Source organism: Myotis myotis, unplaced genomic scaffold (genome assembly GCF_014108235.1).
Source record: "Myotis myotis isolate mMyoMyo1 unplaced genomic scaffold, mMyoMyo1.p scaffold_m19_p_13, whole genome shotgun sequence".
In the NCBI taxonomy this organism is placed as follows: domain Eukaryota; kingdom Metazoa; phylum Chordata; class Mammalia; order Chiroptera; family Vespertilionidae; genus Myotis; species Myotis myotis.
In genome coordinates, this window is record NW_023416317.1 from 36765866 (window position 1) to 36837954 (window position 72089).

Consider the following 72089-nt stretch of genomic DNA (forward strand, 5'->3'; position numbering starts at 1 on the left):
AACTCTCTATCCCTCTCCCTTCCTCTCTGTAAAAAATCAATAAAATATATTAAAAAACAAACAATAACAACAAAAAACTCAACATGGCCCATAGTAGGTGCTCAATAAATATCTGTGGTATGAATGCTGACTGGAAGTGATGTTCTTTGGTGACTATTAGGAAGTTAGGATTATGGGAAGATAATGAAATGTCAGTTTATGTCATTGATCTCTACTTGCTCCAGAAAGTATTTGACATGGCTGTGGATGCAATAGTGAGTTTATGAAATCTGAAAACAAAAATCAGTTTTAAACCAATTGCTTTTCATGATAATGCATCATGGCCTGAAGAGCTACCAATCCTACACGGATTGGAAGAAGGCAATATAGTGTGATAGAATGAGATCAGACTGTGGAGTAAGGTAGATTCAAGTTTCTATTTTAGGATGCATCCATATTGGCTGGGAGAACTTGAATAGGTTACTTAAGATATCTGAGCCTAAACTTTCACCTGTAAAATAGTATGGGCTTTAAGGTTTAAAATAAATGCTTTATGTGGAAAATACATAACACAATAACTTTTAAAATGTGCTTTCTCTTCCTCTTTTTCCCCATCTTTCTTTGTTTTATAGTTTTTTAAAAATTAAATCTTTATTGTTCAGATTATTACAGTTGTTCCTCTTTTTTCCATCCATAGCTCCCCTCCACCTGGTTCCCACCCCACTCTCTGCCCTTACCCCCCCACTGTCCTCATCCATAGGTGTACAATTTTTGTCCAGTCTCTTCCAAAACCACCCACACCCCTTTCCCCCCCGAGAATAGTCAGTCCACTCCCTTTCTATGCCCCTGATTCTATTATATTCACCAGTTTATTCTGTTCATCAGATTATTTATTCACTTGATTTTTAGATTCACTTGTTGATAGATGTGTATTTGTTGTTCATAATTTGTATCTTTACCTTTTTCTTCTTCCTTTTCTTAAAGGATACCTTTCAGCATTTCATATAATACTGGTTTGGTAGTGATGAACTCTTTTAGCTTTTTCTTATCTGTGAAGCTCTTTATCTGACCTTCAATTCTGAATGATAGCTTTGCTGGGTAAAGTAATCTTGGTTGTAGGTTCTTGGTATTCATCACTTTGAATATTTCTTGCCACTCCCTCTGGCCTGCATAGTTTCTGTTGAGAAATCAGCTGACAGTCTTACGGGTACTCCCTTGTAGGTAACTGACTGTTTTTCTCTTGCTGCTTTTAAGATTCTCTTTGTCTTTTGCTCTTGGCATTTTAATTATGATGTGTCTTGGTGTGGTCCTCTTTGGGTTCCTTTTGTTTGGGGTACTCTGTGCTTCCTGGACTTGTAAGTCTATTTCTTTCACCAGGTAGGGGAAGTTTTCTGTCATTATTTCTTCAAATAGGTTTTCAATATCCTGCTCTCTCTCTTCTTCTGGCACCCCCATAATTCGGATGTTGATATGCTTGAAGTTGTCTCAGAGGCTCCTTACACCACCTTCATATTTTTGGCTTCTTTTTTCTATTTGTTTTTCCGGTTGGGTGTTTTTTGTTTCTTCGTATTTCAAATCTTTGAATTGATTCTTGCAATTCTCTAGTCTGCTGCTGGAACTCTGTACAATATTCTTTATTTCAGTCAGTGTATGCTTAATTTCTAGTTGGTCCTTTTTCATATCCTCGAGGGTCTCACTAGATTTCTTGAGGGTCTCACTAAATTTATCAGCGGTTTCTAGAAAATTCTTGAAAAACCTTATAACCATGGTTTTGAACTCTATATCCAGAAGTTTTCTTTCCTCCATTTCTGTCATTTGTGACCTCTTTCTTTGTCTCCGAATTTTTTATGCTCCCCTGTGTTGATAGAGTGGCTTTCTGTGCTAGGTGTCCTATAGGGCCCAGTGGCTCAGCCTCCCCAATTACCTGAGGTGGACACTCTTGTTGCACCCCTTTGTGGGCTTTGTGCACAGTCTTGTTGTAGTGAAGCCTTGATTGTTGTAGGTATCACTGGGAGGAATTGACCTCCAGGCCAATTGGCTGTGAAATCAGCTGTGTCTATGGTGGGAGAACTTCTGTGCTGGAGACACCCTTCTGGGGCAAGACTTGCTTCAGTGGGGCTTTGGTGCTCACTGAGTCTGTCCCCTGAGTGTGTCCCTTATGGATCTGAGGAGTTGTAATCTGGATGGTTCCACTCTGACCACTGGGTACACTGGCTCTTGGATCTCTAAGGAGGTGCTAATTTAGCCTCTGCCTGAGGCTATCCAGCAGGAGCTATGGAGAGATCTGCAGATTCGTCTTGTTTGGGGTTTGGAGGTGCCCAGATGAGGCCCAGCTGTGAAGCAATGCAAGCTGCTGTGGGGCCTTGGGCCTTCTTTTGGAAGTTCTGGGTCTCTCTTACCCTGCTGCAGTTTGTTAGGTAATTTTCAGATTGCAAAGGGCCAGGCCTTTCATATGCAAAAGCCTCTGCACACAACTTGGGTGGGGTGGGGTCTCAGGGAATCAACAGGGCGGAGCAAGCAGCTATGGCTGATCCTCAGTCCTACCCTAAGAGGCCCCGCGTCTCAGTGTCCTGGTAATCGCTGCAAGCACCTCTGAGAGAAAGCTGCCCTCGAGTTCTGCCCGATGCCAGACAGTCCAGTTTCTCCCCATATGAGTCTGGGTCCCCAGAGACTCACCCAGAACTGGAGTTCAGAGCAGTCAGGAGCTTGAGATTCCCTCCCAATTGAAAAAGACAATCGTGTCCTCAATTGCCAGCCCTTTCCATGTGCCCCTCCGTACCTCTGCACTTTACTTCCGCACCTCCTCTGAGTCTCAGTGTGCTTTTCTCTTCCCTTCTAGTTGTAGAATTTCCACTCAGCCAGCCTTCCTGTGGTTCTGGATGATGTCCATTTTGTCTTTTAGTTGTATTTTTGAAGTGGTGATGGGAGGCAGCAATTTCTGGTGTTTACCTATGCCGCTATCTTGGCTTCTCTATCTCCCCATCTTTCAAAAGAATTAAAAGGATGAACCTTTTTGCCTTGCAAATATTTCTTCAAAGAGCAACCATTGGCCTAAACTGCCTGAGGTTAACATAACCAAAAGGATTAGGCCAGTGGTTTTCAACCATTCTAATGCCGCCACCCTTTAATACAGGTCCTCATGTTGTGGTGACCCCCAACCATAAAATTATTTTGGTTGCTACTTCCTAACTGTAATTTTGCTACTGTTATGAATCGTAATGTAAATATCTGATATGCAGGATGTATTTTCAATGTTACAAATTGGACATAATTAAAGCATAGTGATTAATCACAAAAACAATATGTAATTATATATGTGTTTTCCAATGGTCTTAGGAGACCCCTGTGAAAGGGTCGTTCGACCCCCAAAGGGGTCTCGATCCACAGGTTGAGGACCTCTGGATTAGGCCATTGATAAGTGATCCGTTCAGTGGTACACTGAGTCATTAACCACATGGACAAAGAAAGAACTGAAAACTCCCACTAGTCCTGGGGCAATATGCCTTACACAGTAGCAGAGAGGTGGTCCATGGGGCTGAGAGCTCTGCCACAAGCACAGAACTGCTTCAGTCCAGAGGGTGTTAGAGAGAGAGCTGTACATTCCAAATCAGAGTCAGTGAGGAGACACGCTTGCTTTTATTTAGTGACTGTCACTACCCAGCAGGATTTTGATGCGTTTATTGATGTGGTTACCTGTATAAATCAGGATTTGATAAAGTTTTAGGGCCTCTAAATGAGCTCTTTGTCTACATTCCCGAATAGGTGAACACATGCTTGTGGCACCAAATGAGTTCCTGAGGAAGTAATTACTTACATGGTGAGGTGCATGACAATGAGAATCCCCGAATTTGCTCTGAGCTTGTGTGAATGAAAAGCAGGAAAAAAAGCCATCAACTCCTCTGAGTTAAAGTTGAAGATGACAAGAGATGCCCTTGAAAATTAAGGAAGAAAAGAAAAGCAATAGAGGAGAACAAATCTTGATCTAAAGAAATAGAATAGATTAGAGGCTAGGCTTGCAAAACTTGACAGTGGCCTTATTGAATAGATTCAGATTTCCAAAGAAAGAATGTGTCATAAGGTGTGAGGCTAGCAAAAGAGTAAAAGGAAGATTATAGAGCAAATACCAGCAGAGCCTATCCATGCCCTGTTGAAGGGGCCCATGAATTCTAGACTTCTAGCTCCACTGATGTGGCTACCCTGAATATGATGGCTGCTTTAAGTTCTTTCTGTCACTGCCATTACAATGTACTTCAGCCTCTTCCTCTGATTCTGTGTTCATCAAGCAACCTTCTGATCATCATTTCGACTATGATTGCCCCTTTTGGGGTGGAGTGGGGATGGGATTGTCAGGTGGTCAATGATCTGGTAAATGTGACACACTTTGCATAGACATCAACTTCATAAACTTGTCAACTTCCAGTCCAGCCTTGGTGATCTGGTTTCAGGAAGTAGACTGAATCAGGAAGTTGTGTCCACAAAGGTAAACTAATTAATTACCTACCTACCTAACTAACTGCTATTCTGCAAGGCTTCTTATGAGATTGTCAGCCTATTTTTCCAGGTAAGTGCATACCCTTTTTATTATTATTTTTGCATTTTTCTACCTTTGTCAAATTACTCTATAGAGGGAGAAATGGTAAACTTTTTCTATATATGTCCAAATGGTGTGTATTATGAACTTTGCAGGCCATTGATCTCTGTTACAACTACTCAGCTCTGCCATCGTGGGGGGAAGGCAGTTATAGATGATGCACCAATAGAACTGTGTGCACCTGGTAGAGGTAGACTAAGAATGAATTTAGTGAACCAGCAAAACAGGAGCGCCTCCCAGATATTGTTTTCAAAAGGATGTGTTAATTCAAAGAAAAACAGTAGAGTGATTACCACGGGTAAACAATCAGAACTTAGCTGAATTTCTTTAGCTTTTAAAACATTTAAATGCTGTTTTGTTTTGAATTATAGATGGTAGTGATGGAAGGATGTGGCACCACCATAATCTTCTTGAGGATTAGGGCCTCGAAAGACCTGAACCCGGCCCTGATTTGGTGATATCCACCTTCTGTTTGCAGGCATCGTTGTATCTTGGGATTCTAGAGCACTTTATTATTGCACCTCTATAAGAACTCTCGTCAATCGCCTGTCTTCCACATGGATGAAACCTCATAGTTTCTATCTTGTATTACAGGGTTTTTAAAAAAATATTTGTCTTACTTTATAGATGTGTTCTAGAAGCAACACATTTCTCACTCTTCTCATATTTTGTTTCTCATGTATATACTGAGACCAGAATACATACTTTAAAATCCTTGAGGGCATAGAGTGTGTACTAGCCCCACCTCATGACACCAAGCAGAGAGTCGTGTGTGTAGCAAGTGGTTAATGAATCTTGAATGAATGAATGGATTTGATTTAAGGTTTTTGGTCTTTTTAGTTTTGATCATTGGCTTTTCCTTTTCTCTGGGTGAAGATCCCTCTATCTTTTCTGTTTGGATCCTAGACTTCTCAGTTTGTGCACTAGACTCACTTGCCCCAGATTTTGTTAGTCACCTGCCTACCTGTCTCTGAAACCTGAAAAAACATTAGGAATTCTGCCAAGCCTTGGGGTTATTTGAATATATTGTACAAGAAGAGCCTGCCTGGGATTCCCCTTTCTGGTACTTTCATTTTGAGTAGAAAGTAGTGCTAGAAAGATAATTTACAGAAAATCTACTTAAAAAGAGAGAAATGAGGAATGTTACCTACAAAGGAGGACTGATGCTTATATTGAAAAAATGTGCAACACTTTGTAAATCATTGTAACTCCATGTGAGTGTTTAAGCTATATACTGACAAAACAATGTATGTTTAAATTTGTGAAGTGTGTATATGTTTGTAATCAAAATGGACTGTCTCACCCACTTGGCGGTACACACAGTCACATATTTTGCATTTTTTCCCAAATAGCCATTCAATCACTCATCTGCTCAGGTGTATCAGAAACCAAACCAAATACAGTATATATATTCTAGTGCTGAAACTGAGCTCTCTAGGAAAGAGAGAGAGAGAGAGAGAGAGAGAGAGAGAGAGAGAGAGAGAGAGAGAGAGAGAGAGATTGGTGTGATTGTGGAAACTGGCAGTTATGAAATCCATAGCACAGGCTGGCATGCTAGAAACTCAGGCAGGATTTCTATGTTACAGTCTTGCAGAAGTACTCCTTCTCTGGCAAACTTCCGTGTTTTGCTCTTGATCCCTTCAACTAATTAGATGAGGCCCACCCATATTACTTAAAGCCAACTGATTGCAGAAAGATGCTGCAGGAAACCTCACGAGCTACCTAATTCCAAACCTCAGTCCAACTTCCCATTTCTATCACTCTTGTTTTGTAGACCTCAGTTGCTAAGCTAATTATTTGAGAAGAAATGGTTTCCTTCCAGAAAGCTTCTTGCTCTTTATGCTAATATGCCACCTCCTTTCCAGTTCTGAGCTCAGTATTCTATGTTGCACTGGGGAGGAAGCTAAAAAAGGATCTGTTATACCAGGGCAAGCAGGGAGTTCCAACCTTATGTTTGAGTAACTAAGAAAGATCACTTTTGTATTTAGGGAAAAGTCAAAGATCTGCTTCCAGTTAATTTCTGGGTATAAAACTTGGCTGGTGGTTTCTTCTGCAAAGGTTAACATTTCTTCTCAACAGGAACTCTATTACATTTAGAAATATAATGTGTGTGTGTGTGTGTGTGTGTGTGTGTGTGTGTGTGTGTGTAGTAGGTAGGTACTGTTGATCTATTTTTGCATTATATACTCTCTGATGGCATGGATCCTGTCCTATAGTTGCAGAATACAGTAACCCCGGTAGGAAGAGTTGGTGTTTTGATGCCATCTCATTATGAGACATTTTACTACTCCAAGTTTCAATTCGGAACTATGTATATAAATAATCTATACAAGGATTTCCTGCTTCTAAATTGCCCCAGCATAATCTATAAATTTGATTCACCTCAGTTAATGGAGTCTCTTCCCTATCCAGATTGTTCTTTGTGTGTGACATTATTTTGAAGTTTGCTGAAATCCTTGTGGCTCATGAAAGAGCCATGACATTTATAGCTTAGGTGGTTTGTCCCATTGTCCTTGGCTAAATTTTCTTTGTAGCCTAGTTAAACCTGGACACCTGGTTGCTTAAATTATCCCTGTAGGATATTAGTATATTAGCTACCTATAAAAATAAAATTTATATGAGGCATCTGTTTACATTGAGCATCCCATAAAACTGTGGCAGAGAATTCAAAGGAAAAGGCTTTCAAATGAAGGTTTCATAGCCGAGAGCAAAAGGCTCTTGAGAGTGGCATCTAGATAGAGTAACTCATTTCCATTTTATATATTAAAAATAATTTTTTTAGTAGACAAAGGATCTCTCCCCCCACAATGCCTGACTAGAAAATACCAAAGATGTTAAGAGTCCTCCAATGTTCACATTAGGTTTTTAGTGCTATTTATTTTATAATTATTGTAGTTCCAAGAACAAATAAGGGAACAGAGTTTGAAGCATGAATGTGTTGACATGTCATTGAGGACTTGGTGAGCAGGAGAAACAGCTCCTGATTCATAAGTAATTCCAACTGTTCTCCAATAATGAGAGATTATATCAAGCCAGGGAGTAGAAGGAGTGAGAGAACCTGAGGTTGCATACAAGGGCAGATCCCAACCTACTAACAGGTGTGTTAAAAGAAGTCATTTTGAAAGTCTACAGTAGTAATCAGGTTTCCAGACTAATCTAATCTCTTTCAAGTATTCTTTAGTTATAAATACAGGGCAAGCACTGTGCTTAACTTAATTCAAAAGGAAAAAAAGAGGGAAGGGGAATTGATTTTTAAGATATGTGATAACTTGCAGATATAGAGGAAGAACTGAAGACTGAACCTGGAATGAACAGGCATCAGGGCAACCTAGAAGTTATATTCAGAACACGTAACAGATACAGCATAGATTCAGATTAAATGGCACTGGTACCTGTATGAACAATAATACAGTCACAGTAGAGCATACTAACTGAAGATGAGTCCTGAGTCTGGGGAGCAGGACCAAGTAGGCCAACTCTTAAGAGAATTGCTATGGCAAGAAGATGATAGAAACCATTTCCTCTCCTGGTGTCAGTTCTTCAAGAGGAAGAGTTGATTAGTCCATGCTGTGTGTGTGTGTGTGTGTGTGTGTGTGTGTGTGTGTGTGTGTGTGTGTTTTGCCTATACCTTGACAAGAGAGAAATACAACAACTAGATTAATGTTCCACTAAGCCTCTAGACAATAGAGGAGCCATAGTTTCCAAGGAAAAATCAAGAGGCTACTACCAGAAAATGGATAATAGACATGGGGTAGACAAAGCTAATAGATGCTTTTTACACCCATCAAATCCTATATAAACCTCAGTAATTACAGTGGAGTTAACTTATTTCTTCCCATTCAGCTGAATCACATACTTGTATTGAACTCACATATAACTCTTCTTCTCACTTAATCACGTTCTTTTCCTCTAGTTCTAGCATTTCTTCTAGTATTTCTCCTCTTCTCCTTTGCATAGTATTTCAACTGTCATGTGAATTAAACAGATTTGAGGAGTATGAGAAGTCTTAAGCTAAGTATAAAAACATCACCATGATGTTGTTTCTCAGGAAAAATGTGTTTTTGTTGTATCAAGGAGAGAATGAAGCATTTCAGGGAAAATGTGTGTCCCTTCCTAAGAGCAGGTACAATGGCTCCAAAGTGGTTAGAGGGGGAACATGGCAACTCTCCTTCGTATATTTCCTTGAAATAGTGTGGTTGTCTGGAATGTACTAAAAAGCAGGCCCACAAAACAGGAGGTGACTTCTTTCTAGTTGAACTTCCTCATCCCTTTTAGGCATAGACCAACCTGTCACATATTCACAAGCACTTATATGCTGGGCAGTATCAATACATAAATATTTTTTAACATCGAAGATTACCAAGTGTAAGAATGGGTTCATAAGGCATAAGTAAAACTAGCTATCAAGTGACAAGCCTTGTTCCAGGAGTTTGACATTCATGCTCTCAACACCTAATCATATGATTTCTTCCACATTATTTAAATCCACTTCTCACTTTGTTTTCTTACCTTCATAGCAAACTCCTTGGAAAAAGCATCTATTCGTACTTTCTCAAATTTTTCTCTTATTATTTCTTAGACTTGGAGACGTTAGGCTTTCTCCACGACAGCCACCATTCCACCAAACTGTTCTTATCAAAGTTAGCAATAGTCTTCAGGTTGCCAGATCAGTTCTCAGTCTTCATTGTGAATGACCTATTGGTAACACTTGTAATAATTGATCCTCCCTTATTTTAGGCAACACTTTCTTGACTTGGCTTCCAGATGTGTTCTGTTGGCTTTCCTCTTACATCACTGGTCACTGGTTCATTTTCCTGGTCCTTGGTTCTCTGCTCCTCTCTAGCTTTATTCACTTGCCTGTTGGTCTCATCTGGTGTCATGGTTTTAGATATCTCTAAGTGCTGATGCTTCTGGATTGAAATGCCCAACCCAGACCTCTTCTGTGATTTCTAGATTCATAGGTTGAACTATCTACTAGATATCTTTACTCGTGTGCTTAATAGACATCTGAAGCTTATTATACTCAATTGAATTCTTGACCTCTCTGACACAAAACTTGCTCAACTTATAAATTTTCCCATGTCAGCTGATGGCAATTCTATTCTCCCAGTTATCCAGCCCCCAAATCTAGAGATCTTCAATTCCTCTCTATCTCCAATATTTAATATAATATTCACTTCATCAGGAAATCTGTAACCCACAGTTTCACAACTCACCATCCCATTGTGATCACTTGCTTTATTCCTCTCCTATATGCTGCCTCCTACCTGGACGTCCTGCCATTACCCCATGTCTCCACAGTCCAGAAATCTTAACCTAGTACCCAAGGGATCCCTTTAAAGCATCAATTGTTTCATGTCACTGCCTTGCTCAAAACTTTACAAAAAGTTTCCATTTCTTTTACAGAAAAAGGCAAAGTCCTCACAATAGCCCAAAGGGCTCTACCAGTGGTTCTCAACCTTGGCTGCACATTAGAATCACCTGGGAATCTTTTTAAAATCCTGATTTCTGGGCCCCATCCTCCAGAAATTCTGTTTCTTTGTTATGGGGTGGGGCCACAACATTAGTAACAAAGAAACAGAATTTCCAGAGGATGGGGCCCAGAAATCAGGATTTTAAAAAGTTTCCCAGGTGATTCTAATATGCAGCCAAGGATGAGAACCACTGCTCTATACAATCTGGTCCTAATTGCCCCTCTTGCCTTTCCCCTATGACTCTCCACATTGCTTACTTCTTTCCAACCATATTGTCCTCCTTGTGGTTACTGCCTTTGCCTCAGCTGTTCTTGCTGCCTGGAATGCTTCCCCTCTCACATTACCACTTGATTGACTTATTGACACTCTTCAAGTTGTTGCTCATATTTCACCTTCTCAATCAATCCTACCCCAGTCCTCATATTTAATACTGCAACATGCTTTTCCCTCTCTTCAGCCACAAAACTCCCCGCCAAACTTTCAAACCCCTTTACTCCTCTTTCTTCTATAGCATTTATAACCTTTAGCATAACATATACATTATTTAGTCTCTTTACTATTTGATGTCTATCTTCTCCCACCACAACCAAAATTTCTGTGAAGCAGAGATTTCTGCCTGTTTTGTTCACTAATGTATTCCCAAGTGTCTAGAACACCACCTGGGATAGTAGCAGTTCGCAAGATATTTTACTGCATGAATGAAACAATACATTATGCATAAATGATCTTACCTAATGCTCAAAATAATCCCAGTGGATATGAATTACTGTCTTTCTTTTTTAGAAAAGGAGATGGGGACTCAGAGAGATTGAGGATCAAAGTTCACAGAGCAAGTCAGTGTGGAACTGGGATTCTAAAAAGGCTTGTTTACCTCCCAAGTCCTTGCTTTTATTTAAACTTCTCACAAATGTGCATGACTTCTATCTTTATGTGCTTTTTTCAACACCTTGAATAATTTTGTTTTACTCAATGGTTTTTTGATATAATTCATCCCATGGATAGGTTAATGTGTAGTAGGTAGGGTACAGAGAGTTGACATTTAGTTTCGTGTCTTTTCTGAAATTTAATTATAACATCTCAGTTAATTCCCCAAATGACCATTAAAATTACAAGTTTACCTCTACTTGCAGATTAGGGAGGGATCTGAAATTCACAGAATTTAAAGAGTTAAGTGACTTACCTAATGCCACCATTAATGGCATAGAGTGTTGAGTTGGGTTTTTGTTTTGTTTTTAAATATATTTTATTGATTTTTTTACAGAGAGGAAGGGAGAGGGATAGAGAGTCAGAAACATCGATGAGAGAGAAACATCGATCAGCTGCCTCCTGCACACTCCCCACTGGGGATGTGCCGGCAACCCAGGTACATGCCCTTGACCGGAATCGAACCTGGGACCTTTCAGTCCGCAGGCCGATGCTCTATCCACTGAGCCAAACCGGTTTCGGCGAGTTGGGTTTTTTTATTCCAGCACTCCATAATGGGTGACTGAAATGACCGTTTAGATCATTCCAGCTTTACGGATTTATAAAACCGAATTGTGGGACAAGATATCTGAACTCTAGGAGCAAAAATATAACACCTTCCTCCTGAGACTTTCTCTAATAAGCCAGAGGGAAAATGTGAGTCCTGGTTTGAAAGTGGACATGAAAATAAAAGTTAAGAAAAGTTATGTTGGCTTGTATTGTTTGAGGACCAAAATTCAACAATGCAGGAAACACAGTCTGCAATCACTGATTCTCATTAAACCTGTACTGCAATAAAGTTTTCTGCAGGAAAGAAGAAATCATGAATTTTGGAGATTTGATCCCTTCCCACTATTTCTAATGAGGGCATTAAAAGATGTGGGGGAGGAAGGATCAGACTCATTCAGAATTCAGGTAGAGTAAAGTGGATGGCTGTCAATATGCATCACATTTGCATTGTCTCTCTCTGTCTCTCTGTCTCTTTCTGCCTCTGTCTCTGGAATTCTCAGCTGTAGGTAACACAGCGGTGACCACACTGCAAATCTTTACCTCCTCTGTCATCTCTGAATTTAGGTTGCACTTTTTTTTTGGTATCAGCCCCAGAGATCTCTCTCTTTCTTTCTTTCTTGCCTTTGCACATCTTTGCTCACTCACTTCCTGACAAAATAAAACTAATTTTCATTCTGAAACTGTATTTAACCTTACTATTGCCAGTAATTCAAGACCACTAATTCCCCAGCCTGCTTATATTCAAGGAACTTTATTAAATTTCCAAGTTACTATCATGGTTTGCTTTGAGAAAGCTAAAAGAAACTTTCTCACCGCACATGGACCTGGCACTCTAAAGTGTCTTCCACCATCTTTGCCAACTTGTAATCTCCCCATCGATCTATGGCAATCACTACTCTCAGTGCATTTCCTGGCAGTGAACTTGGTAACCAAAAACTATCTTCATTGTGAAGGCCCAGGGAACCTTGAAAAATAGTCATTCTGTTGAATGAAACAATTTAAGTTCTGGATATAATTTGGGTAAAGGTTCTCTTTGAAAATTTGCTCCCTTTAATTTATTGCCATTACTGTTATAGTACTTGTGACTAGGAGAGAATTTAGTTACATGAGGATGTTTCCATATTGTACATGTAAACACGCCTCCAGTCGTGGACATGTAGGTGTGCTCTACCTTGTAGGTAGCAGCACGCTGCCTGATCCAGTGGGACTATCTCTTCACATTTTGTGTTAATACTGGTCCAGGATTAGCTAGACAAGCTTGGCATCTTTAAGAATTTCACTCTATATGCAGAACTGAGAAACCAAAATGCCAAAAGTATACAAACATTCTAAAACTAATAGTGAAGTCCCACCTTGAAAGATCTTTAGAATTTCAATACTCATTAGAGAACAGAATAATTTAGAGCAAGTAGGGGAATAAAAAATTAGTATAAATATTAGTTGTATCATGCTCAGCAATTTGGAAGGTTTTACATTTAAAAATTATTTTACTTGAATAACCTCAGGAAGTATACCTGGTAGATTTTACTAGTTTTCTCGTTTTACAAGTGAGGTTAAATGAAGGCTAAATGATCAAATGACAAGCTTAAGGCCATACAGCAAAGATGGGTACAAATACATAACATTGTCATTTTCATGAGCCAAAATAAAACTGGACATTAAAGAAATATTAATGATAATAATTTAGAATAAATAATAATTATTATACTAAATATTATTACTACAAAGCTAGAAAATTCACAAAAATGAACATCAGTCTTTCAAAATCACTCACTTCAAAATGGATTTGAGCAATGTTTTTCATATGTATTTAGGCATGAAAGTATACAAACCATAAAGAATGGTCATAGCCTTTTTCTGATATAGAGTGGAGAAAAGATGCAATCACGTTCCTTTAGCCTTTGGAGAAGGAGAGAAAAACATTGCCTTTTTCCGTTGACTAGCAAAACTGCTGAAAATGGATGAGTCGCCAATTTTGATAAGATCCATGACTGGTATCATAATTTGCAGTGATTCATCTGTGATTTTTCCCCCCTTTCAAAAAGAAGGTCTGAAACAAAACCAAAGTCTTAGGAAAAAGATAACAATTGACATTTTTATCTCCTTTGTGTGTCTCTATGTGAAATGGAACTTACGTTAGCTTTAGAATACATTTGATTCTGGCCCAGTAAGCAGTCTTAAAGACCACCTAGTCCATCCTCTCATTGTTTTTCCTCCAGATTCTAGGACTGAAGAAAAGGAAGCTGCAGGGAGGGTCCTTCAACAAGTTCATGGACCAAACTCCAATTTATGTTCTGCTGCATTAATTGTCCTTGTGATGCAATATTCCTTCTTCCTGGTTTATTTTTAAAAATCAGAAGAAGTTGGGGCTGTTTCTTCTCGCTGCGTGATAGGTATTGTTTACTAATTGTTGTAAGTCACCCTTCTTTACTCTAACTGGCTTGCAATTTGACATTATGGCTTATAGATAAATGTATGGTTCCCAAACACTATAAATTGTTCCATGTCATGATACTTCATTCTCTCTGTGTCTTGTGCCCCTGTTTCTTAGTAACATTAAAATGGATAACCATACGAATCCTCAGGCATTTAACTCTATAGCACAAAAATGTGTAAGCTATATTTCAAAGGGTTCCCTCTTTATGAAATTAATAACTGAAAATAAGTTCTGAATCCTTGAGAATTTTAACAAAGAAATTCCAAAGATTGGAATGAGATCTAGATGAATCATCGTTTCAACTGGCAATTATTGCTATAGCAAAATTTCTCAAACTTTTCCGTTGAGATTTCAACTCACTTGGTTCAACTGCATTTTTGAGCAGAGTATTACTTGTTTTAGTCATGTTTGGGGTTATTATTTTTTTTAAATATATTTTATTGATTTTTTACAGAGAGGAAGGGCGAGAGATAGAGAGTTAGAAACATCGATGAGAAACATCGATCAGCCGCCTCCTACACTCCCCCCACTGGGGATGTGCCCGCAACCAAGGTACATGCCCTTGACCGGAATCGAACCTGGGGCCCTTCAGTTCGCAGGCCAATGCTCTATCCACTGAGCCAAACCAGCTACGGCAAGTTATTATTATTATTTTTTTTTTGATAGAAGCAAACCTCAGTCAATGCTGAGGAATTGTAGATACCGGATTTATGTTTATAAATAAAACATAAATAAACAATTGGCAAATATGCACATGCCAATTACTTGCTCTCTGCCTACCACCACTGTTCTTCACAATAAGAAAAGATGAAGGAAATAATAAAACAAACAATGAAAAGATATTTTCCTTTTTTTAATCTCTTTTTTCTTAGACAGTTTAGCTAAAGTTTTATTGATCTTTTCAAATAACCATTTTTTTGTTTCATTTTCTCTATTGTTTTTCTAGCTCTATTTCATTTGATTTCACTATAACCTTTAATATTTTCTCTCTTCAGTTTGCTTTGGGTTTAGTTTGCTTTTTTTTCCCCCAAGTGGCTTAAAGCAGAAGATTATCTTAATGATTTGAATCTTTCTCCTTTTTTAATATAGTATTTTCAGCTATCAATTTCCCTCTATGCACTGCATAGTTGCATTCTGTAAGTTTTGGTACATTGTATCTTAATTTTCATTCATCTCAAAGTATTTTTTAATTTCCCTTGTGATTTCTTTCCTGACCCATTTTTAGAGGATTTTGTATTTCAAGTTCCACATACTTGTGATTTGTCCAAATTTCTTTCTGTTATTCAATTCATTTTTGTTATTCATTTCATCATGGTTGGGGAACATACTTGTATAATTTCAATCATTTTAAATTTATTGAGATTTGTTTTATGGCCTGGAATATGGTCTATCCTGGGGAATATGCCATGTATACTTGAGAAGAATATAAATTCTGCTGTTATTGGGTAGAGTATTCTATATATATCTGTTAGATGTTAGGCTTATACTTGTTCAAGTCTTCCATATTCTTGTTGATTTTCTATCTAGTTGAATAATATACCTGTTAGGTTAGGTGGCTCAGGAGGCAGCGCAAGAAATAGAGAGTCCAGTGAATCAGAAAAGAAAGGAAAGGAAAAGGTTTATCTCTACGTCCCCGGGAGACCCACGTACCCCAAGGACAGGGCACGTGGATTCACACCAACAGGGAGGGGGGCGCTTTTTTTATACTGCGGTTGGGTGAGGGGCGGGGACATGAGCTGAGGAATTCTCTGCCGCAGGGAATGAGTGGGGGTATTCAGAAAGAAGTCAGTATCTGTGTGAGGGTATGTGGATTAAGGGAGAAGAAGCTGGTATCTGTGTCTGGCACGTTGATCTGGGAGGAATTCCAGGGGAAGTCCATTGTCTCATCACATGTATCTGATCCTGGGCTCTCTCCGACCTAACAATACCCATTATTGTAAGTGGGTATTGAAGTCTCCAGTTATTCTTATTGAATTGTCTATTTATACTTTTGATTCTATCAGCTTTTGCTTTGTGCATGTTGGGGCTCTGTTTTTAGGAACCAATATGTTTATCTTGTTATTATAAAGTGTCCTTATTTATAACTTTTTTATATTAAAGTCTATTTTGTCTGATTATTAGTCTAGCCACTTCAGTTTTTTGTTTTTTTTTGGTTGCTACATGCATAACATTCTTTGTCAGTTGATATTCATAAGTGAGATTGATCTACACATTTTCTTTTATTGGAAATTCCTCATTATATTTGGTATCAATGCTGTACTTGCATTGTAAAAAAATAGTTTTTTTTCCATGTTTAAAAAATACACCAATTATAAATACATTTTGAAAAAAACATGAAAATTAGATTATGGATTTGAACATTGGATGATTCCAGAGAAATATGGTTCATTTTATGGTATTAATGTTACATAAAAAATGTTTTAATTCTTAGTGATATATAGTGCATGATAAAGAGACAAAATGGCACAATATCTGGGCTCACTTTAAAATACTTGAGCAAGGAAAAAATATCTCAAATCTTGAAAATTATTAAGTCCCAGTGATAGCCACATGGAGACTTATTTTATCCTTTCTATTTTTGTGTATTTAAAATCTATCTATATAAAAGCCTAAGCAACTGTTCGACTGTTCAACCAGTAGCTATGATGCACACTGACCACTATGGGGCAGACGCTCAGGCATGGAAACATGAAAAAAACTGATGAATCTCAGAGGGAAGGGGGGAGAAGGTAGGGTGGGAAGAGATTAACCAAAGATCTTATATGCATACTAGAGGCCTGGTGCATGGATTCGTGCACTGGTGGGTCCCTTGACCTGGCCTGTGCCCTCTCACAATCTGGGACCCCTTGGGGGATGTTGGACTGCCAGTTTCAGCCCGATCCCCACAGGCCAGGCCGAGGGACCCCACCGATGCACAAATTCATGCACCGGGCCTCTAGTTTTTAAATAAAAACGATAAAGAAACTTAAGTCCCAATCCATATTTACTTTACTTAAAGTTAAGCTAAGGAATGTCTATTGTTTAAAAGCTTCTCAAGATATTAATAATATTATCTAAGCCCACATAAACAAAAACAGGGGAGGGAGACATTATCAGTTAAGATATTTTAGTAAAACTTCAGGCGATGGGAAGCAGCATATGCAGGTGTGGGAATTAATAAGTTGGAGTGGGAGAGGCCCAGGTTAGAGTTTTTACAGAAGGGAATACAGAAAAGAGGAGAGATGGTGAACACTACAAGCTCAGATGCTTCAATATGGTGACAGAGAAGAGTAGTTGTCGGATTATAAAAAAAGGAGGAAATTGGATGAAAATCTGTATTTAAAGGATTGGCCTCCTCACCTCCCATTGTAGCAAGAAGAACCCAGGCATTCACTCCTAAAAATGTAAACTTCTTTAAGATGAGTTTATCTTTAGGAGAGCTCAAACTGACTTTCCTGAAACTATAAGAGCTAAAAACTACAGGCCTGTCCAACTTGTAAAGAGTTGTCAGATTTTCTCCCACTGTGCTATCTATCCACACAAGTGTCACCTTCCAGGGAAGGTTACCTAGAACCCCACGTGTGCTTTCTCCCTACCAGTTTTATTGAGATGTAATTGACACATAATATCGTGTAAACTTAAGGTGTGGAAAGTGATGACTTGATGCATGTATATATCACAAAGTGTTTACCACAGTACGGTGAGTAAACATGTCCTTTACCTCACATAGTTACTATTTTGTTGTTATTGTTGTTATGGTGAGAACATTAAAGCTCTACTCTCATAGCAACTTTCAAATATTCAATAAAGTGTTGTTAACTATAATCGTCACACTATGCATTAGATTCCCAGAACTTACTCATTTTATAACTAAAAGTTTGTAGTCTTTGACCAACATCTCCCCATTTTTCCGAGCCCTCGGTGCCTGGCAACCACCATTTCACTCTGTTTTTATGAGTTTGATGTCTTTAGAATCCACATATAAGTGAGCTCCCATGTGCTTTGACACAATATCCCAATACTTGATGAACAAGACTCTGAAGCAGAATTGCCGATGCTCCAATCCTGCCTTCTCAGCTCACAAGAAGGCATTTCCCAGGGAAATGGAGGTAGTCAGAGGTAAAAGAGGGTAAAGGAGAACAAATGGTGATGGAAAGAGACATGGCTTGGGATGATGAATACACAATATAATACAGATGATGTATTATAGAATTGTACCCTCTAAACCTTTATAACTTTATTAACCAATATAACCCCAATAAATTCAATTCCAAAAAGACTGTATATCCCAGACTCCCTTGCAGTTAAGTATGACCGATAAAATGTGAGCAGTCGTGTACACTACTCAGAGACCTCCCACGTGTGGTATTCCCCCCATTCACCTGCCTGGAATGGACTCAACCACCAACATGAACTTGGCCCCAAAATGAAATGCCACCCGAGCCCCATGGTTGGTGCTTAGAATAATGCACGTTGGTAATACCACGCTGAGACTTTAAATGGGTGAAAAATCAACCTGTTTTGCATGAAGCCACTGAGATTTGGGGGTTTATTCTCTCAGAGAAGCCAGCTTCACACTAGCTGATACACCATTCTTTTCTGCCTTCTTAACTATCTTAGCAAATAAAAACCCAAGTCCAGTTGCACCAAAGGAAGTGCAGGGAAAAGCCACGGTTTCACTTTTACTCTTTGTTCCCTTGCAAGGTAAGCAACTGGCTATTCTACACACTGCAGGGGAAGCAGTGGAATGTTTCAAAAGACCAAAGAACACTCATTTCCAATAAGCAACGGATAAGAACAACAATAACAGTAATACCACTAATGGCAATAATAATAAACATCAATCTCTCTTTAGCAAACCCTGAATGGTGTTCAGTGGCCCAAGGGCCATTATGACTTGGGTGTGACTCGGCCCCCGCTGTGGGCCTTTTCTGAGGCAAAGAGGGGGACACAGACCTCTGAGCCTGCCACACAATAGAGCATAACCTCCTCTCTCTGTTGCTTTTCACAAGAAGCCAGTGGAGATCTGTCAGGGCAAAGCTTTCTACAGAGCCTCCTAGAAGGAGAACGCCTGGTGCCCCATGCTTTTACTGGCGAGCACCAGGCAGGCATAATGAAGTCAGTAATTTCTCCTGCCTGCAGCCTTGAATTAGGCCACATGGTAGAGCTTTTTATGCCGATGGGAGGAAAAAAAAGACCACAGAACTTTAGAAAAATTGTTACGCCTTATTAAATTATTCGAAATCTCTGGAGTTGCATCTCTTTTATGGCTCCAAATTGGCATACCTGTTAACTTAGAGTGTTTAAATTTCTCGAAAATATTATTGTATTTAAGACACAGTGCCATCCCCAAACTGCACATGAATTACAGAGCATCAGGGAGAGAGAAAGAGAGACTCCCCATTTGCCAGCTTAAAAACCTTTACCACAATTAGTAGTTAGTAGCTTTCAGAAACATTTGCTGGATAAGTAACCACGGTCAAATCACATAATTTTGCCTCCATCCCCTCCTTCGCTCTTTTCTTTTATTCCAGGGTTTTGAGTGCTGATCTAAGAGCTATAATTTCAACTTTAGGCATATTTCTTCAGGCATTCTTAATGAGGCGTTTGATTTGTCCAGTCCTGCCTTCCTGGATTCAGCCTTTTAGGGATTTGGGGTTGGGAGAGTGTGGGAAAAAGGGAGCGTGGAATACCACCTTGCTGCCGAGAAAAATACAATCTAAGGATTCAGAGAGATTGTGAATTATTTTTTCCCCCTTAGGCAGGGCTGTATCTAAAAGTATTCTAGACAGATAATTTTCCACTCTCAAATATTTATTGCATGCCTATTGTGTGCTGTGCATATTCTAGGCATGAGAGATACAAAAATGAATTTGTGTTGTTTTTGAGATGCTTTTAAAAATGTGGGAATATTCGCATTTATGAATTTCTTTTAGTGAACTCAAAGAGCAGCTACATATTCTACTTTTATTATTTAGCAGCTTTGGACATAAAAACAATAAAGAAGGACAAGAAATAGTTTATAAAAAACTGGAGTTTTGCCTATCTTGTTTACTTAGTTCTGGGACCCTTAATTATGTGCTCAATAAATATATTTTCCCTTTAATTAAAGAGTTATGGAGAAGAAAGTCATTTAGGTAATTCTTTGATAATTGAATTAAAATACTTATACTGAAATAAATGAAATGATTCCTGGTAAGTTAAATATTTCCATACTGGGAGTACAAATTTTTGTACTTATCACTTGTGGGGAGTTACCAGTGGGTTACATTGATAGTTTCTTTCTAAGTGGAACTGGGACCTCATTGTGATAGAGAAATAGTGCTATAAGTAGTGAGTATGTCCCCAATCTCTTTCACAAAGTCTTGTAATACAGATTTTTAATAAATTAAGTAAAAATGTTTTTTGTTTGCAAAATGCATATATTTTATCAGTGAAATAGTGCAAAGGACCATGTTCTTTTGCTTCTCTGTTATGGAGAAAACTGATTTAATTAGGAAATGCATGAGGATATAGGTGTAGACAGTTTGGGCAGAAATTTAGAAATTTTTTAAATCCAGAGAACCTGCTGGAAACGGCTGCCAGAAACATTTAGGTGGGCCTCTTGGGGGGAGTGTGGTCAGCAGGCCTGAGCACCAGAGGGACATTGTATGAATTGGGACAAGAAAATGTGTCTGAAAAAAATGAATAGAGTCTTATGACTTGGCTATAAGCTCATTGGAGAAGATGAGAGATATTTGTGTTTTTCTTTGAGGGTAGACAGATCTTGTCCTGAATGACAGGTTCCCTTAATATGGGGGAAATTTTAAAAGCCTTTTAGGATGTTAAGGTACTAACTGAGAACTCTGTTTCCCCAACGCTGGAGGTTTGGAATGTTGAAGGAACAGAGCGGAGATCTAACTTCAGGAAGAATTATGTTGCCTGGAACTGGGAGGTTGAGGGGTGGAATAGGTCTTTTGCTGGGTGCCCAGGCATTAGTGCCAAGGTTCTAGTACCTCTGATGAAGGGGTTATGTGGGTGCTGGGCCTGAACCTTAAGTGTTGGTGGCACTGTGGACTGAAATACAGGTTCTAGAGGCATGTTTAGCAGAATGAAGTGGTGCTACAAAGATTCAGCCCTCCTGCTTTCATGAGGCCTGTGCAGATTCAGACAATGAGCATCTTAAAGATGAACCCAAATGACCTGAAAGCTAGAGGTTCCCTCCAATGTGCCTAGGTTGCCAGAGCAGATTTCTTGTAAGATTTCAAGTGAGGGGGGAAAACCACTCTCCAAAATGACTGAGGTGTGATTTCTTAGAACCCCCGATGTGTGGGGATTGTAAATCAGAAAAACAAAAAATATATTCTGCTGTTGGTGTGTCTTCACGTGCTTGTTTTTGTAATTTTACTACATATGCAGCCATCCATAAAAATACATAGAATTGTTTTGAAAGTTTTAGACTTTATATAAATGGCATCATACGGTTGAGGGGAATGGGATGAGGGAGTAGAGCTGTGTACTGTGTTATTTATTTTAAAAAAGATCTGAAACAAATATAGTAAAATGTTAACATTTGTTAAAGCTGGATGGTGGATATACAGGTGTCTGGCAAATTTTCATTCCTGTACTTTTCTGTATGTTTGAAACATTTGGCTATTTTTAAAAATAAGGTAAGGCCCCCACAAAGATAAAAGGCAGCATGATGTTGCGTGTCATGAAATGTTTAATACTGATTTTACTGGAAATGCTTGCTAATTGGTTTGTTGCAACTCTTGAGGTACTTTAACAACTTGAGATGAAGCCTTGCCTATCCGATGACATCCTGACTTTGCAAACTGAATATGTCCCAAAGAGAACTCTTGAACTTTTACCACCACATCTGGTTTCCACTTGTCCATTTTAGTAAAAGTTACAACTGTCCATTCCATGACTCCATCCGGAAACGTAACAATGATCCAGGATTCCTTCCCCCCTAAAAAATTCCTATGTTCAAGTCATCGATTCTGTCTCCAAATAGATACATTTTTCTCACCAGTTCTGCTGTCACTGCCTTATTTGGAGCCCTCTTCTCTCCCCTAGAAACACCAACAGCCTCCCAACTGGTTTCTCTGACCTGACTTTTCCCAGACTAACTCCCTCTCGAACAACAGCAAAAGCGATTTTCTTAAACAATTAAAAATAGATAATTTTTCCCCAACCGAAAAGCTTACAATGATTCCCTCAGGTATAAACCTTGAACCACGGCCTATGAGGCCCTAAGTGATCTGACTCTTGTCCTTCTTTCCAACCTCATGTTTCACAGCCCTCATTTGTGATCCAGCTTTGGTTAGTTATAGGAACACACCAAGCTCCTTTCCACCTTAAAGATCTTTGCATGTTCTTTCCTCTCCTTGTGACCAGATTTATAGCCAGATCCTTCCTTCGTTAGGTCTCAGCTTATGCCCCTTACTGGCCACTGTACTTCAAGTAGATCTCCCCTCTTACATTCTTTATTAACTCCCATTTTTGTTTCTTTCATAGAACTTTCTGCAACTTCCAATTATTTTACAAAGTTGGTTGTTTGATTGACACTTGTCATTAGTATTTTGCTGCCCAGGATCTAAATTTCCTTCATTTATTTGGGGACAGACCCACCTAATGAATCCAAGTTTACCTTCAGTATTGACGTTAAAAGTGGTCGATACTCACTTTCTCAGAGTGCATCTTGGAAACATGACCTAGACTGTGCTATTCAGATCACTTGCCCCAGACTCTGGCTTAGAAGCTAGTGAAGTAATGAAGCAGGATCTGCTCAGTGACAATGGTAGCAGCAGTGGTTAAATCCATGCCCAGAAATGGCAGGGACAATGGCTATAGGGGAACTGCTCTGCTGTCTAGTTCCAGAATGGTGGGCAGTCCAAGTTGCATGTGTCTATCCAACCGTGCAACCTGGGATGTTGTCACTGAACTTGTGGCATGATTTGGGGCCTTATTCCTTACCGCATCACCTCCAAACCTATGTTCCCAGTACTCTCTGTGATTCCAAGTTCCTCAAATATATTTTTAACAAAAACATTCTTTCGCATGTCCCTGAGAGTGAAGACTCCTTAAATTGTGTGCCCTAGGTGACTCACATGATTCATTCTAGTCCCAGTCCTGTGCTTGCATTAGTAAGGATATGTTAAATTCAACTTTTCCCATAAAGCTAGGTGGTAGACTATGTCTTCAGGACTAACTAAGAGTGAGAAGCTTGCTTCTCCAGAATCAATGCATCACTCTCTTCCAGTCTGTATAAGATGAAGCAAAGAATAAACTGAAATTTGGAGAGATTGGTAGGGAGAATCTCTTTTCAAGGAATTACCAGTGGACTCTGTTTTCCCTTTTCTTGCCAATAGAGAAGGGAAGCTATAAGCTTCCCTGTCACCTCAAAGAGTGAAGCTTTAAGAGAATGCTTTGCAGTCCTGTACATCTACTGTAAAGACTGAAGGACTCAGAGAAAGCATTTTTATTTCAGTGTGTAAGTGACAGGCTGTGGTTGGCTTGCTGCCCTTGGATAGCAGACTAGACGAAGAAGCATTGGAAAGGGCCAGAACTTCCTGAGTTGGGCAGGAAAATTTATATGTAAGTCTCCTGTAAGGAGAGTTAGCCTTCATCAATGGGAGCTGGCCTGTGTACTCTGCCTAAGAGAACCATGTAGAGCAGCTAAGTGGTCCAAGTAGAAACCAGAAGCTGGTGGAGAGGTCATGTAGCAGAGGCCCAACTGATGGGCCTAGACTCTATCAGGCATCATAGGCAATGGGAGGCCTCTGAAAATCCACAAAGGTGTTCTTAGGAGAAAAAGAATCAACAGTCGGCATCTGCCACAACCAGAGGGTATTGCTAGGAGATTCCAACTATTGCTGTTGGGTAAAACTTTTCTTTCCTCAACTTCTTAATAATATCTTCTCCTTCACCACTGGGCTTGGCCCTGAGAAGCCTGAAATATAAGAGGACTCACAACTTCCATGCTATTATGGTCCAAGAAGCCATCACCTCTCACCTGAGTATCTGTAGTGATCTCCTGATGGGACATACATTCTAATCACAGCAGCAAAGTGATCTTGATAAACCCCACACAAGATCATGTCATTCCTCTGCTCAAAACCCTCCAGTGGCCCATAATGACCTATGAGGCCCTGTATGATCTTGACCACTCTTTACTCTCTGGTCTCATATTTTTCTATTCTCCCCTGCTACTGCTCTACTCTAACCAAACTGTCCTCCTTGCTGCTTTTCAAATAAACCATGTCCTACTTGAGAGCTTTTGTACTTATTCATCTTTGACCTAGAAACTCTTCCTCCATTCATCCATCCCTTTACCTTCATTTCGACTTAAGTGTCACCTTCTCTGGGCACTTCTACCCTAAATAGCACTTTCTTTATACTTCTTACTGACTTTTCCACTGTATTCTTTTTTTTACTCTAGAACTTATTCTTTACTCTAGAACTTATCATTATCATATCATACATTTAATTTATTTATAATATATACTAGAATATAAGCTCCATGAAGAAACTTTGTCTATTTTGTTCATGGCTATATCTCCAGCATCTAGAATAGTGTCTGATAGATATATGTTTAATAACTATTTGTTCAAAGAATGGATAGACATGACAGTATATCCAGAGAGAAAAAAAACTGGCCATACCTTATTCTTCCTAAACAAATCCCCTAAAGTCTTCCAAACCCAGAAAAGGAATCAACTGAATATGTGGTGATATTTTAAACTAAATGAAGCTTGGAGTTCTGATATTACACAAGACAGAGACTATTTCTTACCTGATAATAACCAGAGAAGTTATGGGAAAACCCAAGATGTCATGTTGGGGAAATGGAAATAAAATAAATAAGAGTCTATTTATAAGTGTAGTGTACTGAATAGCTCAGTTTTGGCTTCTGGGCACAGAAAAGAATTTGCACTTCCCCTGATCTTTTTGGTATTAGGCATGACCATATGACTTCCTCTTCCAATGAAACGTGAGTGGAAGTGACACGTATCATTTCCAGACAGAGGTGTTAAAAGCAAGCACATAGTTTGCCACAGTCTATTTCTATTGCTATGATGGTCATGAAAACACATGTTGAGATAATGCTCAGTTAGGGTCACTAGTTAAGGTCAATGAGTGACTCCAAAGAGAAAAATCCTACTGCTAACTTATGATGGACATGCTATAGGTGTGAGAAATAGACCTCAGTTATGAGAAGCCTCTATGATTTTTGGGTTGTTTGAAAGGGCTGAATATTTGGTAGACTATGATGGTCATTAATTTTGGTCAGAAATATTTCTAGCTTCCTGCCTTCCAAGTATGTGATAGGTTTGAATTTCCTGTCACTTACTTGCCATGGTTAAGTTGGTCCATATGACTAATTCTGGTCAATGATTTGAGAACAGAAGTGACATAGGTACCTTATAGATAAGAGTATTCAAATGCAGGATGAATCTCTAGAGATCTTATTCCCTCTGCTAAAGGGCATACAAGTTTATTTACACAACTGAGACTCTGGAATCTATAGAATCAATGGAGATCTTGGAAATATAGAAATTATTTGTAAAAGGCGTGTTTGACAAATAATAAGAATTCTAGTTTGTTTTTCCTTACTTACTTCTTCCCATCTTCTTCCCTCCATGCCTTTCTCTTTGTAGTAATTATTGTGGCTGAACCTTCAAAAGAAATTTTATTCTATATTATTAGTCTTAGCCAATTAGCTAATTCCATTACCCTTGCCCGTGACTGGCTTATAAGTAGAATGTGACTGAAATCTGCCAATAAAACATGACTAAAGTCTTATGAAAAACTCCATGAAAGGTTTTTTTTCCTCCAAAAAGAAGACACAAGAACAAACAATTTCTACATTCTCTTAATATTATTGTATCTAGTATGATGCCTAGAATTTTTGCATTCATTTTCCTACTGGTCCAAAGAAAAAGCCAGAAATGTACTGAGCCACGAGAATTGAACTGAGCAAAGAGAACTGCTAAAAATGGAGATACAGAGCTCCTCTTACTTCTGGACTTTTACTATGAGAGTTCATAAATCCCCATATTATTTATATCAGATTGAATTAGAGGTTGCTGCTAGTTGTAGTCCAAGGAATACAATTTGATACACCTTTTTTCCTTCGCTCTGCTCCAAAAATTAAATTTTTATCCAAATAACAGTAAGTTAGGAAGAATACAGTCAGTAGATCCATCCAAGAAAGTATCTTTCTAAGAACACAAAGAGAAAGTCACAGGTCTGGGAGAATGGAGTCAAAAATGGAGCGAGAGTAGCCAATAGGTCTGATGACCAGGTGCATTTGGTAAGAAACAGAATAGAGAAAATATATTAAGCAAAGCAGAGGTTGATGGAAAGGGAGGTTCAGGGTGAACTCTCAATGCCTATTGTTTATTGAAATCTTTTGTTTCATAAAGCCCCACATGTCTCCGGCCAGTAGAGCTTTTAGACTTTAAAGGATCAAACCAGATCATATAGCAATGACAAATCCCTTTATCATTTTCCATCTTGAACATACTTTTCTAAATTATCTGATATAAATGGTATTTCAGAGTTATCACAACAACCTCTGCTCTCATGGCTTTTGTGTCATATATAGAAGAAAATAGATTGAAATATATTTTACATTTGGAACTTTGCAGCATCTTTTAATTCTAGCTGCCACTAAGAGGTTTTTTTGTTTGTTTGTTTTTTTAATTGTTTTATTGCTTAAAGTATTACAAAGGGTATTACATATGTGTCCTTTTTTTCCCCACCCTTGACAATCCCCTGTCCTCCCCTACCACCCAGTGTCTTATGTCCATTGGTTATGCTTATATGCATGCATACAAGTCCTTCGGTTGATCTCTTACCCCCCTCCCTCCTGCCCCCCAACCCTCCCTGGTTTTTTTTTAATGAGTTAATATACTAAACATATATTGAGAATCTACTGTATTCAATCCATTAAGGTGATTTTGTGTGTACTATAGGACTTTTAGGAGCAAGCAGTCAAGTTAGGAAGACAAGTCCATATATCATTAACTTTAAGTATCAGAGAATGGAATGGGTGTGAAATGAGAGTTTTTAAAATGTGCTTTATATGAACACATTGGATGATTATTTCATTCCAACTAGGTGAATCAAGAAAGTCTTGACGGAGAAAAGGGCACACCCAAGTTGGGTTTGAATATCAGGTAGTCCTTCAAAAGAGAAAACATTATTGACTAGTTTGAAATCATGTATAGAAAAAGTAAGTTTCAAGGAAAACAAGAAATCCAGTTAGGCTGGATAGAGTTATACATGAGGATGTCTCCTGGGAGGTAAGCTTGGACAGGTACACTAGCAACAGAAACTAGCTGGGCATCATGTAAGGAGCCTAGCCCTTATTCTCCAGGTTATTCAAAGAAATTGATTTCATTTAAGGGAATCAGATCAGCTTTGTGAAGATTAATCCAGGCAGAAGGGATATAGATTGATTCAGGGATGGGAGGAAAGAGAGATGAGAGGCAGAAAGACCTCTCAGGGAGCTACTTTGCTAGTGCAGATGAAAAATAAAGAGTATTGAAAAAAGAACATTGTCGTTGGGGGTGGGAATAAAGAAAAAGGTTTAGATGCCATTGTAGGAGCAACAGGTTTGGGGGTGGAGCTTGTGACTGAGTTCTAGCCAAGGGAATGTGGGTAGAATTGAGGTAAGCCATTGAAAGGCCTGGTCCTTCAAACATCCCAGGTGACTTCCCAGTCTTTTCTTCCCTCCTTAAATAACGGTGGAAAGTATATCTGATGGTATAGCCACGCAATAGAAGAAGCCCAGATACTTTTGCCACAAGATGCTGAGGACAGCCATGAGGTTTTTGTCCTATTTGTTATGGCCGGATACCCTAGTCCACACTAACTTATATATTTGTTTTTGAAGAAGTCCATGAATTTGGTTGGAGATGGTAGAAACGACCAGAGAGTTGGAAAGCCATGTTTGGAGTTAAAGAGGATGTTTAGAGTTGCCTCTTTCCTATTTATTCATATAAAAATTCCTTATGACATAATTAGTGTACATAATTCAAAGGGTCCAAGAACCTTTGTTTTTTCACACTGACCAAAACAAAAAAAATCTGTAGCTAAAGTTAGCTCCAAAATATGAATTCTTTCATCATTTATCTAAATAAACTTTCCCACCACTGCACTCAAGACCAAAACTTTAGAAGGAAAACCTAGCCCATCCTTCCAAAGTACTCTAGGGCTACAGGACCCAAAAAGGCAGGAGAAATCTATTTGCATGATGTGCAGGTCACCAAGGAGGGCTAAAAGCTTCTAAAACCTCTCCATCAGAAGAGATTAAATTGGCATCGGAACAGAGCTTTATATCATCAGGCAAACCTCTTCTTTTAGGGATAAAAGCCCATTCAATCAGATGTGTTCACTCTTCTGAGTAAGAGTAAAGAGCTTCTGAAAAGGAGGTTAGAAGAAGCAGCATAGATTCCTAGAGACGTTTATTTAGTTATCACACAAAACTTCCCTCTCTGCCCCCTTCCCTAAGCTTATACAATCAGGCCATAGGATCAAGGACTTTCTTACGCCTCATAATAATGACAATAATTAACCTTTATCATGACCCCAAACCTCTGGCCTTACACTAATTGTCTTATTTAATTCTCACAATAGCCCTCTGAATTAGATTGTAATAATAGTCCCATTTTGCAGATGGAGATAGAGGTTTAGTGAGTTACTGAAGCTCACAGTATGTAATATGCGCTATAATTCAAACACAAGTAATCTGATTACAGAATTCAAGTTCTTAATTACTTAGTCTATTGATTTGAGAACTTAATTTTTTTAAGAATTTAAGATATCTGAATCGATTGCATACTATATTTCACTGAAAGTGTTTTTCATTCTTTGTGTACAAAAAATGATAGTACACTTTACAATTGATTGCATTTTAGATTTCATAAATATAATACAATGCTAATCGGCCTCTACTGACTGTTCAGGCATGTGTAATTATGCAGAAAAGCAGGGACTGACTTAGAAAGAAGCTGTGTATTAAGGAAGAGGCTTTCCAACTTTCTCACAGAGCAGAATGAATTATGCAAACAAAATCTGACATACAACTCCAATATGTAAAGCAGAGAAAAGTGATATTTTATTAGTATAAATGTACTTTATGTTCAAATTATAGGACATGTATTTATTATATGGGTAATCAGAGAGACTACTAGTTAGCACACTGGAGACATCCAGTAGGTTGGATTTCCATTAGAATGTGCAGATTTCTTTTTTTAAATGAGTGTTTTAAGAGTACTTGAAGATATGATTTACATTATTACATTTAAATCAAATAGGAAGGAAATCAGAACATACCTTTGTGGATCTATAGGTTTAAAACCATTCTGTAAGGATGGTTTAAATAACCACATGACAATTGTCTTCATAAGGCCAAAAGATTACTTCTCTTTCTCTTTTGTACTGAGCATTATTACATTAAAAGTTGTTTTGAATGAATTAACTGCTCAAAGATTAGCCTGGTTAAAAAAAATCATAGAGCTTGAGGGAATTAGAGTAATATTTTCTTTAAGTTCTCTGACCTTCATCAACATCACTCTAATCACCACCAGGCAATTTTAGCAGTATAACAGCACTTTCTGGGGCCAGTTTTCTAGATTTGAGTTCCACCTCCATATCTTACTAACTACATGAGTTTGGACAAGTTGTTTAACCCTTCCCAGCTTTGGATTTCATCTGTAAATCAAAACCAAAATACCTGTAATAATTTTGTAATATTGCTTTAAGAAGAAAGTGAGATAATATGAATAAATCACTACTGTAATGTCTGGTAGTATGCAATTAATAAATTTTAGTTTTTATAGTTATTAAAAGAGAAAATTATCATGCTAATGGTGGGGGCAGAAAGATACTTAAGTGATGGTTTCTACTATCCAGGAAGTCTCCTCTATTTGAGGAGATTAGAAATAAACATGAAAGATAAAGTAGCAATAAAAGTCAACACAAAGTAAGAGCCAAGGGAATGACGAAGACAAGGGTGCTAAAATTCACAAGAGTAAGAGCACCTTGTTTTCAAATTATACTTACTAAGCAAGTTTCTAGACCTCATGGCAATATAAATATGCATGATAGAAGTTGTAATCTGGGGATCTGTGGGAAATATCTGGGCCACTGATATGCTGATATTGGCCTGCAATGTTTAGAAAGGTTTTGAGCCAACTTTTAAATATCAGGTTATGTCATATACAAATCTAGATGCTCATAGATCTGTGGCTTCCCCAAGTCTAGAGACCTCACCTCTTTCTAGCAGAAATGTTGAGTGGGGAAGTCCAGTTTGAACAAAGGAATCTAAGGGAAAATACATTCAATCAACACCGCCCCCCCCACCCCACCCCCGCGCCTAATCTTCCAGCCATTAGCATGGGACAATGACATGGTTCTAGCCTTATGAAGAGTACCTTCAAAGAGAAGAGACTCGACTGTCCCCCAATAGCTTTTGCTGAGATCCTCTGGAGACTAGGGAACAAACTTCTCTAGGAAGTCCTTCCCCTTGTTCAGAGCCATTCAGATAGGAGATTGGAACCACAAACCTTTGGAGGGAGGGTCAGTGCTGATCAATACAACCAAGCCTAGGATCAGAATATGGTAACAAAAAAAAAAAAATGTGAATGAAGTTTAGATTTAACTTTTGAGGGAGCAGAATAAACTACCACCCTACCATATGTGTGTGACTTCTCCATTTCTGACTGCAATTTCCATTTTTTAAATAGAAATTTTCAACCTTCTGTGCTTGTCTATGTCTGCTCAGAACAGTTTGAGACCTTGTTACTGTTTTAAAATGTATGCATGTTAAGATGACTCTCCAACCCAAGGCAAAAAATAAAATTTAAAAAAGTTTTGTTTAAAAATAAAATCTGAATTTCCAGGTTTTTTTTTTTTTTCCCCTAAGAGATCTTACTCATTGGACCTTCAACTCTGTATATTCACAATCACTTGGGGCCAAGTAATGGCTGCCATTCTTATGAAAGTGAATGGGCTTTCTGATTGGACAGAGACCTCACCACTCCCTATTGTTTCCCAATGCTGTGATTAATTACACATTTCTATTAGCACTGCCCTGTGCTTTTGTTTTTCTTCTACCTCTTCTTTGTGAAAGTAAAGAGTATTACTACACGTTTACTATGCAAACAAATGTCTCTTGTACCTGGCTTGCTTTAGTCATTTACCATATCTGTCTGTCTCCTGTAGGCATGTGAATCTCTATTCTGAATGATTTATAGACTTGCATACAAAATGACATTTGAAGAATGCTCACATTGGAAGAAAATGTGCAAGGAAGTAAGTGATCAGGAGCAAAAAAACAAATGTTACAGCAATCAAAGGAGGGACTTGATATTATAAGATAAGATTTCATAGGGCAGATAGGTCTTAAATAAAGGAGTTCTTGAACAAGGAGGAGGATGTTCGGGCAGGTAAATGTCTAAACCATGCAAAATAAATAGTTGCCTAGAGACCCTTGGCATATTTCGGTCTATCTCCAAATGTAATCATACCACTCTCCTGCTTAATAGCTTTCAATGGCTTCACAATGTCTTCAAGATAAAACCCAAAGTCTTTAGACCAATGGACATAGGAAGTTCTTTATGTTGTGGTCCCTGGCTACCTTCCTAGACTTGTTTTAGGCAGCAGAAATCTCTTACTTTAGTGCCCATGAGCTAGCCATGCTCAACAGTTTGCTGTTCTCTCAAAGCACTAATCTCATATTTTGAACATTGTTTGTTCAGATTTTACTCTTTGCCCCACCCCATCGCCGCCTCTTCTGAGAAACCTTCTCTGGTACTGTCTTCCTCTGAGGCTGAGCTTGGAGCACCTTCTCTGTGTTCACTGAGCAGTGAGAACTGCGTCTTCATATTTATGTCCCTTGAGTTGTCATAGTCTCTTCATTCGTCTCCCTCCATGGACTCACAACTCTTTGAACAAGGGGACCAGAGTGCAGGAAACGATAGGAGGACTTACTACCCCTAAGGGAGTCACTTTATGAACTAGGAGAGCACATGTAGGAATGTTCTTTCTTATGCAATTAAGCTGAAAGCCAGACTCCTCTGTTCCTCAGGGATTTAAACCAACTCCTCAGGAACTCTGAAAACCCAGAATCCTCTCCATGATTTTTGCAAATTCCTGACAACTTACTTCCTCATTCATCTGTTTATCCACATTCTGCTCTGACATGTGAATCCTTGCTTCCATCCACATTTTCCTGGAGACAGTACTTGGACCCTCCATTGGTTTCCAGGAAAGATCATGTAGGAGTTAGCTTTGGGCTGGGTTAATTATTTTATTAAAATTCTGAGGGGTCAAGGAAGAGATCACCACACAGATGAATACACTGTCCACACCTAATTCTCGACAATGCTCATCTACTCAAGCACTTGTCAGGGTATATCCCTAAGCAAATATTGTTTCCCTTCTAAGAGCAATAGGGTGCCAGTGGTTATTACAATGATATTTTGCATCATACTATCATGTTGACCTGACATCTCTCTCTTTATATATGTCTATGCATTTTCCTTAGAATGATCCAAAATGAGTTTATCTTCTATAAGAGTGATTTTCAAATCTTTCATGTAGTCCCGATCTTTTGCAGGTCAGAAATCTTCATTGCCTTTATCCAGGATTGGGGGCTCTGAAAGGTAATTCTTTTTATTTTTTTTTTAATGAGAAAAATATTCACAGATTTTCATAGTAATATTTTTGGGAGTTTTTATGTGTAAATCATTCCTCAAGGTTACCCTAAATTAATCCTGTGAAGGCCAGGTTTTTTTTTTTCCTTGCCTTCAGCTGGACAAAAACTTTGGGGACAAGGGAAGTAGATTATTTCACCTGACTTATTTACACAAAGTAAAAAACAGGTCACAGCCTTTTTATTTAAGCTGATCAACTTAATTATAACTCTTTGGATGCAAGCATTTGCAATGTTTTCTGTGGTTTGGGTGTAATTTCCTGCCAGAGGGTGAAGTGGAGGCGGAGGGGAGAGCAGGGGCTGCTGAGTTTTGGCATCAAATTCTTTAGTCCAGCTGCTCTCTGTTAAGTGTCAATGACCTTACTCAATAGCACCCAGACAGTCAAGGTCCCTCTAATGAGAAAACCAAATTACAGGTATGTAATTTTCACAGGTTTCTGCCAGGATGTCCAAGCTGGTGACAAATTGATATACTACTGTCTGCATGGAAGGCTGGCTTTCAGAAAACAGGCCACTCTCAGCTGAAATATTATACCTGAAGGATTGCGCAATTTCAAACCTCAGAGATATAAAAAACATCCTTCACCCAAGTCTCTTGTAGAATGTTGAACTGAAGACCATATTTGTTTATACTTTTAAAGCCCTGCCAGAAAAAAAAGGGCGAGAAAACTCTTCAAGCACCAGGATACAGGAGATCATGGGGAAAAAAGAACTAACACTGGGAAGATAATATAGGCCCTGGGATAAAGTCTCAAATTGTGAATTTAAAAAATATATAAATTTTTATTGATTTTAGAGAGGAAGGGAGAGAGAGATAGAAACATCAATGATGAGAGAGAATCATTGATCAGCTGCCTCCTGCAGTACCTCTACTGGGAATTGAGCTGGCAACCCAGGTATGTGCCATGACCGGGAATTGAACTGTGACCTCCTGGTTCATAGGTCAAAGCTCAACCACTGAGCCATGCTGGCTGGGCATCAAGTTGTGAATCTTGTTATTCATTTCCGGCCTAACTTTTAAATTTTGACAATTAGGCAATAACTCCCTTATAGCTACATATATTTCTCAAAGGTAATTTTCTACAGCAAAAATTTAAAATAGTAATTACAATAGAAATAACAAACATTTATTAAGATTTTCCTACATGTCAAGTTCAGTTCTAAACATTTCCCTTGCATTCATTCATCTCATCCTCACAACCACTTCATAAGGTAAGGATTATTATTGCCCCTATTTTAGCAGGTGAAGATACAGAAACACAGAGATTGAATAGCTAATGAATGGCTAAGGACAAGTAATCAACCCAGGCAACCTGTTTCCATAGCTCTTGAGCTCAATCCCAAATTGGCTTTTATAAAGCACAGTATCTTTCCCCATAAGAACAAAGACATCATTGGATGGTGTATCACTGACCAAGAGCTTAGCTTTAAATAAAACAAATGATAAAAATAATGTCCAAAAAGTAAAGGTATAACTAAAGGGATATGTTTTCAGTGGAAATAGTAACTAGTCAAGCGGAAATCTTAATCAGCAGTTCCCAAATGTTGGACTGCAGAAATGAGACCTAACCCTGGAGTTATTCATTGAGTCTGAGGTCAAGTATGAGACTCAATAGTTCTAATATTTCTTCAGGTGATTCCAATGCAGACACATGTTAAGAGCTCACTGACCTAAGTTTTATTTTCATATACTTATTGAGTATCTACTATTGAATGGTTAAACAGAGGTTTAAAAAAGATCAGCCATAATTTCAAGGTGCTCAAAAATCTAGGTTTGTGCAGGGTGAGAGGGATAAGCAAGTAAACAACTATAGTACAGCACAACAAAAATCTCTGATAGGCCTGGTCAGCGTGGCTCAGTGGTTGAGCATCGACCTATGAACCAGGAGGTCACAGTTTGATTCCTGGTCAGGGCACATGCCCAGATTGCGGGCTTGATCTCCAATGTGGGGTGTGCAGGAGGCAGCCGATCAATGATTATCTTTCATCATTGATGTTTCTCTCTCTCCCTTTCCCTTCCTCTCTGAAATCAATAAAAATATATTTTTAAAAATCTCTGATAGAGTAAAGGGGGTGAAAATTCCAAGACAAGAAAAGGGGTAAAAAAATCAGAAAATGCTTTGCAAAGGAGATAAACTTCACTCTGAATTATCTGAAAAAAATGAGGATGAAAAGGTAAGTGGAAGAAAGAAGGGCAATGAGGATATTTTCTGGACACAAGGACATATACTCATTCAACAACAACTATTTATTGCACATTTGCCATGTGCTAGGTATTGCTATTGTTATGGATAAAGAACATACACAAAAGAATAGTGAGGTGAGAGTATGTTAAAGGAGCTGAGAGCAGTCAATTTTGTTTAGATGGGTTATAAGGTAAAAGGGTGACGTGATGAGTGAGGTCAAAGGTTGTGTTTCGTGAGAAGAAGACTCTCAGATGGAGATCAGCAAACAGATTGTTCATTAGGGATGCCTTCAAGATCAACACGTGTGGAAAATGAGGGAAGGAAAGGAGGACTGTGCAGAGGCAGAAGCTGAGCTGCGATGCAGTCCTTATGGAGGAGTCAGCCAGCCTCACAGATGGATTTGGGGTGGCCAGAAACTTAAAAATCATTATGTTTAGGACTGAAAAAGGAATCCGTTTTAAATAATGGTAACCAGTTCATTTGTAAGTGGAGAAAATGTTGGGTGGGATTCCTATCTGTTGCCATAATGGAAAGATTAGGATAAGATTTATAATTGTTCCAGATGCTTGTTATTCTATGAATAGTTCACCATGTCTCTTTTTTTTTTTTTTTTTTAAAAATATATTTTTATTGATTTCAGAGAGGAAGTGGGTGGGGAGAGAGAGAGATAGAAACATCAATGATGAGAGAGAGTAATTGATTGGCTGCCTCCTGCATGCCCCACAAAGGGCATCAAGCCCACAACACAGGCATATGCCCTGACCAGGAATCAAACCGTGACCTTCTGGTTCTTAGGTCAAAGCTCAACCACCAGCCATACCAGCCGAGCTGATCATGTCTCTTTAGAAGATTTCCCTCTCCTACCCTTAACTCCTTTTAATTAATAACCCAGGGTCATGCACTGAAAGAGATATGGAGCTCCCTCTTCTACCACCCCTCACGTTGTTTATGAGCTGAAAGCAGAACCACATGGAATCCTCTTACCTGCCTGTCAAAAATAGAGCATTTGTCCTATGGTTGAGAAGTCAGACAAGAGAGCCATTTTGCCTCTATATTAGTAAGTGGCAATGTGATGCTTAGAATTATGTAGGATAATAAGTGGAATCACCCCAAATGAGTTTTCTATTCATAACCAGACTATTGATGTTATCGCTGACATTAATAATAATTCTATAGGATATTGCCTGCAAAAGCACTTTTATGTTAATGGGCTCATTATGCCCTTAATATATTCTTGAAAACCAGGTGGCAAGAAAATTAGCTCCATTTTGTAGAGGGACAGATTGAGGCAAGCGAGGTTGTGTGTGTCACTCGGCCTAATTTCTTCTGGTTGAGGGATGACCCTCCCTCCTCTGGAACTTGCAATTCCTCCTTGCAGTCATGGATGGTGTTAATTTGTGTGTTTGTGCGTCACTCTGCACCATTCGTTGTAAATCCTTTGAGAGGAGTGTTGTGCCTCAGGCACCTTGACATTCCTCAATACCTGTCCTGCAGTTCGTGCACGTCTCCACTGCTCATTTGGCAAGCTGACAGGAAGAAGGAAATGAGTGAATTTTATAAAATACCATTTGAAGTCAGCAATAGAGATAGGCATGTGCCTTAATTCCTAGTGACTTCCTTGTGACTCAAAGTATGGTCTATGGACCAGCAGCAATGTAAACACTCGAGCCCACCCATGACTTATTAAGTCAGAATCTTCATTTTTATAGGATTCCCAAGTAATTCTCATGCACATTAATACTTGAGAAGCATGGCTCTAGGCGATATTTCACCTTCAAAATTACTGAGTGTTTACCATGGATAAATCTACACCTCCTGGCCTTTATTCTCTGTGGCTTTACCTGAATGGTTCAACTATGACCCAAGGGCAATAGAACAGGAGCAGATAAAACAACAAATAAGGAAACTGACATGAAATCAAGTAGTTGTGGAAATCAATACTTCATTAACACAAGACTAATAAAAATAACCCTAAATATAATACTGAGAGATAACATTTACTGAGAATCTGTATGGCAGGTAGTGTCCTAAGTCTTTATATTTATCTCATTTACTGTAGGCCTGGTCCTTTTCTAAATTTATCTACATGTATTCTATATGTAGAGACAAAAATAGAATTTATTCTATTTTTTCCTTAATTATCATTTAGTATTAAAGAAGACTTTATACACAAACACAGCCATATGGGTTAAGTTCTACTGCTATCCCCACTTCACACCTGGCCACTGGTGTGCCAGGTGCCATGGCCGGAATGTGGAGAGGCCTGGCCTTAGACCCAGCAGTGTGGCTCCTGAGCCTGTGCTCTTAAGCACCATATGAAATAGATTGACTTTGCTCTAGACATGTATTTTTTCTCTGTTCCTAACTTCTACAAACAACAAAACAGCTCTGGCCAGCTGGTCCTCACCCAGAAGAAGGAGAGGGGAGAACAAGTTGGGAGAGGCAATGGGTCCCACTCTACATGGAGTTTTGACATCAGACCTTTGATTCAATTTGAGCCTGAAGGTTCAGACTCCAGCACCAACCTCCCACAAGTTGAGCAACATCTTATTTCCTTAAATTCCTATTACTAGCTTAAAAATTCCATTTCGTTGTCTTGTGTTTCTCCCTCCCCCTTGACCCCTCATGCTTATGTATCTATATAAAACTAATAAAAACTTGAGCAGGAAATATAAAATCACCATGAAACCAAACCAAACCTGCAGCCAGACCTCAGAGGGCCCTGTGCAATCAGAGCTGTGTGAAGCTATTTGCTGGGAGCCGTAAAGCTAATAGCTCGCTCTGTGCAAGGCACAGCTGCAAGGCTCTGGAGACAGATATGCCCCTTGTTGGAAAACAGAAGGGCTTGTAAAATTATTTTCACAAACATTTTTTTCTTTAATACTTTCCCAGCTACCTCAGGCACTCCTTCCCCTCTGCCCTACTTAGCTAAATAACAGGAGTCTGGGAGAAGCAATGGTGAAGGAATAATGATTTCCCCCCATTTATTGCAATTGATGAATAGCAAATTATTGTAATAACATTTTCTACTCAATTTTTTTAAATACTAAATCACTTAAAAGATTTTTTAATATAGAAATTTTTATTCTTTTTAATTTAATCTGCAATGTGTGTGTGTGTGTTGCGGGGGAGGGGGGGTCAGCCTCAGTCTGTGGCCTTAATTTTGCCACAGGAGCCTCCCCTTGCCTCCAACGACATTGCTTATATCCAAGGCAGTCTTGCTGTTGCTCTGTCCCGCAAGGCCCTCTCCTCACTGCACGCAGACATGGCTGTATCCCAGCTCTTTTCTCTTGCCCACACTCACAAAAGCTCATTCTTCTTTGAACCTACATTCCTGCACAATTCCCTGTGTTTCTGGATACTGGGATTATCCTTTGGTGTGTGTTCCTAAACCTCTTGTCCTTGTAAAAGGGATTGGATGCTCATTTCGTTTGGCTTGTTTTGCCACTCCCGTAGGCGCTAAAGCTTTGGAATCAGCCACAGCCAGGTTCAAATCTTGCTTCTGATTACTACATAAATAAAACAGCTTTGAATGAATCGTCCCTCTCTCTCACACTCAGTCTCCTCAATTATAAAATGTATTCAACAGGATGTGCCATTTTAATAAGTCTCTGTCCACATGTTAACTCATTTAGTCCTAACAACCCTTCAAGGGAAGTGCAATCAATAATATCCTGTTTTATGGATCCATAGAGGAGAGGCCATAATCATGGCCAAGGTGACAGGTATAGTAAGTAAGGACCTGGAATTCCCTCATGGGTGTTATGACTCAGGAATTTTGCTTTTAACTACCCTGTGATGAACTCTTCTAGACTATAGGGTTATTGTGAAGAGTAAAGAAATAACCAATGCTATTTCCCAGCAGGCCAGTACCAGACTCTGAGATAGTGTGTAGTCAATGTTATTTTTCTTCCATGTATAATTCAGGTCTCTAATCATCATTTCTTTCTTCAGATTCACTCCAACAATGAGACTTCCTACATTTTGTCACCTCTGTAGAAAGTTTAGTTGGTGATTCTGTTAGGTTATGTTATCCTGAGTCTATAACCTTCAAAGTTCACATTAAATACCATATACAAATATGTGGTTTTGCATGCACTGTGTGAGTCTTTTCTGAGACAAGATTAGAACTTGTCACGAGTGTTTTATCTTCAAAAGATGGAGAAGAGACAAGCACAAGGGATGGAGTAGGTGGTAGAAGTAGGTGCTCTCAGTCTATGTTCAACGTTCATTCTCCTAATCGCTTTCCCCTCCAGCTCCTGATTCCCCCCATCCTCCTCAAGGACCCAAAGTAAAACAAAGAGGAAGAGGAAGTAAAAAGAAAATAATTCAATTAAAATAATTCAGTCCCAATACACCAAGGTTGCAGGTTCCATCCCCAGTCAGGGCACATAGAAAAATTAACTAATGACTGCATAAATAAGTGGAACAAGTTTCTCTCTCTCTCTCTCTCTCTCTCTCTCTCTCTCTCTCTCTCTCTCTCTCTCTCTCCCTCTCAAAACAATTAAAAAATTTACCATCTCAGGATTCTCAAGTTCACTAAAAATGTAGCAAGATAGATTTAGGCCTTCAGAATGGTGTTCTACTTTACAGTTAGCAACTGACATCCTATATATATAGAATGGTGGTTCTTAAGAAAGCTGCCCTTATTCTAGCAGCATTGCATCACCTGGGAACTTGTCAGAAATGCAAATTCTTGGGCCCATCTTAGATCTACTGAACCAGAAACTCTTGGGGAGAAGTCTAAAATTCTGTTTTAACAAGCCCTCCGGGTGATTCTGATTTGAGCTCAAGTTTGGTCATCATTGGCTTGGTGGCACTGAGAAGATGAAGGGTGCAGTTGTTAAATCATACTGGGAGCTAAATGCAGCCCATCACCTATTTTTATAAGTAAAGGTTTACTGGAACACAGCCGCACCCCATTCATTTACTTATTGCCTTTGACTGCTATTGTGCTATAATGGCAGCCTTGAGTTGTTGCACCAGAAACTGTATGGTCCCTAAAGCAAAAACTATTTACTGATCTCTAGTCCTTTATAGAAAAAGTTTTTCTGGCCCCTGAGTTAGAGAATTATAGGCACAGCACTTCTAAATCAACCACCTTGGAAGTGACTCTGCCACATATGTGCTTTGTGACTTTGGAAAATTTCTTTCTGATCTTTAGTGTTTCCCTCAAAGTGAGGTAAGAATACTCTAGCCACCTTGTAAGTTGTGAGGATTAGGTCATCTATGCAGAGGTGAAAGTAGAAAACTTAATAATCATTGAAGAAGTGGTAATAATAATCATTGAAACAATACTAGATAAAATGTACTAATTGGTTAGTTTATACTTTAGTCTGAACAAAAATAGAAAATAATACCTGATTTATCAACTAAATTTATTGGTTTGGTGAAGCCTAAAGAAAAAGTTTAGGCCTATAATTCTTCAATAGGAAATAATAGTTTTTAAAGTAATGAAACATGCTTAGGTTTACACTCCATTTTAAAAAAAGTATTTGTATACTTAGTGTCTTTAATCGAGCATACCCAATTAATAAATATTTATTTCTTAATACTTGAGAATTTTACAAGTCATAATCAATGCTTTTATTTATTTTGAATATAAATATGGAGAAAATATTTTTTGGAAAAGAGACCTTAATTCAAGCATAATTTACACTTGATAATTTTTCTTCTCAACTGTAGACATGAGAATTAGAATTTTATGTGAATAATAAAAACAACTACTATTACCACTCATACCACAGTGTTTATATATAAGTAAGTTGCAAAATATATTTGCATGAAATACATATATTTTTGTATTAACTGAAATGTGGGTTAAAACTATATAGCTAAAGTTTCAATTTCTTATATTTTTACCTTGAGGTTTAAAACAATAATACTTTATTATTATTTATGATTCTGTGGGTTGGCTTGGCTCAGCTGGGCAATTTTCTACTCCATGTGGTATAGCTGAAGTTACTTACTCGTTTGGCTGCATACAGCTGGAAGCTTAACCGGGGGCTGGGAATTCCAAGAAAGGCTCTCCTATTCCTGCTCTGTCTATATGGCCTCCCATCAATCATTAGGCTGACCGAGCTTCACTTAGCATGCCAATGAACTTCTAAGATGGGATATCCCAAGAAGACAAGGCTCAACCTGTAAGCATTTATCAAACCTCTGCTTGCATCAAGGTCCCATTGGCCAAAGCAAGTCACATGTTCAAGCATATCATCAATGTGTAAGGAACATGAATATACAAGAGCATGAATACCAGGAGGCTTGCTTATTGGGAGCCATCAATGCACTACCAATGACTTCTGAATAATGAGGATTTAGTGAATCTGAAAGCCACATTGACTAGACAACTTCCAGTTATGTGAGTAATGGAGAATATCTATGCACATGGATTTATTTCAACATGTGTTTGGAATCCATTGTAGAAAACACATTTATTTCTGAATATTTGCTTAAGGCACTAGATTTTGGATAACTATATTACAAAATGAGATCTTCTATTTTTCATTTCCTTATAGCCTCTTTTAGGAATTTTGTGCACCAAGTACAGGACAGATGTTTTGGATTAGTTTACCACACTACACCAGGCAACCAGTCATATAGCACACAAATTATGCCATATTTTTCTGAGATGAGTCAAAAGACAAGTTCTGGTCATGAGAAATCAAGGTGGCATTTGGATGGTAATATTGAAAGAAATACTTCCCACCTTGGCCACCTGGCAATAAACAGGATTATAACTATAATCAAATACTACAGTGACAGCCAATATTTAATCCATGGGCAAACCCCTGATTCCTTACCACTTGTGCTGAATATTTTAGGAGTGTTACATGTTTTCTCAAATGATACTAGATTCCATTAGTATTATATGATCTTCAAGTTAATAAAAATAATAAAAATGGGAAGATAAATAAGAAGATAGGATCATCTCCTGGAAAGGTCCAATTGATTTGAATGTTACATATCATTATAAAGTCTTCTGGAAATCTATACCAAACTTTTGCAGAGGTTTTATTTGAGGTTCTTCAGGGGATCTGCTCAGATAACATTGAGTAAGAAATGCCCTCCTTTCTCTGGGGAAACCATCCTCCCTAAACAAATACAGAACTTGGGGAGTGAGTGTGCAGACTAGCCTGAGCAGCTGAAGAAACGCTGGTGATCACTGGAGTGACCAATGGGTCTCTGGATCATTTTCACTTCTGTACAATCTTGACTTAGCATCTATGGAGTATAAACTAGTCCTTGGAATTTAAATACTATTTAGTTTACAGATAATTTAACAGTATATGCAGGTGGATATTGAACAAATGATTTATTTGAAGGATGATGATGGTAACATAAGACTACATTTGTAAAGATAGAGAATATGTTCTATATAATAAAAATATAGTATGCAAATTGCCCCCTTGACCAGGAATCCTTGCAGGAGTTCTACCAGGAGGCAGGGCCAGCCGGGGGAAGGGAGGGAGTACCGGCGCGCAGCCGGCAACCGCTAGGGACTTTACCAGTGCACAAATTTCGTGCACTGGGCCTTTAGTATATATATTAGTCTGTGATAAACTGAATTCATTCACTCACTCAAGGAGCATTTTTGAGTACCTATAGTATGCCTATCCTGGGCACTTTGAAGAATTTCCCCTTCTTCAGGGAGGGGTTTCTAGTGTAGGGATGCGGGATTGGGGTGAGTAGAGCAGAAAATATCTGTGAATCCCCTGAATTATTTCTAAAATTTCTGAATCAGTATCTCTCTTTTTTCTATAGTTTTTGTTAGATTCTCAAAGGAACCCAATGACCCGAAAGTGTTAAAGCTAGAAGAGCATTATGGATGGGTGGAAGGAATGACTCTGTCCTAAAGCTCATTTTCTAGTCGAACCCCTTCATTTCTCAAGTGAGCAAATCCCAACCCAGAAGGCTGATATGAGTGCTTTGTTTAAAAATCACTCATCTGGTTTCTGATAGAGCTCAGTTTAAATCTCAGTAAGTTTCATTACCTCTTGCATGGTTCCACTTGAAATGATAACTACAGATCATCCCAACTGTAGTTTATTCAAATGGATATAAACATCCTCAAACACAGAATGGAAGTGCAGTCTCAGCCATGAAGAGGAGTTATCCTACTAGGAAATACACTTTTCCCCTGGTGTTCCCATTTTCTACCTCATCATTCCCAGGGGGGCGGGAAAGAGTACTACTTGCTTGGATAAAGGCCATGGATATGGCAGGGAGAATGGCTTCAGTGAACTGATGTTCCAGGAAGAACAAGAAATTCTACCCACTGACCTTTATGAAATGGCAGCTGGGAGAAAGATCATGCCTTCTTCTTTTTCTAAGTTTTGCTTTTCTGGTGCAGTGATCATGTTGATTAGATAACAATCCCTAAAATTAGTATACTTAGTGGACACAGCATGTTACATCAGAGAACTCAGGAGGATTTTGAAGGATCTCAGGAGAAAGAGACGGGTGCAGGTGGAGGAAGGGAGCTGAAGATTGCTTACATTTCCTTAGACCACACAAGAGTAAAGTAAGACAAGTTAGGGTCCAATCAAATTGAATAGAGGGTTCTCCGTGACTGAACTGCCAGGAACCCCTTCTTGCTACATAATTACTGGGCTCCTCTTCATGTACATTTACAGACAAAAAAGCCATACATAAATTAAGCGTAGTTATTGGTGGAGCAGCATACTAGCTCTACCATGAGTTATGGTTTGGGGAGGAATTTGGGAGAGCTCTTAGAATTGACAGTGAGAAGATCTGCTTATCAGTGAAAGGTTTCTCAAGAACTATATATCTTTTTCACTGACTGCTGACCCAAACATGGTTAGTGTAAGAACTAAGTGGGCATCCATGTGGCCTCTCCTTCCTGCCTGGTGATCAGCACAGTACGGGAAGGTAACCCAGATGAGGGACTTGTGCCACATCTCCTCATGTGATGGCTCCTTTAGACTGGCTTCATTTATTTCCGTAGATCATGTGGATTTCTTTTTGTCCTTTGGAGCCATGTACTTGGGAATGCTGTCCCAACACAGCTACTTAATTAACTACGATGCCATAAAGTCTTAAACATTTAGGACATCTCTTTCAAGACATTCAACTTCCCTAGTCAGAGGTCCAACTCCACCCAGCATGGATTCTTCTCCAATCTAGGGGGCAGCACGGAGGGAGAGAGGGGTTCAATTCCAGGTTCTGCATGACTGTGAGACCTCAGCAAGTCCAATCATTTCCCCCAGTGTTCTGTTTTTCACCACATAGAAAGACTTTACAAATGCATGTTGTTAAGCTCTGAGAACCTTGGCTACAAAGCTGCTCTACAGGCATAAAATATTAATGCTGTTGGCACTGCCCACTTTTACTTTCACCAACACCAAAACTTTTAGACCTGTTAAACTCAGGAGGCTTCTTTTGTGGTAAAAGAAGGTTAAAGTGTAACTGTATTCCCTAGACCCTATTGCTCAAGGAAATGTGTCCCAGGAGAATACCTGTAGGACAATTTAATTAGTCCCAAGCCAGAGCAGTGGCAGAAGAATTTGGGCCACATTGGTACTTGGGTCTGTAATAGGTCATAACATTTGTCTGACAAACTATAAACTCCAGGAAGAAAGCTTTGGCTGCCCAATGCTTGGATACATGCCAACCCCATCCATCTTCTCCAGAGGCAAAGAGCAGTCTTTCTAAAGCACAAGTTACCTACCAAAAGAGCCCGGTCTCCTCAGAATGAAATTCGAGGTACTCCCTGACTCTAATAGGTTTTTCTCACCTTCTCTCTTCCTCTGCAGTCCCCTTTCTCCAGCTATAATTGATATTATGTTTTTCTCTGAAATTGCTATCTCCTTTTATACCTCCTACTTGTCTCTCCAACTATGATGGCTGATGACCCTTTAGAATAACTCACGAGTTCCTTTGGGAGCTTGTCCTGGCCAGGATTTTCCCAAGTTAGAAAGATTTGATCTCTTATCTATGATTTCCTTTTTCCACTCTACATGGCAGTATTGTGGGTGTCTCTTAGGACCAATGTTTGAGGAATCAGACCCTATTTGTGGCTTATATCCCCAGCATTTGGCACAGTGCCTAGGACATAGCGAATACTCAGGGAGATACGATGAGGGAGTAACTGGATGGCTATTGGTCAGACTTTGGATAGTACTGCCGTTCAGTGTTTCAAATATCTCATTCTTTGGTGGAGTGGGAGAAATGCAGCCAAATCTGTCTTTCTAGGTAAGAATGCATCGAGAATCTCTCTCTCTCTTTTTTTTTAATATCTTTATTGGTTAAGGTATTGCAAATGTGTCCTCAACCCCCCATTAACCCCCAAACTCCCCCACCCCCCGCACTCATACTCTCATCCCCCTGTTGTCCGTGTCCATTGGTTTGGCTTATATGCATGCATACAAGTCTTATTATAACAACGACACTGTCAGTGCTGTTCTTATTCCATAGCAGCAACTCCTTTACAGAAAAGAGACTGATAACATCCCCCACCATTTAAAAAGTCTCACCAAGTACTGAACAAAGCCAAAAGAATACACATTTGCATGGACTCATAGGGTGCCAAGGCCTGGTACTGCAGCATTTTATATGGAAAGGCAACCGAGCATAGTGGCTGAGAATATGGATTGAGTTGAAATCTCAGCTTTACCGCCCACAAGTTGCATGACCTTGGGCAAGCTAAATGACCTCTTTCTGTTCTAATTTTCCCACATAAAAAAATGAGGGTGATGATTTTTCCTACCACATACATAACTATTAGACAAGGGATAAATCTGTTAATATGAAAAGCTTAAATAATGCCTGGCATAATACCCCAGGTAGCAATATAAAGTAACAGCCAAAATCTGAGATTTTAGGGCAGATAAATCTGACTTTGAATTTTGTTCACCCATTTACTAGCTGTGAGATCCTGGGCAAGTTGTTCATTATTCCTGAACCTTAGTTCACCTTCTCTGTATGTTGGTGTCAATAATTATGCTTCCTTCAACTTCACCCATTAAGTGAGATATCTTCCTGAAAGCATTTATAATATTAAGTGTTCAACAGATGCTGCCTACTGTTGGTATTTCATAAGAGCTTTTCAACAAATATTTGGGGCTAACTCTTAATTGGGTTAATGATATGCTTAAACCTTGTTCATCATTAACTCTTTAATTAGTTCCAGTCATGAGGAAAAAATGATTTTAGTTTATCTTTTCTCCTTATCCTTCCTGGTATAAATTGAGTTGAAAAAAAGGTCTTTTGCATCAACAGATTGGCTATGGATTTAGATGCATGGAATGCGGAATCTTAGAACAGAAAGCTATAATAAATGTTAACTGTTTTATTTTAGACCAGTGGTTCTTGATTTAGGATGATTTTTCCCTCTTTCTCTTCCTCAGGGGGGCATATGGCAATATCTGGAGACTGTCACAACTGTTGGGGGTACTATTGTCATCTAGTGGGTAGAGGCTAGGCATGCTGTTAAACTTGTTACAGTAGACTACAGTGTAGTCCCTGACAACAAAGAATTTTCCACCCCAGAAAGTCAGTAGTGACAAGGTTGAGAAACTGTCTTCAGGCTTAAGGAAATTGAAGCCAAGACAGGCTGTAAATGACTTGTCCATGGTTGTGGACTTGGTGACATTGTTTCTGGCTCCATAGGATCTACTATGAAAGAAAACCTAAACAAACCTAGAAGGCAGAAGACAGCATGGCACTCAGACTCCTTTTACAGCATTCTGTACCCCTCACATATAATATCCTCATACAATACCCTTATTTTTCCCATACACCAGTTTTCACCCCATTGTCTCCCATCCACCCAAACACACACATATGTACAGTTTCATCACTGGGAAAGTAATAGGAGAGTTTTTCTAGTTGAAGTAAAGATGGATTCCCCCCCTCCCCGCTTGAGCACGTCTGTTTCAAACCAACCAATTTCATTACCACTGTGAGCCCTGATTAGGAGCCTGGGTGAAAAGGCGGTCCAGGGACAGTTTTTGTTATTGCTATAGGACTAATACTGGGTCATGGTTCTCACATATAATATTCAAGGCTTTGTGGTAAGTAGGGTCCACGTACAATTGCAGAAGTTCTGTAACTACGAATAAGTGAATAAGAATAGAAAAGGGGGTATGATTTGGTGCACAAGCCACACAAATTCACAGGAAGTAGACCTCATCAGTTCTAGTATCTGTGGTTTTCTTGAGTTCTCTTTAGATCTTATTCTGGGAAAAGAAAGTTATCAGGTCAATAGTGTTAATGTGCTTTGTTTTGTTTTGTTTTGTCCTGTCCTACACCAGCAGAACAAGGAGATAGATATGCTCACAATGGACCAGGAATAAAGCAGAAAAGAAATGTTGAGAAAGAATTCTGATGACATTCAGGAAGCTCCAGAGAAGGGCAATGAGGAAGAAGACGCATAGTTTTTCAACACTGAAAGAATGACTGAAAATAGTTTGTTCTCCTCTAGTATCATTAATGAAACCACCTAGTGATGTCACTTCTGATCACGCTGAAATTCGAGTTGCTGATCTTGCGATAACAAGCTTCCTTTTTGCGCATTCACACATGTCTGCAGTGGAAAAGACCTTCAGGTTCCCTGTGAGTAGGTGGAACTCATCAAGAAAAATAACTTCACCACAACAACAACAAATGACGACTGGAGAGGCAGAAACTTCTCTGGGAGAGCAGAAGGGGGAAAAAGCCAAGTCTAAGTATTATTACACATGTGAAAGTAGAGTCATTTATTCAATAGAAAGTAACTCATTCACACCAGTGTAGCTTTGTGGTCCATCAGAAGTACGTAAATACTACCAAGCAGTCCACCACAGACTGTCATCAAAATTTCTTGGGAAATGCCTCATGAAAGAGTCTTTAAGGAATAATATGAGTGTACACCAGTCAAATAATTTCAAAAAGACGTTCAACACTACCTACTATAATATAAATTTCCTTCCCTTCCCTGAGTACCACATTTTGCCAAATTTAGTCTGAATTTTAAATCGAGGTCAAACCTGAACCCCTTGAACCACACTCCTCTTCTCAGAGAGATGTTTTCTGTCTCTAAGAGGAAGGCCTTACATGGACAAGGGAGAACGGTTCCTGAGCTTGACATAGCTCTACCAGGAAATGTTTATGGGATACTTGAGAAAAGAGCTCTATCCCATAAACCTTGATGGGAAATAATTGGTGAAAGCTTGCTCAGGATTTGCAATTCCCAGACTTTGAAAGGTAACTTAAAAAATTGATAACCCCACCCACCCCATTTGCATGCTTATTTCTCTCTATCACTTCACTGCTGGTGTTGCAGACTCCCTTCCATTAAGAGAGTGTTGGTGGTCACATCAAGTTTTTGTTTTCCTTTTTATTGAATTTATTGGGGTGGCTCTGGTTAACAAAATTATAGAGGTTTCAGGTGCACAATTCCACAACACATCATCTGTACACTGTATTGCATGTTCACCACTCTAGTCATTATGTCCAAAGGTCCAGGGAGAGGGTTAGGGAGGGGTGGGCAGCACTAACCAGACTCCACCCTCTTATCCAGAGCTCTGGGTAGCCTTCATTTAAGCACTAAAACTTTCAAAATTTGTTTGGGGAGTATCCTTTCCCTTTAATAATAATTAGAACAGCATTATTGTGTCCGTATTGTTATTTTGGTCCAAGGATAACAGTGATCCCCAAAGTGCCCTTCCTTATCTGAAAAATTGAGAAATGTCAACTATCATTGCAGATATTGAGTGAGTGAACACACAGTCTCTCTGCCTCTGTCTCCCTCCCTCCTCTCTCACACACACATACACAGACACACACAGAACACACATACAGATACACAGAGACACACACGGTCACACACAGCCATATTATTATTTCATCTTCTCTCTCTTCTGAGAGGACGGGGCAGCAGGAGAATGGAGTGAAGGAGCCAGGTTAGAAGTGATAGAGAATTGGGGCTTGTGGGAATGCAAAAGAAAAGAATACACCTTGCAACAAACAGTCTATGCTGGGTAAATGAACCATAACCCCCACCCCCACCCCGCTTTTAAACAGAAATGAGGGCCAAGTAACTGCTGACCAGTGACATGTAGTCCCAGCATCTGGAATGAGTTCTAGCCCCACTCCACGGCAACTCTGTGTGGCTTTCGGCAGATCCCTTCACCAATCTGCTGGTTTTTATCCTCTGTAAAATGTGTTTTATCCTATTGACTTGTTTCCCAGGGAAATAACGTGATATATTAATATTTGCGAAGCACTTTGAGGTCTGATGATAAAAGGTACATTACACTAAGTAGTGTTTGCTTCCCTCCTTGTCCCCCACTCCCACCAATAATCTATGCCTCTATCATATGCATAATTTTGCAAAGTTTATGTAAATGATCCAAGGCTGTTTTCTTTAAGAGAAATTAATGCCCTTGGTATTTCTCAAGAGGAACCTGACAAATCATTACAAAAAATAAAAATAAAATACAAAGAGTAACTGCGACATACAATGAAGGTTAGGATTTAAAAAAAAAAAAAGGTAAGAAAACAGATTTCAGTTCTAGGCTCGTATAGGGTTATTATAAGCAACAGTGAGAAATAATGATTATAAAAATGAGGAAAAATACACTGACGGTGTCATTTGAAAACAATTGTGTTAAGAGGCTTTTTACACACATTTTACACATTGTGGATATCCAAAATGGGTTTTAGAGGGTATTAAAAGGATTTTTTTTTCCAAGGTATTAAATGTTCAAAGAACAAGAATGAAAAATGTGGAGAATGGGCTGACAGAACCAGCCCAGGGAAATGATCTAGCTGCATACAGATGGCAGCGGGACTGTGGGACACTTATGGCCTCTCTGGGCTTTGAGGAGTTCAAATATCTTTAAACAATATGTCATTTTCTCTTACACATATTCAACCGAAAATATTTTCCTGGCTTCCTCCTCTCTTGCAGTTCTCTCTCCTCTTGGGGCCTTCTGATCCTTGAAGTGAACCCCCTCTCATTGTTATTGATTTGATTAGCAACACCGGTGGGCAACACAGTTCCTCTTTTCTAAACCCAGTGGCCTCTCTCTGCTTCTCCCTCACTCCCACTGCAAACCAGTTCCCCATCTGACCGCCAGGATTTTCGTTAATGCAACCACCACTTTCCTAGTCACCCAGAACTGAAACCACAGCCTTCTCTGACCTCACCAGGATGCTACGTGCCACGTCTAACACGTCACTAGACTCCTTAAATAGACATGTGCCTTCACCTGATGCTTCTCAGAACTTAACACACGCATGACTCACCGGGGGAGCTTGTTCAAATGCAGGTTCTGATTCAGTGGCCCTGGGGTGGGGTGGCGGGGGGGGGGGGGGGAGATTCTGCATTTCTCACCAGCTCCCAGGTGATGCCCATGCTACTCATTCATGGACCATATTGTGAATAGCAGGGCATTCACCTTTATTCTCAGGCAAGAGAATGGCTTTATGCTACTAAATTAAACTCTCCCTTTTCTGCCCCCGTTGATGGAAACAATCCCAACCCGGGCAGGACTGAACGGATGACCTAGAGCATATCATGCTTGAGTTAATTTTTTTTTTTTTAAGGAATAAAACTTGAAACATTATAAAACGCAAACTCCAAAGAGCTGGGGAGCAAAGGGAACTTCTCCATCCATAGTGTTGCCATCTCCGACGGCTGTTTGCACGCCATTCCCTTACGTACTATTGGATGCTTGTTTTGTCATAATTGATTCCTTCAACCAAAGTTGTTGAGAGTCCACTGTTTGTGAGACTCTAGAGTGGACTCAGGAAATAAAATAATGAAATGATATGATTTCCCACCATCAGAAGCTTAGCAAAGAAACACAGTAAAGTAGAATATTTTCCTGTGCCTCGAATGTTCTCCTCACTGTTCTCACCTCCTTTTTTTCCACCTCAAACCCCTCATTGCCACACCTGCACTTTATACTACAGCAATATTAAACTATACTCATAGTAAGTACTCTAATGCAAATCATAATTGGGTTGCACTAGTCAATTATTCAATTTCTACACATTTTCAAACATGGTGTAGTAATTTTTTAAGAAAAGCGATTATAATTTTGAGTCTGGATGGCTGTTGGCTTTACAAGGACTGAAAATTAAAACAAAACAAATATGACTCTATAATGTACAAAGCCTGAATATCATTCAGAATAGGAAGTAAGTAAATAGTAACCGCTAATTCCGAATGTAACATGATTAGTGATTGGTTTCCATCCTCATCCCAGTCCTGGTCTCATATGTAGAGTCCTGGACAGTACGGGAGACCAGGGCAGGAGGGAAACAGCCTTCACACAGCTCCACCTTGGGAAGTGAGGGGCAGAATGCAGGTCCTTGGGAGCCCCAATTTGTCCCAATTTATTCAGAGGAGGACGCTGAAATGGGCATTTACTGGAATCTCTGTTGCTCTTCTGGATGTTTCAGGCAGCCCCAGAACCCCAAAACATCCCCATTGACACGTCATTTACCACTAGTTGGTGCTAACTGTATCGAGGACCAGGCCATCTGGGACCATGCAGCTGAAACCACAGAGTGCACCTGGGATTTGCAGATTACACAACTGGTTTCTTTAACATCACAATGACACTACACACGTTTTATACACTTAGAGTTTCCTCTATTTCATTCCAGAGAGCTTTTTACCTCTACTGATGTCATTTCTCTTTTTACTTTATCAGCCCAGAGCTCACTCATTTTATCTCCTTTTCACTTATTTTATGATCAAGCACTGAGCCACCCAAACAAAAGCAGTTTGATCACTGCTAATTCCTGATCAAGGCAACCCAATATCCAGCAGCAATCTACTAATGCACCACATTAGCTCATCATAAATCCTAATAACATATAGAACAGAGTATATATAATGTGCCAGACTTTGTCCTAAGTGTTCTCCATGATTGACTTATTTATTTCTCACAGCAACCTTATGAGCCCTGTAATACTATTATTCCCATCTATATATATAAAATCCTATTATGCAAGTAGACCAAACAGCGGAACAACCAAACACCTGGTCGCTATGATGTGCACTGACCACCAGGGGGTGCACGCAGAACATGGCGGGCGTCGGCAGCAGGCAGCAGAGTGTGGAACATGGCTGGTGTTGGCCGCAGCAGGACAGTGGAGTAGATGAGTGGGGGTGCCAGAACAAGGCAGAGCGCTGGTTGCTGTCATTGGGGCAAGCCTCTGGTGGTTCCTGAAAATTCTTTACTCCTACACGCCAGCACCAGAGCCGCCGCTTGTACTCACTGCCGGCGCCCAGCACCAATCCCGATCACTCAGTGCCATCAGCGGGTGCGAGCAGTGGCTGCCGGCCCTGGTTGCCCCCGAGGGCTTCTCCACCTCCCCCTGCTCACACCCACTGCTGGCGCTGGCCCCAATCTCTCTGCACTGTCAGCATGAGGGAGCGGTGGTAGCGGGAGCTGGGCTGCCAGCAGACAGGGGACTAGGGGCCATGGTGAGAGGGGCCAGGCAGGGGCACAGAGGATGGGCTGAGACCTTCCCCTGTGTCCACCACAGCTTTGCAGCCCAGAGTTCCTTTCAAGGTGCATGAATTTGTGCACTGGGCCCCTAATCCTATATAATAAAAGACTAATATGCAAATCGACCAAATGGTGGAACGACTGGTCGCTATGATGCACACTGACTACCAGGGGTCAGACACTCAACACAGGAGCTGCTGCCTGGTAGTCAGTGTGCTCCCACAGGGGGAGTGTCGCTCAGCCAGAAGCCAGGTTCACAGCTGGCGAGCACAGCGGTGGTGGCGGAAGCCTCTCCCGCCTCTGCGGCAATGCTAAGGATGTCCTGCTGCTGGCTCCTGAGGGCTCCTGGACTGCGAGAGAGTGCAGGCCAGGCTGAGGGACCCCCGCCCCCCAACTGTATGAATTTCGTGCACAGGCCTCTAGTATTATAAGTAGGGAATAAGCAGAGGCTAAGTAACTTACCCAAAGTTGCACAGCACAGTCTAGCTTTGGTGTTCATACTCTGTACTGTTCTGAAATTATAAAGCCTCTCACATGCCATACAGGTTTGTGTTTAGATGTTACTCTAGAGGCAATAGGGAGCCATTGAAGAATTTTCAGAGAGGGTACGGGCAGACTGAATACCTGAAAAACACACAGAGGAGCGGGAAGATGCAAGATAGATACTGGAAATAGAATCAGTAGGATTTGTTGATGAATTAAAAATGGCAGGAGGCTGAAATGAGCTCCTTTTTGTTCTGAATGAAAACTGTGACACCCTTTCTTCTTAAATGTCTACCTGTCTCTCCTTCCAGATGTACATTTTACTTTGCTTGCAGAGATGTTTTATGATTCAAAATATACAATAATTGCCTTTCAAATATTTGCCATCAACTTTATGTTGTATGAAAGCCTCTCTTTCCAATGGATTCCCGAATGAATTCTGGAATGGTTGCGTGTTGAAGATTTCGGATTTTACTCAAAATAAGAGAGAATCTTTCAAGATAAACATGCTAAGAACTGAGGTGTGATAGTCTTCTGCTTTTGGTTGCTGGTCACTTCTCATTTCTTTCTGGATTAAGAGTCCATGTAAACAAAAAAGTCATGTTTTTGAGTTTGAGATCTTAACAATTCTAAACATATTTAAATGTAATAATATTAGAAAATCAATTTGCAAATATTAGAATTGATAGTAAGAATTCATGCTGTTAGTACCATTAGCTATGTTATTAATCAGCACATTTTTCTTTTTTTAATGTAATTTTTATTGATTTCAGAGAGGAAGGGAGAGGGAGAGAGAGATAGAAACATCAATGATGAGAGAATATCATCGATTGGCTGCTTCCTGCATGTCCCCCACTGGGGGCTGAACCTGAAACCCGGGCATGTGCCCTGACTTGGAATCAAACCATGACCTCCTGGTTCATAAGTCGATGCTCAACCACTGAGCAATACCAGCCCGGCTCAGCACATTTTTAAAAGAGAAAGGATTATAAGCAGTTGAGTGAGCAGCTCACAATCATGAAAGAAGACACTGACATAAGTAGGTTAAAATTGATGAACCGAAGCCTGACTCCTGTTCTTTATGTATTAAACAATTAATTCTCATAAAAGAACTCTTAATCATTGCCCATATAATGACAACCTCAAAAACACCGTTAATTGCAAAACAACATCCCTATGTTTGCACATAGCTTTTCACCCAAATGGCAGGGTTTACAGCATTTTTCTTTTACTTTTAAATTCCCATAATCTGTTACTTCATTCATTCATGGAGCAGATGTTTCTGAAGTCAAGTCTGGGTGCTGTTTCGGGCACTGTGCTAAATACTGGAAACAAGAATGAGTAAGGCACTGTCCTGCACCCTAGGAAGCCCAAACCTTCAGTGTTTGTTTCACACGATATATTTTTCAGTTCCCATTTCCTCTTATTGCCATCCCCTTAAAAGTAGCCCCAAGAGCTTTATGACAACCTACCTGCTTCATTCACTTATTTACTCAGTTACTTATTCAGTAAATATCTGTGGATAAGCTTAGTACATGCTATGGGGATAAAGTGATGAGTGAGACAAACATAGCCCCTGCCTCACTCATGTACCTTAAGTTTCCTAGTAAAACACACAGATTGAAAAAAAAACAAAAACACAAATAAAATAATCACACACTGAGATAAGCACTACAGAAGAAATGAATATGCGAGGGATAATAACGGGGGGAGGGACCGATTTTTAGAGAGGATGGTTAGGAAGGTCCCTTTGGGGAGGTGGCTTTTATTCTGAAATCAGAAAGATGAGAAGGACCTACCCATGTGAAGAGTACAAAAATCATTTCAGGAAGATAGCAGAGCCTAAAGACCTCAAAGCAGAAAAGAGACGTAATCTAATTTGGTGTTAAGACTCTAATTTTGGCAGCTGCCATAGAATAGATTGGAGGAGGGGAATAATAAAAACAGGGGGCCCCTTGCATAGTGAGATGGTAGTCTAGGGCTCGGCAAGAGGCGGTGGTCAGGGTGGTGGCCATGGAGAGGGAAAGGAGCAGGAGGATGCAAGACAGGCAATGGAAGTGGAATCAATAGATCTTGTGGATGGATTGAAAATGACAGGAAGATGAAATTATCAATCCAGAATAATTTCCAAGTTTCTGGCTTGGAAAATTGGATGATCATTGTTGTCATTGATGGAGATGGGGAATTCTGGGTGTTGGGAGGCAGGTTTTGGTGAGAGAAAACAGAAATTGAATACAAAGGAGAAAACATCATAAAAACATTCTTCACATTCATAATTTAGAAATGTAAGATTTTAGATATAAATGGGTGGGGCAGGGTCTAGGGCAGGGTATTTTTTTGTATCTCATTCTAAAAGCTAGATGCTTTTGCATAGCAGCAAAAAACAACTCTGGAACTCTGGGATAACATCATCACAGACTATCTTCATCAGAATGTTATTGATTCCAAATACTCTGATGCTTAAATTCCCACAGTTATAGCCCTGCCAAGGGATCACACGGCCTCTGTTTGAACAGGCACAGTTATGGAGGGTACAAAGTACAATAATGATTTCAGAGAGGAAGGGAGAGGGATTAGTGAGAGAGAAACATCAATGATGAGAGAGAATCATTGATGGGCTACTTCCTGCACATCCTCCCACCCCCCACTGGGGATTGAGCCCGCAACCTGGGCAGGAATCGAACTGTGACCTTCTGGTTCACAGGTCCATGCTCAACCACTGAGCCACCCCAGTGTGGCAGGGCCGGGAAATCTTGTAAGGAGTTAACAAAAACAAGATCTACTTGTCACACATTTCTTCTAATCCTCAGAAGGAATCTGTTTCCTATTGTACTCATTTAAAATTTAATCTTGGGGGCTCCCCAAAACATGGTGCCAAGAGAGTACATGAGCAGGGGACTGGCAGGGTTTGGAAGGTTTTTTGTTCCTATCCTGGCTCACTACCCCTCTGGTAATTGCAGGGGTTTTTTTCTCATTGGTCAGTGATAAGGTTGGATGAGATGGTTTTGAAGTTCTCTCTGACTCTAAATTTCTAGTTTCTAAAATCGGTATCTTCAATTTTAAATAGACAAAGAAATATGTTTAAACTATGAGAAAATGAAACTTGTGAAGGAATGAAAAGAATCCAATCTGACACGTCCTATGTATGAAATTTTATATTGAAGTTTTAGAACAATTCATGGAATTCTTAGCCTTTTTTTTTTTTTTTTTTTTTTTTTTTTTTTAGAACAGCGTGCCATTTATTTTTGTGCTACTTCTGATTGTGTTTTTTGTTTTTTTGGCCAAAATCCAAGTTGAATATATTGTCTACTCTTATAGGAATATGTATTTTTCAGGGATCCTTGTGATAAAAACCTTCCTGAGTTCTAAGAAAAGTTGATCTCTGCAGACAAAAATGTCAATTTTTTATACCTATTTCAAGAGCCATGCCCTAGTTGAGCACTATCCCAGGAGAACCACTGATAGAAAAAGGAGAAACTGAAAAGTAGCCAGGGCATCACAGGGTGAAGATAAGAGAAACAAATGTTCTCCACTTCCCTACTCATCAGGAACAAAGAAGACATATGACAAATAATGCCCATAAAGATACCCTGGTGTTTGGAAACCTAACATGGGAACCACAGACTAATACCATGATTTATGCCACTAATAAGAAATCTGAAAGATGATATAACAATAACTCCACAAGGCCCTCTCTCTCCACCCCATTTGCTTGGGGAGAGATCATACATAATGGATCTTCAAACTCAGTTCTCATTGGCCCAGAGCCAGGGTGGAACTGAGCCTGCAGATGGCTCTTTTCATCATGGGTCAATGGAGTGGAACTAACAGTAACACGTTTCCCCTTTTCACTTTACTGCCAGGGCTCTCAAGGCCCAACTCTGATTAGCAAACCATCTCAGGTGCCTGATAGCACTTATACCTTTTGTCCAAATAGTCCTGTTTTTGTGTGATTATTTTACAATGATACTAACTACCCCTTAACCAGTGTGATGCATTAATGGATGGTCTCTATTTTGTTTAGAAGAAAAGATGAGTGATGGTTTTTCTTATGAGTCTGTGAGTTTATGTTCCCACCAATTGAGTGGAATGTTTGCCAGGGGGTAGTTGTATTTGATCCCATGTTAGTTTATGCCGATTGTGTTATAGCAATTATTATGATTCAAAGGTTAATGAAATATCCTACAAACTTTGAAATACTAGTGCAAAAAGAAATAAACTCATTTCTATGAAAACAAAGTTGTATGCTTTAGCTCAATAGTATTCAGTTGCTAAAAATAATGATGTGAAATTGAGCTTGAGAGATGCAAGTGAAAAAGCTGGGGAGGAAATGGGTTATCTAGAAAGATTCCACATTCTGATTGCTTTGAAAATATCTTTAAGTTCTTCCTTCATTTTATGGAAACTAAAACTTGAAATTGCAGATTATGAGTGGCAGATCACAAGTGTGGCCAATATCCAAAGAAAATGTTTTTAATCCTATAGCCAAATATTAGTGAATAAATGTATATTTGTATACTTAAGGTAAAATGGAATGGTTAAGGTGTATATCTTTTATTTGTAATTTTCTTCTTTAACCAATTTTTTTTCAATTAACCAACTATGACATGTGATAAGAGAATGTATTCGATAAAAATCAATTCTAATCAATTTTTGAGTAGGAGGATTATCAATATAAAATATATAAAAGGAATGAAATTGATATATATGTGTTTAATGAGTCTAATACCATTATTTCAATTTGGCAAAATTATCCTGGTAATAGGTGATGAGATGGGTATGTAGGACACATATTCACTTACCTTGGGATTACTTTACAGCAGACTGTCTTGCTACAGCCAACGCAAGGGCATGCAGCATTGGAATGATTATTACACAGGCTTAGAGCTGCAATCTCAGATGTGCTCAGAGACTGTTTTCATCAGGTTGCTACGGTAACGGAAAGATCTTGGGCTTTGCCATCAGCCAGATATAGGTGTTAGGACCCATCACTGGCCAGCACTAGTCATTCAACTTTTTGGAGCCTTGATTTCCTCACCTGTCAAATGGGACTAATAATTTTTTTCACAGATCTTTGAAGATTAAATACAATAATTTATGGACAAGTATCTGCCATGGTAGCAGTCATCAGACATTCAATAAAGAGTACTCCTTCTTGCCCTGGTTGGTGTGGCTTAGTTGGTTGGAGTGTCATCCTGTACACCAAAAGGTTTTGGGTTCAATTCCCAGTCTGGACACATATCTGGGTTTAATCCCCCTGTTGGGGCATGTGTGGGAGGCAACCAATTTTACATCCATGTTTCTCTCTCTCTCCCTCTCCGTTCCTCTTTCTTTAAAGTCAGTAAAAACTGTATCCTCTGGTGAGGATTTAAAAAAAATAGTAGTCCTTTCTCTGTTTTTTTCCAAATGCATTAGCATTTGGGGTTGTTGAATAGATACACAAACAGACAGGCTTTCACACTGTTGCTCTCTCTCTGTTGTTTTAACATCAGAGCTTGCATTTGTTTATTCTACACACATAAACATTACATTAAAGAAATGCATCAGCTATTGGCCCTTTAATACATCATAATATTCAAAATTTATAACTCTTCAGAATGACATCAAGATATATCTTTACAACTGTTGCTCTTGATTCACTCATATAATGTTGCAAAGTCTCTTAGCTTATCAACCAGTTCAGACAAGACAAGGCAAAGGAGTTGAGTTCTTAATCTCTAAGTCTACATGGATAAATGTGGTGAACTGAGGCACGGGTTCCCTTTCAGGGTTTAAGCTCAGCCTCAGTGCCTGGCAATATTTCAATACCGTGGCCTTTAAATTTCTACAAACTCCACGCTTACCCATCATCTTCTATAAAATGAGTTTGGAATTCTTGTTAAAGAGGAGACACCACCTTGTAAAAGGGCCCATAGATAGGACTACATGGGCCATGCTGTTTTCTGGGCTTTTGTAAATCTAGGCCAGTATACTGCTTCGAGTGGTTGACAAATTCCACTGTTGCTTTCTTTTTTTTCCCCCCATGAAGTTTAAAATAAACAATTAACCTATTTCTAACACAGTGTTTGGTATTGATTTAATTTAGCATGTGTTATTCATCTGCATGCCTCACAACGGTTGCTTAATTGTCTAAATCTTCCCGTGTAGAGTGCTGTCTATGGAATCTCTTTCCACAGAACACTCTTAGCAGAGTGTGGCTTACTATTTCCATAACATCTGTCTTTTCTACTACAAAGCAGATTAACAATTATGCTTCTTTTAAAGGTGTGTGTGTGTGTGTGTGTGTGTGTGTGTGTGTGTGTGTGTGTGTTGTGCTTTTAGGGGAGGTTGGAAAAGATATTCACTTCTTGTACAATTCACTTTCTGGTGTAATAGGTCAGTCCCATCACTGGGTCAGGGATTTTGCTTGTACCCATAATGCAGCTGGCATGGCAGGATGGCCCTCTTTTTTTTTTTTTTTTTTTGCCTTCGTATGCCACAGAATGCCACATGATATCCATTACACATGATTGTCTGCGAAGGAAACAACATATGCAACCCCCCCACCACCACTCCCCATGTCACACACACGCACACATGCACACAAAGCTTCTTTCAATTGTGTTAAGCAGTAAAGCAGAAGGATTTTTTAAATTAGTGTTTTGTTTTGGCAATGGTTGCTGATGTGTTCATGTAATACAGTTTTAATCAAATCCCCAAAGCTGAAGACCTTTCAGCGTATCTTAGGCTGCACTGTGCAGGGCTTATTCCACTTGAAGTGGCCACCAGGGAGGTACAATTAGCTGTTCCCATGGAGAAGTTTGTTATAGTAATAAATAATAAGTAGCATAGGTAGCGATGGAATCAATTAAAGATATTTTTGACCATCTAATGGTTTATGGGAATGCTAAATAATTGACAACAACAAGTTTTTGGCTGTGTTTTCTATCTGCATGTCTCCTTGTAACTAAACATTGACCATGTACCTAGGACAGGGTCTGAGGTCACTACGCTTTCTGTCTTAAAGCCACATTGTCAAGGGTACTATATAAAAGACCACTGCAGCCCTTACATAACCAAGCGGCTTTGGAGAGGGTTAAAACTCTGCTGTAAATATTTGCTGCAGGCGGAAATCTAACATATGAAGCAGGAGAACAAATTGTGTTATCAGTTTCAAAAACAATCTGTTTCACCATTCATTTATTTATTTTTTTAACCCCTGTAAAACAGAACAATAGGAGTTGACTGGCTGAGAGGGCTTTGTGCTTTGTCTGTAGGTTCCAACAGCTCTGACGCTAAAATAGAAATTTTGGCAAGTGGGACACTGGTGAAGTGCTCTAAATGCTTTTGGCATCTTGACAGGTAAAATAATCAAAATGGTCAAGCTACCTTGGTTTGAAATTGGTAAGAGCACGGTCACAAGTTGCTTTATAAATAAAATCTCAGGAGGAAATAGGGTGGATGGGTTTACTGTGTGTATTCAGGGATGAATTAATATGCCACACATCACCTAAAGCAGGTCAGTGATCCATGAGCTTAGCAAGAGTTACATGAAAAGACACAATGGTTTCTTTAAAGTTATTGACTAAGTGACATATGGTCTCAATGCTAATGTGGGTATCAATGGAGATTCATCACACTAAAATGTGCGCTAAATAAAGCTTGAATTCCAACTTTCATCATTTGATTATGAAAAATAGTTCTATCTGATGTCCAGTTTTACAAATGTTATTGTACATGCAAAAGCCCATGCTGTGGATTGGTTACCATATGCGGAATGATTTCACTCTTTCCTGAGGATTTCTCTGAAGTCAACTCGAGCAATGCCTTATATAAGAGAAATACTAACTGCCTCTATAGGCTTCTGGGATGTGAAATATTTTTTTTTTTACCTTAAGTGAAATGTGTTTAATATAATAGTGCCTTTTACTTTGGTAAAAATGGGCAAACTACAGACCCTGGGCCAAATCTGGCCCAGTGTTTTTACAAATAAAGGTTATGGAAGCACGGTGACAGCCATTCATTTACCTATTGTCTGTGGCTGCTTTCATGGTATAATGGGAGAATTGAGTAGTAGTTGTAATGGAGAATTTATTTTATGGACCTTCTCTACAATCATTGAAAATATTTACTGCCTGACTCTTTCCAGAAATGTCTGTCAACCCCTGACCCGTAGGATTCCATAATCTGATGATTTATAATTTACCTGCTATGCTTAGCATATTCCTTTGAGAGAAAAAAAATTGTTTGTCTCATTCTTCCCATCTGAGGATGATCAGATGATCAAAAAGGATAGTACACTGATTCCTAGTTATTTTGTGATCATAGCTATTGATCAAGAGCATCAGCAGTTATTAAACAGAGTGACATGGCCAACAGAGAGATAGGTTCTGTTGTAAGGATCTGGCCAGCTGCCTCAACTTAGCAGCTGGGTCACAGGTGAGAGGCACTTGAAAGTTTATCAGGATGGTTAGGAAATTTAAAGGAAAAAGTGGGTATCCAACTAGGAGAGAAACTAAGGAGTGAAAAAAGTAGATTGGCTCTTAAATTCAGAGGAAGTGAGAAAATATATAGGAACAAAGCAAAAGGCTCTAAAGGAAACATTTGGATGTGGGAGGAGGGTCTGGAATTCCTTTTCATTGATGATGGTTCCTTGATGATCATATTGGGAAGGGTGGAAAAAATGTTCATTTCCATAGTAGCTGTAGTCTGTAGAAAAATGGGGCTGGTCCCTTTCTCCTTTGCCACATACAGCATGAGCTGCAGCAAGCTGGTAAAAAATGATAAGAGTATAAGGTGTAGAAAGGTGGTCTTTCTTTGTTCTGAGCCAGGAAATCATGCAACTCCCACCCACATAGTTTTAACACATTGACATTAACAGTGTTTCTTTTGAGTATCTGGCCCCAGAGTGAAGAACAGTACATAGTCTAGAATTGTCTCATTTGACAATTTATACATTTTCTTCTAACTAAGTACAAATTAGTAAATGTGACCTGGGGTTAAGATTTCTCCACTCACAAGAGAAAGATTGTTCTATTGAAACTGTTTTTTGAACATTACTTGGTAAACAGAAAAAAAAAAAAGAATCAAGTAAAGAGAAAGGATTGAGTGACTTGAGGCTTACTTTTGTAGATGCAAAAGGGTGAAGACACCTGATTTTCATGCTCCAGTTACTCAGCACTTCTTGTTGTCCTACAAGTTCACCATCCCCTCTTCCCTCTACCCCAGCATTCTCTCCCCATTTTGCCCAAAGCAATCTATAAATTCAATGCAATCCCTATTAAAATACCAATGGCATACTTCACACAACTAGAACAAATACTCCAAAAAATTTATATGGAACCATAAAAGACCAAGAATAGCTGCAGCAATCTTGAGAAAGAAGAACAAAGTTGGAGGGATCACAATACCGGATAGCAAACTATACTACAAAGCCATTATATCCGAAACAACCCGGTAATGGCACAAGAACAGACATATAGGCCAATGGATCAGAACAGAGACCCCAGAAACTGACCTGTACCATTACAGTCAATTAATATTTGACACAGGAGCAAAGAACATACAATGGAGTGAAGATAGTCTCTTCAACAAAAAGTGTTGGGAAAACTGGACAGACACATGCAAAAAGATGAAACTTGACCACCAACTTACACCATACTCAAGAATAAACTCAAAATGGATAAAAGACTTAAATCCGAGGTATGAAACCATAAAAACTTAGAAGAAAACATAGGCAGTAAGATCTCAGACATATCACATAGCAGCATTTTTGCCTGTACATCTCTTAGGGAAAAGGAAACTAAGGAAAATATTAACAAATGGGGCTACATCAAAATAAAAAGCTTCTGCAAGCAAAAGAAACCACCATCAAAATAAAAAGGGAACCTACTGTATGAGAGAACATATTTGTCAATGATACATCTGATAATATCTATATATTAATATCTAAAATATATAAAGTACTCATACAATTTAACAAAAGGAATACAAGCCATCAAATTAAAAAATGGACAGAAGATCTGAACAGACATTTCTCTAAAGAGGGCATACAAATGGCCAAGAGACTTATAAAAAAATTCTCAAAGTCACTAATCAATAGAGAAATGCAAATTAAAACCACAATGAGATATCACCTCACACCTGTCAGAGTGGCTATCATCAAAAAACCAACAATGAGTGCTGGCGAGGATATGGAGAAAAGGGAACACTAGTTCACTGCTGGTGGGAATGCAGATTGGTGCAGCCACTATGGAAAACAGTAAGGAGTTTCCTCCTCTTTTGTTAACTTCTATTTTTATTTTCCGTGTTTCTTTTCTACTGATAAAACCTGAGGCCTCTCAAAAGTATCTATAAGCATTTTTTACCCCAACCATGACCCAGAAGTTGTTTACTTTTGGGTTGTTTTCTAAAATACATTTTTATTGATTTCAGAGAGGAAGGGAGAGGGAGAAAGAGATAGAAACATCAATGATGAGAGAGAATCACGGATCGTCTGCTTCCTGCGTACTCCCTACTAGGGACTGAGCCCCCAACCAGGGCCCGTGCCTTGACTGGGAATTGAACTGTGACCTCCTGGTTCATAGGTTGACACTAGACCACTGAATCACACCGGCTCGGCTACCTTTGTTTTACTTGCTTGAAATAGCAAATCTACTTCTCATTCTACTTCCCAGTCAAGATCATGCATTTTCAACCATCTAAAATGCCTTCAAACTTGTAATTAGGTTTTGTATAAACATTAAAGGGTTTTATTTTCCTTTTAGAAAAGGCTGTTAAGTGAGATTTGGGTGGGGGTTTTTGCACATCCAATCTTTATGTTTTCAAATGACTTATTAAAAAGCAACAACCCACATACTTTTTATATAACACAAGTAAGAATGCAGCTCTTCAAAGTCATCATCCCTACCCAATGTTCTATAAAATTAGTAGAAGATTAGATAAAATTATTAATCAAAATGGAAAAAGTAAAAGAGGTATTCGTTCAAAGTGCTTTTGCCTTTGTTCTTAGCTAAAGAACTCAGAGATATGTCTGTTAGGGAACTCTTTTGCGACCTTTCCATGAACCAATATTTAATCTTCAAAATTAAAGCCTGAAGAAGAGCAAAATTGTTGATTACAAAATAAACTTGAAGTTACAATTATCTTTGAATGTGACATTTAATTTTTGTGCTGCCTGATAATTCATATCTACTATTCTTCTGCTAATATAATAAAGGTAACAGTCCTGAAAGATTGAGGCATGGATTTTTGTCCATCAGGATGCTGGGTTTTTACCTATACTTACACTTCCATATTCTTTCAGTCTCCTTTACATTGTCAGGAAGTTGGTAGAGCCTGACTAAGCATCTAATTTTGAACAGTCACTTGATCAACTGAGAGCCCTGTAACTCCTGGCTCACTCAGTAGTCTGTTCCCAAGTCGTAGTTCAGACTTCTCCACTACTTGCCCTATGCCTGCCTCCTCAGCTTTGTCTTATGTGGTCCCCCTTTTACATTATGGTTCAGTAATACAAAGAAGAATTGCTCAGATTGTTCTATTTTATGCCTTTTCACATTATGGTGTTTTTTTGTTTATTTATTTTTTACCAAAATCCATTATTTCTTAGTTATTCATTAGAACCATGCTTAGGAATTATTTCTCTTTATGAAGCCTGCCTCAGTGCCTTACTTTAAATGAAGTTTATTACTCCTTCCTCTAAGCTACTTCAGCACCTCACTCATATTTCATGTGTTGCATAGATCACACTGACTAGATTAGAAGTTATTCATTAAATGTCTATCTATCCCAAGGGCAAGTACCATGACCTGCCTTTATTCCTATCACCTAACTTAGGAGCTGGCATATATCTCCTTTGGTTGGTCTTCCTACCTCCTGTATGTGTTGAACTGAACTGACCAATAGATAAAAGCAGAATTATCTGGTTCTTGGGAGATCAAAAACAAAGCATGAACCTTCTAACCTGCCAAGACATTTTAAATTTTCAATATAGTTTGTCATTAGGTCTATTAGAGTTGCTTTTGTTAGCTCCTATAAAGTTGACTGTTAGGCTAAGATTAACGAAGGTAGTGATTAGGAGACAGAGTGAAGTTTAATTTTTCAAATGGCTGAATTGCAATTAGATTCATTAATTTTTTTGATTCATAGTCCAAATTTACTTATATACAAAAACCTGATATAATCTAGTATCTGCAAAACCAACAAATACACATAAGTCCCTCCTTCTAGTGAGTCACTTGAATGCAAAATCAACTGTAATTCAAGGAACCAAAAACACTGAGAGGTGAGCTTTGTCAGACTGGACCAACTTGTTCTACCTGTTATGGACAAAGAAAGGACTGATGAGGTCCCAGGGTACACAGAGTTGTACCCGGGGTTATAAGGAGCATTCTGTGTCTCCCCCTGCTGGTTGGTGGAATAACTAAGCAGAACAACCCCCAGGAGTCTAAATGGTCATGACCTCACAGCTTTATATCATCTGGTCAACTGACCCCTGTAAACTTTTAATAAGGAATGTTGATCAGGAGTTCACATCAGGATATTTAATCTCATCCCCAGCTTTCTAACTATAGTTAATTAGCACTCTGCATTTCTTAACAATTCTAACTTCACATCCCATTGAAATAAACCATTAAGAAACCCACTTCTTGCATATTTTAATTCCAGGCTATAACTACATTTTGATTAGATTAAAATTGTTTTAAAAAGGTTGTGTTTGAAAATAATCTCAAGTATTACCACCAGGGATACTATTTCCTCTATTCTTCAAAGGATTGTTTTAATCCACCAGTAAATTGGGAAATAGGAAAAAAGAGAACTCATTTTTATAAACAATAATACTAGATAAAGTAAATCTACAGAAAATGCAGGGGTAAAGATTTGCTCAAAATATGTTTGTATTATTCTATTACCTTTTTTCATGATTATATATCTGACAGACTCAAATTCCAAAAGAATTTTTAAAAGACTTTTTATTGTGAGTATTTAAGTGAGTATTCGTGACAAGAGCTGAGAAAAGTCAAGATTCCACAAAGAAGATATTGTATGATAGATGGTTTACAAACAAGAAAATGCTCTTTTTCAATGGTAACAGCAAAAAGCCCTTGCCATTATCAGCTAAAAAGCAAAGACAAAATTTGAGCGGAAAATGAGAAGGAAAAAACAAAAATGACTAGACTTTAGGTAAGATTAGATATGAGAATCAACAATGAAACACCAAGAAATCGATGCAACAGTAAAAAAAAAAAAGTAACACCAGAAAAAAAGGAGAGAAAGGAAACCTTAGAGAAGAAAATGGTTTTTGAAAAGTAGGAAGGGCACATGGCAGTGTACATTGGAAACATCTTTGTAAGTCTGTCTGTGTAGTATGGAACAATGTTTGATACTAATGGTAAAAGTGTGTTCATTGTATTTTGTTTACTGTGTTAGGGAACAGTGTTATGTCTTTTACGGAGTGTTTGATTAAAAATAATATTAAAATTTTAAATTTTATTTATAAATATTTATTGAGTGCTGTGTTATTCAAGGTATGTTAACTTCTTAAACAATTACAATATCACTAGCCTAATGCAAGGATTTAGTTATTGCTGTGTCACAGGCCAGTGTGAGTCATTCTGGGATCCATGCTCCTTCTACCTTAAGGTGCAACCATCTATAGCACATGGCCTCCAAGTTTGCAAAACAGAAAGAGAGAGGAGCATTGCTCATGAAAGTTTTTACAGATCAGGCCTGGAGGTGTCTTACAACTCTTCTGCCAACATTCCATTGACCATAAATCAGTCACATAACTTTATTCTAACTGCCAAGGGGCTCTAGAAAACATCTTCCTACTTCCTGAAGAAAATTATAAGGTGAATATTGACTACCAACAACATTCTCTACTTGAGGTTCTAGAGATTCAGCAGTGGGTGGTGGGTTGAAGGAACAGATAAGATTCCTACCATTATTGGAAGGAAATAAATAGTAAATGAAGTAAGTAAGTTAAATGCAAGGTATATTAAATGGTGATAAGTGCTAAGTAGAAAACTAAAGCATCCAAGTAAGAAGGGTAGGAAGTGTGGCAGAACTCAGTTCCTATTTAAATAAGGTAGTTAGAGAAGGCTTCACTGAGGAGATATTTTAGAAAGGATCTGAAGAAGATAAGGGAGTTAGTGGGTATTTCTAGGGGAGACAATTTCAGGCAGAAGATATTGCAAGTCCCAGAGCCCCGAGGCAGGAATGTGACTGGCATGTTAGAAGAACTTCAAGGAGGCCAATGTGATTGGGGTAAAGTGAAGTGATGGTGGTGGTGGTGGTGGTGGTAAATTAATAGGAGATCAGGTCAGTGAGGTATTAGGGATGGCAGACTTTGTATTGCTTTCAGGCAATTGTGAGGACTTCAGCTTTTTCTTTGAGTCAGACTGGAAGCAATTGAGAAAAAGATTGACATGTATAGTCTTGCTCTTTAATGGAGTCATTGTACTTGCTTGATTGATAATAGAACAAGGGGACAGGAGTGGATTCAGGTAGACTTACTAGACCATTGCAGTATTCAAGGTAAGACTGATAGCAGTAAAAGTGATAGAAAGTGATTGAATTACACATATATTCTGAAGGAAGTCAACACGATTTGCCAATGGATCACAGAGGTATGGTGGAGAGAAGACTCAAGTGTGATGCTAAGATTTTGGGTCTTAGCAAACAGAAGAGTGTAGGAGGCACAGGCAGTCTGAGCAGAGCTAAATTTTTGATATGTTAAATTTGATGTAGTTATTGGGCATTCAAGTGGACATCTGAGAAGGCCCTAGAGAGGTCTGGCTAAAGATAGAAATTTGTTAGTTATCAGATCCTATCAGATGAGATCCCTGAGGCAATCAGAGAAGAGCTCTAACGGCTGAACTCCAAGGCACTCCAACATTCCAAGGTTGGATAGATGTTCGTGATCTACCAAAGGATACAGAGAGCAAGTGGTTCGTGAGTTAGAAATAAAACCAAGTGGAAGCTAAGGAAAGAAAGCGATTCAAGAAGGGAGAGATCAAATTTAACAAATGTTGCTGATAGATCAAGTAAAACAAGGATTGAAATTTAAATCATGGAGGTCATTTATGACCTTGACAAAGTTTTGTTTCCATCCAGTGGTGAAAATAAAATCTGGCTAGAGGCATTCAAAGAGAATGTAAAGAGAGGACTTAGGATAATGAATGTAGATACTTGTTTTGCTGTAGAAAGAAGAGGAGAAATAAGACATTGGCTGGAGTGGGAAGTAGATTAAGAGATGTTTTTCTTCTTTATTTATATGCTGTTGAGAAAGATTTTGTAGCTAGGAGTTGTTGCTATTGGAAAGAGAAGGGAAATTGCTAGAGCAACTTTCTTAAGGAGACAAAAGCGGATCCGATCAAGTGCACAAGGGGAAGGACTGGCCTTTCCTGGCAGAGGGGATGCTCATCAGTAGCAGGGAAGATGGCAGAGTTACATAATCCAGATCCAGGTATGGGTGGGTGTGAGAGCCCATGGAGCGTCACATGTAATTGCCTTTATTTCCTCAGTAGAATGAGAGTAAGAACAAAGAAGGAGCTGTTAGTTATTTGAGGGAAGGGTGAAAAATACAAAACAGTCACTAGGAAAGCAGGAGAGCGAATGGACTGAGGAAATGTAGTATGATTGTCCAGCCACATTAAGGGCTCTCTTGTGGAGAGTGAGCAGGAATTCAAAGCGAGGCAAGTCAGCAGTCCTGTGTTTATTTCCAGCTTCATTTAGTTCCACGGGTGCAGGTGAGGATAACAGGAGGTTGGACTTGACTAGAGTTGCATTTTTCAAGTCAGTAGGCAAGAGAGAGAGAGAGAAAAACAGAACACAGGAGATGAGGACATATGCAAAGAAATGATTTTACTAATTGGCTATAGAATTTTACTTGGATAAGTAGTGAAGTGAGGGTATAAAGAGTTAAGAGACAATTTCAAAGGTAGGATCAACAGATTGTAGATGCCTATGCTGAGTTGGAATATTAAAGGGTGTAAGCTGGAAACATTGAAGATGGTGAACAGAGAGGAGTGAATTAAGAAGAGGTTATAAATTTTGATAACTACAAGGTCTAGGTCATGTCTGGCTGACATGACTAAGAAAGGGGCTGACTGAAATAGTATAAGGAAGAGTTCAAGGGAATGAGAAAACAGGGTTCTGAAATTATCATCTGCATGGATATTGAAATTACTAAGAATTATGATAGGAGTAGTTTTGCGGTTAATGATACTATGTCAGGCACTAAAATATTCAAAAAATTGGAAGGGGATGACTTGGTAGCCCATAGTTGCTTAGAGAAAGAAGGGATGATCTGCAATATAATGTGATGACAAGGAATTCAGAGCTGGAGAAGTTAGAGCTATGTTTAGAAAAGCAATTACAGAAATCTGTATGAGGATTAGAATTTGGGAATAGGGATTCCTGGTAAAATAAGGGGCACTCAGTTAAATTTGAAGCTTAGATAAATAGTGGTTACTTCTTTTTACTTCTACCCACCCCCATCTCACCACACCTCAAAGTCCAGCCAGGTTGTTACATGTATCAATCATTCATTACTTTTTATTACCGACTAGAGGTCTGATGCATGAAGATTCGTGCAAGAGTGGGCCTTCCTTCCCCTGGCTGCCAGCACCACCTTTGCTCTGGCCCGGAGCCACCTTTCCACCTTCCCATGCTGCCCAGAGGCCCAGAGCTGCTGGGGCAGTGTGGGACGCTTTCATCGTCACCATTGCAATGACGCAAGAGTCCCGCCCCGCCCCGCCCCGGCCGCTCAGCACCTGCATATGCAAATTAACCCACCATCTTTGTTGGATTAATTTGCATACTCACTCCTAATTGGCTGGTGGGCATTGCAAAGGTATGGTCAATTTGTACCTTTCTCTTTTATTAGTGTAGATAGCATTCTATTGTATGGCTATGCCACAGTTTGTTCAACTATTTGCTCACCTAAGGACATTTGAGTTGTGTTTGGACTGAATGTCCTCCCAATGTTCATACATTGAGGCCCTAACAGATGTGATTGTATTTGGTGGTAGCATCTTTGACTTAGAAGTCATGTAGGTGATTAGCCCAAGTTGACTATGAGAAGTTGTTTTCAGAATTTTGTTCTTATTGATAAAGTTGCTACAAACATTTTGTGCACAGGATTGCAACTGCCTTCCTAAAGTTAGTTTTCTTCTAAGCTTCCATGAAATCATAGGTTTAGTGTTCTGGTTGTATTTCTTTGCTTGACTCAAAACAAATAAATCCATAATTATTAAAATTGTAAAACAAAGTTCATCCATGGAAACAACATTGAGACACACCCTGCAGAATGAAACACACAACAACAATATGGATAGCTTTTACACACATCGTGCTGAGTGAAGAAATCCAGTCCCAAGAGCCTAATTCTATTTATATAAAGTACAAACACACAAAGTTCACATATATGGTCAGAAGTCTAGCTCATGATTGTATCTGAGGAGAGGTCATCACTGGCTTTGGGATGGGGCTTTATGCTCTGATATGTGATCTGGTTATTGGTTCAATGGTCTGTCAGTGAAAATTCAGAGAGCCACACATTTGTGAGAGGTACACTTTTCTGTATGTATAAACACCCCAAGAAAATCCAAAAAATGAACTTTAGCATATCATTCAAGGGCTTCCCTAATGTGGTCCTTTGATTCATTGCTGGAATCCACGATTCCATTTAAAGTTGCATTCATCAATAACATTTTATTTTCTAATGCTCCCTGAGAGGAAAGGGGAGAGAAGTGTTTCAAGCTTGGTGGCTTGAACAAACTCTCACTAATTTACTTATAGTGTAGCATTGATTTCATCTGTAATTCTTTTTTTCCTGTAATCGATCTCACTGTCAAAATCCAACCTGAGAACAATGGAATGGGTAAGTGGAATTTTTATTTATTAAAAGGGCAACATCTCAGAAATGAAATTACAATTTAGTTGGGATAAATTGTTTTATAACTTCATTTTTTTACATTAAAGCTATAATTGAGGGGCATTATATGCTGTTTATCACTGCAATGAAAATGTAGTCAGAATGAACTTCTTGAGGCTGTTAAACTGCCTCTTATTAGCATTGAAACTATACTCACAGCCCATTATCTTGGGCTATATTTTTTGGTATAAGGGAATTGCTCTCAAAGTGTACTTAATCTGAAAGGAATTGGATTATAATTGGAGTCTTTGTGAAAGGGGAGTTAAAATTATTCGGTACTGTCACAAGGTAGCGACGTACTGTTGGCATACTAAGAATGTAGGAGCGGCATTGGAAGGGCAAACCGGTTATCATCATCTGATGTCAAACAATGCTCTGCCTTTCTGACCTAATCAATCTCTGTAGCAAAAGAGAGAAAAAATTATTTCCCATTTCATCGAATAGGCCCATTTTTTTCAAAGAGCATTGCAGAGTTTTCATCATGTTCTGTTACCCAACCAGACATATCACTTGGTTCTTCTTCACAATGAGAGATAGAATATGAGAGTAAGAATTTCTATATGGGAACACAGTAGGTGTTTCATAAATATCATGAAATTAAATTATCAACAGATTAAAGGGAAACAGAATGTTCTCTCTAATAGATTATTTCAAAGGTAACAAAAATAATGACTAGAGGGTGATTTTTTAAATCATTTTTATATTATGACTAGAGGCCCGAGGCACGAAACTCGTGCAAGGGGCTTGGCCCTCGCAGCCTGGCCCTCGCAGCCCCGGCTTCATCTGGAAGGTCGTCCGGCTGTCTGGTCTAATTAGTATATTACGCTTTTATTATTATAGATATGCCAGCCTAATTTTTGGCAACCATGCCTATCGAGGTAAAAAAAAAATACTGTCACATAATCTAGGTCAGAGGCTAGCAACTTCTTCTGTAAAGGGCCAGACAAAAATATTTTAGCTTTGTAGATCGTGCAGTTGTTGCCACAAGTACCCAACTCTGTCACTATAACGTGAACGCATCCATGGATATAGCTATATTCGAATAATACTATGAAAACAGACAGCAAGCTGGATTTGGCCTGTGGGCCCCAGTTTGAAGACCCAAATCTAAATGATTGCCTGGTAACTTTGTGATTGTAAACAGGAAAACAAACACATGCTCCGAGTCCCATGTCTGTGTATGGTCATAAGCTGGCCATCCAGACGCAAAATATGGTTATGTTCTAATGGTATTTATCATATTATTATTACATTTTATGGTAATTGTAAGGTAAAAATTTATTTTAATTATAACATACCAATAACAATTACAGTGTATTGTTATCACTACAAATAAATAGCACCCTAACCTTTTCTCTTTGGAGACATTGAAATACAAGCATCTCCTACT